Source organism: Xiphophorus maculatus, chromosome 6 (genome assembly GCF_002775205.1).
Source record: "Xiphophorus maculatus strain JP 163 A chromosome 6, X_maculatus-5.0-male, whole genome shotgun sequence".
NCBI classification, from domain to species: Eukaryota; Metazoa; Chordata; class Actinopteri; order Cyprinodontiformes; family Poeciliidae; genus Xiphophorus; species Xiphophorus maculatus.
In genome coordinates this window covers 16,439,102-16,491,653 of record NC_036448.1, presented here as the reverse complement: position 1 = coordinate 16,491,653, position 52,552 = coordinate 16,439,102, and the positions used below count along the sequence as shown (strand labels likewise).

Below are 52,552 nucleotides of genomic sequence, written 5' to 3'. Positions count from 1 at the left end.
AAACAATGCGTTTGTAATCTGACCTCCATTCAGCATCAAACAGTCAGCACCAGCAGGACACAAAACAGTAAAAGAACATTCATAGTTTCGCGAAGGGCAAGAACATAATGCCTTAGTGAGTGAAACCAATACCAGATTTTTTATTATTATTATTTTCAAATTGGAGCAAGTGTTTTATATTTGGTATAAGTTGGTTTAGTTAAGTTTAATCACTTTGTAAAATTTGTAGTAAGTACAGAAAAACAGGTGTTTGTTACTGAAGAATTTTAAGAATCAAAGGTCTTCTGAGGCACTAAAATGTTGATCTCTCTCTCTCACACCCCCCACCCCCCAACACACACACAAAAACAATTAATCTCATCAAGTGACAGAGAAAGCAAAAAAAGAACAACTGAAATTCCTCACAACTCAGATCTAAGTTAGAGTGTCTTCACCTCATCTAAAATGAATTAGATGAGGTGAAATTTCCCAGGCTAAAGGAATGTGTCCGTTTTACCACCCTTCAAAAATAGACCGGAGAAAGAAATATTCATGTATCTTGTTAAGTTATAACTTATTTGGCTCAGTTCATCTAAACATATTCCATAACTATACATTCAGTGCAGAAAAGGTGAGTCCAGAACAACAACAATCGACTAATGAATGCTTACAGTTGAAAAACCAGCAAACACTCCCTGATTGTAGGAGGTGATGAGCTCCTTTTAGAAAAGCATAAACACTGTGTGACTCATGATGACACATAGACTCAACTTTACAAAAACAGTTTTCTGTGGCTTCCTTTGGTAAACACAGCATTCAAATATCATATAGAAGGGTGTTGTTTGAAGTCATATAAAAAGAACCAAACAATAAGCATTGAAAAGAATGAAAGTTGTTTTTAGCAGCTTTCACATGACAAAAAGTAGTGTTACGTCTAGTTTAACATTTTTACTGTTGATGGCAATGCTTAGAACACGTGTATAAACTATTTTTAAACTATCATTTTATACCCAAATGGGATAGAATAAAATGGTTATACAATGGTAAATTTAATACATTTTTGCTCTTTGTTTTGGTATATTTTGACATATTTCAAAAAGGGCTCATGTCAGAGTTAATTCTCACGTAATCTTGAACAAAATAAAATAAAAATTAAATTGTGCTTCTGTTGTGCAGGAAAAATGAAGTCGTATCTTCAGACACTGCTTTACTAACATGTGCTCATGCAGCACATGTTAGTAAAGCAGCACACATCACATCTCTTGATAACAAAACTGAAGAAGTTCTTGTCAAAAGAAAAAAAAGTGACACTCCCTGATTAACAATGTCTGCCCAGCTGGTTGTGTAACCACACATTGTACTGGGCAATAGCTGGTAATCCCCATAATTTTTCAATATAGTTTTGGGCTTTATAACTCAGATATGCACCTAAGCATCTGGAAAGGATGTTGTTAGCTGTCAGCCTGTTGGTATGTCTGGCTGGATGTTCCAACATCAAGTTAGATACAGCAGGGCGGTAAGAGGCAGTCAAAAGTAAAAATCCAGCAGTCCCTTTCTAGTAGGTGTACATGCTTGGTGGCTGTTAATTAAACATCATAACATTCAAGCAAACCACATAGAACTCTTAACATTAACATATCCACACAGCATTTAACTACTCAAACATGCACCCAGGATGTGATCTAAATGTTTCAGATACTCACTCAGAAGAAAATGTTTCAAAGGAATGTTTAAATCATAGAACACATTGAGCCTCTTTAAAAAAAAATGTAATGATTTTCCACTATGTCAGCTCATCATTAGCATCTTATACTCATGCATCACTATGTCTCTGTGCAAAATATATTGACCTGCCAAGCATCCAAGCACTGATTTGGATGCTTCCCAAAAGTCCCAAACTTTTGAATCCTTAAGTCTTGGAAAACCTTGAGGTCTTTGCTAATTTCTCAGTGAAGAAGGAAATTTGTCCAACTTGATTATATTGATGGTTTAGTTTGAACAAAGTTGAGTGTCATGAAAAGGGAAGGTGACGGAACACAGTGGTAAGCATGCCAAATGAGTAAATAATGGCAAAAACAGAACAACAACAAAAAACTAAGTTTATCCATTTGAAAATTACACATCTTGTGTTTGTAGTGAATTCAATTGAAGATAGGTTGAAAAGGTTTTGCAAATCATTGATTTCTGTTTTTATTTGTTTTACGTAACATCCCAACTTCATTGGAACTGAGGTTGTAGGTACAGCATGTACAGTATACAGCATACAAATATTTTCAAGACACTGCGAGTCAAAATAATTTTTTCTGCCCTACACAGGCGTCATATAATGACACATCATAAGACTAAGTTTCATATTAAACCTTGCATAAATCTTTAATAGTTCCTATAAATTGTTCCTAATTTATGGGAATAAATGATGTTATATAACTAGTTTTACGACAGCAAAACACTATTTCAGGCAAACACTCTTTGTTGAACTGAAAACAATAAAATCAACAGTAGCAGCAAATATAGTTTCATTGAAGATTGTTGCTTCCAAACGCTGAGTGTACTTATTGCACCTTTATGAAGTGATATATTTGGTGAGTCATCGCAATTTGTTTTATGTTTAAGAACAAACTGTAATAAAATAGAATAGTTATATAACCATATCTTATGCATGTACAATAAGGCACAGAAAAACTGCCTGCCCGTTAGGAAAATTAAAGTTGTTCAACCCCTGAATATAAACATGCTTTCTGTTGTACCAAAGAAACAGTTCCAAAACAAAAGCAGAGTTTCTCCTGCGGGGGCTGTCAGTTAGGGTGAGGCCCGGATCCAAACAACCCGAAGAGAAGCACTGAGATACACATTCATACCAGCAACCTTGAAATTCCTCAGTATAATCCTCCAGGAAATTTCACAGCATATCTAATAAGGGGACTCATGACCAAGACATAAAGTAACGACACAAACATTGGAAATAGTAAACAGTAATGACTAATGTCTCCATGCAAGGGAATTCTATGATTTGAGATTGGTGTTGACATGGGTGACTGCTGTCTGGCACGCGATGTGGGATTAAGGACATAAACAAACCTGCGTCTGGCTCCGCCCAAGACTCACATGCCCAAACTCCCTCAGTCAGGAATGTTTCCCCAGGTCCACAAAGAAGCAGGTTTACAGGTATACTATCTCAGATCTTGTCAATCAAAGTACAACTCAAAGAAATATGTGCATTCCACATCAAATAAATAACATTATGCATTTTATTTTGCATTTTGCAATAAAGCATTGGATCAAAAAGGCAGGAAAAAGATGGAGGGAGAAACTAATAGTGATTTGTTTCGGAAAAATCTTATTGCTAGTACTAAATGACAACCATATTTAAGGAACCTGTTTGGCCCTCTGATCCCCAGTTGTATGTAAAAGTTTATGGAGAACGTGTCCATCCAACCATTATATCTGAACCTGCTTGTCCTTGCAGGGCTTTGGGGGCTGGTCCAGAAGATATCATATTTGCCGATTTGCCATATATATATATATATATACAATTTTAAACAGTTATAAATCATATTATAATTATATTCTATAAACATCAATGATGCTTGCTTCAGATAGTTCTCAAAAGCTTCACATAGGATAGTAAATTTAATGACCTGCAACTTTTATCTTGCTTTCTGATGTTACATCTGCTTCTGTCTTTGTCACCATTTACAGTAAGTAAACAAGTGGTTTCAAGAACCTGATGTACAATCAAACCATTAACTTGTTTAACTTTACCAGCAGTAATATCAGTAGGGAAAAGGATTCGGGAACGCTGATAAGGTTTTACTGCTCGGTAAGAAGTTATTCATAAATCCATAAAAATCACCGGATAAAACATTGCAATTGTGTCTATTGTCTGTGTATGTCAGGAGGGAGAGCCATAGAGAGAGAGAGAGAGATAGGAAGATAGAGAGAGTGAGAGGGACTGCCATTTCCAGCAAACCTCTTTAGAGCAAGCAGGGTGGGATTTAAAGGAAGAAACCTGAGATGAACAATTGTGTTGGGAGATCTAATGGGAAACAGTTACAATGAGCTTGTGTGAGGGTTTATCTGAAAGTTAAAAACTACAAACAGCAAGGTATGCTTTCTTTGTACCAGAACAGGCCAGGCTGGCACACGATGAATGAGATCAAAGGTTACTGTGAATCCAGTCTGACATAACTCGTCGCTCTTTCTCTTCCTCTCTCTCTAGTTCTTTTTTGCAGACACACACACACACACACACACACACACACACACACACACACACACACACACACACACACACACACACACACACACACACACACACACACACACACACGCACACAAGCAAACACTTATGCTATATAAACATACCATCATTATTGTCACTGCTTTATGTCTATTATTATATTCACTTATTTCAATTTTCAGGATTTTCATTACACAGCTGAAGATAGGCACCACCACCCTCCCAACCCCAATGGGATAATGGTGCAAGAAAATGGATGGATGGATGGATGGATGGATGGGTGGTTTTCATTACCTTTATTGAGGACTATAAATTAGACAATCTCAGACCTGAGACCTTATAATTTCCTCATTTCATAATTTCTCTTTTATTGGAACAATTTGTTTGTTACTGCTTATAAAATCACAGTGACATTCTAGAGTGAAACAATAAAACACACCCCCTACTGGATGAAAGAGAAAACGTGTTTGTAAGTTTACCTTTTATATTAGAGTCTGTACAATGAACGTGTTATAATTACTTTTACATGACATCTTTAACTATATACTTCCAACAGAAAGTCAGTTATAAAAATTATATATTGTGTTTGGACTATTCTTACTCTTCGGGACAAATGTGAAATTAATGCAAAAGTAATCAAGAGGATTACTTTGCATGCTTTTAGCAATCCTTTTCTTTTAGTTATTTAGACAATATGAAAGTAAACATATCTGTGACAGAATCAAACATTGATTGCTTTAGAGCTTTTAGTGACCTTGCTCAAAATTTGGACAAGACTGTCCAAACAACATTAAAAAAAGACAATCTTACCACAAAAAGGCTACATTCACAGTGTACTGACAGATCGGATCATCACTAAACAGTGTTATTATACAACACAAAGATATTCTCTAGCTAAGTACACCTTTGTGATTTTATTATTGATGTTCATAACATTGTCTTATCTAACATGTACAGGTCTGCAGCACGTTGTTCTAACCTGAGTTGTTAAAACAACCTCACTGCTGTAAAAGTACAACCCCTGGTGGGTCTTCATAGGTCTTAATGTTAAAGAAGGAGAGAAAGCTTTTGTCAGGATCTGTGTTTTTCTGTGTTTATTTAGAGTTTCCTGTGTCTTTGAGTCTCCGTGTTGTCCTGTCTCCCCCTTGATTGTTCCCAGGTGTGTCTCGTTTCTGTGATTACCCTCCCATGTATTTAATGCCACTTGTGTGTCTGCGTCTCTGTCGGGTTCTTGTCTACCAACAGTCAGTCATTTGTTTTTTCATTCATGTCCATTCGTGTACCTATGCTACCAGTGCTGAGCTTTGTTTTTCCGCTCTGCTGTGCTGACAGGGTTTTGGACTGTTTGGAACATTCAGACATTATCATCATTAAACTCCACTTTTTTTCACTTAAACCTGGATCCTCAGCGTCTGCCTCTCCACCTCACCCCGCACCTCATGTCAGCTTTGAGTCTCATTTTAATAGAAGATCAATATTAGTTTGAGGATTACAGTCTTTCTCATTTCTGCACATTGAGAAATTCAACTCCTGTCAGGTAGTTTATAATGATTTTGCATGAATTTGTCTGTTTTCTTCATCCAGATTAGCAGGTTTGAATTTACAGGGATCCATGATTAGTTGAACATGTTGGCCTAAATATGTTATAATTTTCCTATTTACTTAAAAATATGTAATTACTTAAAAAAATGTTATATCTTTCAGCCATAGAGGTCGCCATATTTTTTTTTCTTTTTTTCTTTTTTTTGATGACATGGTCAGGTCTGTTTTGAACTGGAATACAGAGTAAGCACAGTAAGGTTAATATTATCCAAGTTGTTTTTTAAAATTATTATTATATTGTGTTTGACTGGTGTAAGCTGTTGGTTGTATAAGAAAAAAACCTGAAATAGTCAGGTAAGGCTTCTTCGCTTCAGACTTTGCACGTTATTTTTGTTGATCTAAGAAATCAATAGCTTTCATCATGTTTGTCACTATTTGTAATTCTGTTGATAATAAACAGGCACCAGCTCCCTGTGAAATGCTCTGCACTCTCCTTGTTTAAAATAAGACAAGTAAGTTTGTTTTTTTTGTGCCTGAAACATTAGGCAGGTGCACAATAATGTGACAAGGATATGATGCTGACTTCAGAATACTGATTGAACATTATTTTTCTGCATGCACAGGATATTAATTCTACTGAACTATGAAACCCTTTATGCGTATTAAGCAAATGCTTTAAAAAATAATACTTTTTATTTTAATAGGAAATAGAATCTTGAACAGGACAGTCTTTGATAGTGCTTATCATCAAGCAGTCAATGTTGTGAGACCACTTTCCTATAAATTGCTTTAAAGGTCAATATGCAAATAAACAACAAAGTGTTAGTTCGTGTGTCTGTTTCTCACCTTACAAAAAAAATGAAAATCACGTTTTCACATGTGAAAACGCGATTTTCATGGGATTTTTATCTTGATACTTTGACCACTATCTTTTTGAGCAATTGCTTAAGTTTTACATGGAAATTTCAAAATGATTATCTAGTGTTTAGGCAAAGCGTCTGCAGCTCGTGAGTCAAATCAAGAGAGGATCTGCTTATCCCTCTGCTTATGCTCCCTGTTTCCTGTGCTGCTGTTTGGTAGCCGGTGTGGGAAGAAACACTGCATCAGGAGACCAATTAAACTTCAACAATGAATAAATAACAGAAGAAATGACATTTATTCCAAGACTAAGTGCTTTCTGGTGGGTTAATCAATCTCACTGTTGACATCCGAGGATAGCTTAATATGGTGGCAAAAATGTTAACTGCTCTGCATATATAGACATGTAGGGTAAATCATTACCCTACCTTGCTTCTTTAAGTGTTATCTAAATGAGCTCAGCCCTTTCCGGATGAATTATAGTCATTAAGAAACACTGTGGTCTCCCCTTAAGCGTATCTTGGAGTGAAAGTGACTTTCATGACACAGCTCTTTGACTATAGGGTGATTACACTACGCTGTGTTTATGTCAACTAATAGGCCCCATGATGTTTATTGATTGACCTCAACCAAAGCAGCGACCGTAAGGGATGTTAGCCTGATTTAGGTAGCTCAATAATAGACATTGATATGCAGTATCATGCCTCTTGCTTCACTGTCAAAGCACTTTCTCAGCTTGGTCTCCTTATAGTTGCAAGAACTTAGCCTGCCCTCTGTAAGTGCATTGAATCTCCTGGGTGGTCTCAGGGCTTCAGCTGTGTAATACGGGTGTCTTGCTGTTCCAAGGACGATGTGAAATACAGTGGGATTGCCTTATTTTAGTCAGATAGGAATAGCACATGAGCTTGAATGGACTGATCAGAGGTGATGCCCGTATTTGTGGTTTGGGAAAAGGCTTTTGAGTTCAGCTCGACAGGTAGATTACAAAAGAGAACCAGAGTGGAGTGGGACGTTGTGCAAGAAACAGTTATAATCAGAGTGCGGAGGTCTGTCTTGTCTCTGACCTGGACCTGGACTCCTTTTGGGAGGATTGAGAAGAAGGTGTGGTCTCCTCTCGTCTACCCCATTTCCTGCCTACAACACAAGCTCTAATTGAAAATTTGGGTGGGCTTGTTTATTTACATGGTTGAAATGTGGCGAGGTTGTATTTATATTTTCATGGCGTGTTCTCAGCAGTACTGCATTACAAAGCCTTCCCATGAGAATGTCATGGGAGTGGAAGAGGAGCATAGAGCTGTGGAGCACTACCAGGGCTTAATACTGTATATCTGTGCATCTGGTATGCATGCTTTAGAAAAATTATGGATATTGAGACTGAATTTAATTTGTAGCCAGCAATGCAGGGATTATGAAGTCAAGCATGTCATGTCTCCATTGCTTTTAATATTTAACTAGCTCCATCTGAAGATTACAGTGCCTAGAAAAGTGTTACCCCATGAACTTTTCCCCTTAGCTGAATTTTTAACCAGAAACCAGAAATTTTATTTGGATTTTTTGTTACAGACCAACAGAAGATAGGGCATAATTCTCAAGTGGAAGAAAATTTATTCATGGTTTTTAAAATAACATAACATTTTAAAAGTGCTGTATTAATTTATATCCACCTCCCATTACAGTTATGACCTTAACTTATTTATTGTAACCAATCTTTCAACAATTTTGTTGGGTTCAACATTTTGTAATTTATTGTAATATGACTCCAGCTGTTCTGCAAAAGTCACAAAGCACTGCTTAATCCATAATCTGAAAAAAATACAGGTCATAATCCCTGTTAATATTTAGTTACCATTACAGATTAAAAATTTATTTAACAGTAAAACCGTACTTATTGTTGGTGAGAGGGCCCATTTAAACTTTTGGTAAAATTTAGTATAGGATGTGGACTAAACACCACAAACATGTTCAAGAAGGGAGTCTAGTCAGATGAGATTAAGGCCTACATTTTCAAACACTGTGCAAAACTGACACCTGCACATCACCCTGAATATATCATCCAATTCAAAAAACATGGTGGTGGCTGCATAACTTTGTAAGGATGTTTTTCTTCAATGTGACAAAATATGAAAAGGTTAAATCACTACTATTGTACCTACTGTTACTGCGGTCCTCTAGCTGACAAATCTCTCAAGTGCTGTAAAGATGAGTAGTCAAAACTTTCTTTGAGTTGTGTCAGACTGGTTGAATTGTATGTTTGTGTATGATTAGCTAAGTACATCTTTTTAGAAGAGACATGGTCACAGAGTGACTGGACCTATTCGAATAAATACATGAAAAGACATAGACATATGCACACACACATGCAAATATGCACTCCAGGTCTCTACCGTCCTCCCTACCCGTCTGCTGCAGACCACACACACAGACCACACAGAGTCTGAAAACAGCCCAAGAGCCACTCACTTACGAATAACCCTCAGAGCTACCACTCTGACCACTTCTGTTTCTCTGAATCTGTTACTTGATTCATAAAACAAGAACGAGGGACCGTATGTTAATGGAAGACTTTCAATTTAGGAAGATGTTAAATGTATTGATGTGGATCGTCACATTGTCATTTAGCTTCACTTTAGTGGCACTTATGTGTTCTCTTTTCATTCACAATAACAACAACGTCCAAAGGGTAAGCAGTGACGAAATGCAAGAATTATGGTTATTAATTTAACTTTTTCCGATAGCTGGCAATATATCGCTCTCTGCTGGCCATTTTCCTCACTCCACTTTGGTCCATACATACAACTTTGTTGAATCTTTAAAAAAAATGTACACTTGCTGTTTGTTTCTTTAAATAAAAGGAAAATGTGGATTGTTAAATAAATTTGAATTTCCTACTCTGTCAATTAATGTTTCTGTCTAATATCCCTTATGTTCAAAGGTCATGCACATTCCCAGCCAAATTAAGCACACAATGTAGCCCCATGTATCAGTGCCACGTAATGTACCATATTGTTCTGCTTATCAAGTTTTATCTGTTTATAGTCATGTGTTTTCCATTACACTGACTCTCCTTATCCGATAACTGTTGGTGCTTTCCTGTCATCATAATGTATTGAGCCAGGAGCATTGTTGTCTGAAGACACTTGTATAAACAAAGACATCTCAAACAATTCACTTGAATTACTTGTGCTAATAAAAACGTAATAGATTTTTTGGAAAGAGAACAATTCTCATGATTTTGGTAGGTCACATACAGATAATCATTCATGCTACAACAGGAGGCTATAATCATTTTAATCGCACAATAAAACATAAAGTACATGGGAAGCGATGAGGAAATTATAGGAACTCAGCTTCGAGGTCGGCTTACAGGCAGTTGCCCATTTTGTTATGACGAATGTTTATTTTATTTGCTGTCTCTCAAACTTTTACGACTGCCTTGCAAAGATATGCAATTGGTTTATGAGGATATGTATTTTCAGGAACTGGTGGAGGAGAAATGACTCGTGAGTTTTCATGGCCTAAGTCAAAAATTAACTTACTAACCTAATTTTAGCTATCTGCAAACTTTTAGTGATATTGTTTTGTTTCCTTCCATAGATAAAAATTCAACACAGGCTCCTATTCCAAAAGAGTGTGTATTTACGGGCAGACAGACAGAAAGACTGACAGATAAATAGATAAATAGAAAAAGAAAAACCTCCAAAATGAAAATTTCTCAGTTGAGATTTCAATCAGTTTTCCCCCAATAGTCTGTGTTTCCTTGCCCATATGACATAATAACTGTTCTCTGAGATATAACTTTGATTTTCAGAATTTAACGTTGTACAATGTGATGACATCAACAGGAACTAGATTGTTGTGACAGGAGTTTACTGATGCTTGTGTGGATTCATTATATTTTTACTGGTGCATTTGCCACTTTAGTCAAAGCCAGTAAAGTTTTCCTGGTCAAGAATATTAACAATTAAAACAACATTTTCTTAATCAATAACTACTGGCTCTTAGCTTAGCTTAGTGATTACTGACTTTGAGATCTTCTTGAGTTTTCCTAGTTTTATTCTAAATGGATATCTAAATCCATGAATTTTTTCACTATTATATTTTGCTACTTTCCATTCACGTTTTTCTTTATTACGGGCTGTGATGACATTTACCAACCTGACAAAACAGTAAGGATGAAATCCTGAAGAAAACCCCTAAAGTGACAAAAAACATCTATTCAATGAAAAGCAATTGATGGACTAATTCATCACAAATTAACTTTATTTGCTGGTCTGCAACAACAACTACCAAAAAACAGACAGTTATTTATTAAGTTAGATAGTATATGTCAGTAGCTAAAAATGAAGCTTCATTATCTGCAAGGCTGGAGTTTGATGAGTTGTATGTTTTTTTTAATTACATGCCAGGACCATGACAACAAGTGGTCATGAAAGATTCAACCAAAATCATTATGAATTCATAAATCCTCCTCCTTCCACACAAATAACACTGTCCTTCTTGCTGTATAAGAATGACACAGAACAGAGGCCGGTTTTGTTTTAGCCAATGGGCACAGTGGAAGATAAGAAGGGAGGTAAAGATCTTCAAAGCTTACACTTGGAGGAGTGCCAGAAAGAGTAACAACTTGACAAGCCTACACAACATTAGATGTTATCTACACCTCAACATGTTGCTAGAAAGTGATGGCATGAAAACACATTTTTTGATATCTATCTATCTATCTATCTATCTATCTATCTATCTATCTATCTATCTATCTATCTATCTATCTATCTATCTATCTATCTATCTATCTATCTATCTATCTATCTATCTATCTATCTATCTATCTATCTATCTATCTATCTATCTATCTATCTATCTATCTATCTATCTATCTAAATAATAATCATTTCATTCAACTGCATATATAAAATGTATATGTCAAGTGGAATTTCACTGCAAGGCTCCAGCAATAATAAATAAATAAAATAAGGATTAAAAACATAAAAACTAGTTCAAATAAATACGTAAACAGGTAAATACGTAACTGCAAAACAGATGAGAGTTTGCTGAATTTTAGCAGAACATGAAATGATATTTGATTAGATAAGACAGTCAGTAACAAATTCTCCAAGATATCTTGATGTAAAAAGGGACAATATGTGGAAAAAGCACCTAGTCACTGTCGCATAGTGCGTGGCTTACTTTACACTACGGGTTCTTTGTGGGTGAAACTTTATTTGTCTGCTTGCAAGCATCAGCTATGTTCCTCAATTGGGGTATAAACTCAACATTAACCAGCAGATGTCAGCAAAGCACAACAGAGTGTTTTCTGTGACAGAATCTCATTATTTTCTTGCATGAAAACCTTGCTGTGTTTTCACAGATCAAATTCTCTTTAAAAATGTTTTTTTTATTGTTTGTTTTGTTCTTTGCATATGAGCAATTAAGCTCATAAGTGAAATAAGTGAAAATAATACTGGAATGGAGAAATTAAAAAATGTAATTACTGCAGTGGTCTAATATAATGTTTCTGGTTTTTAATTATTTAGCATTAAATCTTTAGTGGGATTTACTTGTATTCTGTATGTTTGTAGAAAAAAAGAGCTCTGAGAGAAGGGAACTGGGGTGAACCCATTCATAGACCAAATATAATATAAAGAATGCTGACAGGCTGATGATTGATTCAGTTGAATATGTGTCTCCAACGTGACTGCAAATGAAACATGATTTAGAGTTCTTGACTGTGAAACAAAGATATGGTTTTAATTACAACATGAAGAGCAGGGTTTGCTCTAACAAGTCAGGATTAAGTTCTCTGCACTATGTATACACTTTGTAAAGTGTTTAATTCATACAACAAATGACTTGTATGTTGAATTTGCGATTGCTGTGCTGGCATGAATGGGATACGCTCTTTATTTGGTGGAGAAATCACACAGAAATTAGAGAGTTTTATTTGATTTGGAGGTAGATTGTTTTGGTGCTCGGACCATGAATGAACTGATCAGGATGAGGATTAGTTTTTCTTGGAGTGGAGACTGGAAAGGAGAGAAGCTTTAAGGAGCCTGGGAGGACGAAGTTGGAGGATGGGGAGGAGGCGGATTGAAGCTTGGCTGGAAAGGTAAATCCATGCAAGAGGAGTCTTATAAAGAGATTCCTGAATGATGATTGGCTGAGGTGGAGAGAGCACTAGATGCTGGCTAGCTGTAGCGAAGACATAGGCATTGGATGAAGGCAAAGTTGGTCTAATTATCAGCAAATCAAGTGTCGCTCCTATTTAAGTAATTTTACCTTTATACGATAGATTATGATTATACCATTTCTTTGTTATAAGCCCTTCATTACAGCTTATAACACCAAAATTATATCTGAAACTGCTTACCTCTCATATGTCTTGGGGCAGCCACTGTAGTATTTACACTTACTATGTTATAACTTCTTGCATTTCCACATCCAAGTTCTGACTTTAGGGCGTCACAGAAGGTTTCTCAATTTTCTTTGGAATATACTTTTCCTTTTAAAACATTTTTGACTGAGGCATAATATGTTTGAACTACTCATCTCTTTGGCTGTTTACTAGCTTTAAATTACACTTCAACTTTCAATGGCCAAACTGCCTTAGATATAGTTTGTAAGTAGTTGAAACTAAAACGTGTCGGGCTTTCAGACGAGTACCACAGAATGCAGCTAAGTACCGTTAGTTGTACTTATACCACAGTTTGACCACAATGGCTGTAGTGTGAAATGCAGTAGAACAATTGAGATGCTTGATAAAATTGTGTTAGACTCATAGCAAATTTATTTTGACGTTTAATTTATCGCTACACAACATTGTTTCATCAAAGATAAAAAAAAAAGAAGCAAGTACAATCAATCTCACTACTTTTATGAAAGAAATCATAATGCAAATTGTCTCAACATGAAAATAGCTAAAGTTCATCCTGGTGATTCTGTAGAAACCAGTCCAGCATCATAATATGTTTTTCAGAATGCAGATATGATATTTAGGGTTTTATTTTTTTATTAACCCTTTATATAACAATATATATGAGCATCCCTTGACTAGGATTTCAGCTCCAGAGCTTCAAGCAAAGGAGACAAACAATGTCACTACTAGCAACAGCTTCTACAGACGGAAAAACTAAAAGCCTAACTACGAATGATGTGGCTTCCTGCAAAAGGGGAAACACCATGACAAATGCTTGAATGTATGTTTTTTTTTCCTTTTTTTTTATCTTTCTAACCACGTATCACTCTCATTCTTGCTCTCAGTGTCTGCAAATGTTGACAGCACAGAGATAAAATGTTTCGAGTAGAATAAGGACAGCTTTTATTTAAACGCTTGTTTAAATAAAGTGTTTTTTGATTTGGCTTTTTGACTGTCATGATTTTCAGGATTTCCTCTGATTTGCTCTTTACTGTAAGTCATTAAATGTGATGTGAAATAGGTGTCTGTTTTTGAGTCACCGATGCTGTAGGTGGGGGAGTCACATGTTTTATCCTAACTCCATAAATGTCAATTCCTGATAACAGTAATACCACAACTGTGAACCCACCCACACAAAGGCATCTGGTCCTTCACTATGCATACTTGCGCACATGCATATATGCAATGCTGACAGCAAGAATAGGAACTCGTCGGCTGAATCATTTTGAGTTCTTGACTGTGATATAAAGACTGAATTTCACTCATCAGACAGTCTGGGGGCTCACTGGCAAGACATTTGAGGAAAAAGGATTTATGGTTGATGAAAAAAGAAAGCATTCCAGACTGTGATTTTGGTCAAAGTTTGTGAAAGGGATGTGGTTTAAGTGTGAGGGAAGTAAACGCAGAGATCGAAACTCAGGACCACAGAAGAAAACATCACAATGTTTAAATCTCCTCTACCTTGCCTTTTGACATTAACAACATCAGCAGAATGAGGAATTTTGCTAAAACAATCAGTGCATTCCATGTTTGTGTCATAGTTAGGAACCTAGTTTGGCAAGGTTTTTGTGTTATTTTTAAGCTGTGAGCCTCTGCATCAGAGATGCCCAAATTCAGGATCTGCAGGATGGTTTTCCGATCTATTTATTCCAAATGGATCGGAATAAATAATTTTTCCACTGCAATTACAGTAATGAATTTTAATTGGCTTGGCTTTTCTGACTTAACTTTACTTCTGGTAACACTGCATTATTAATGAGCTTCCATTTTCTCCACAAAGAAGCCAGACTGAAAGAAAGATAAACAAGCCATAGAAAAATACTGAAAGTTCTAGAAGAAACTTTCTTTACTTTAAGAAGAAAAGCGCTAAGAGAAAATAGCTTTGCTTTATTTTACCCTAGAGGGACACTGCAGAGACAGCAATTCGAACTTAAGCCTGCAAATCAATTTGCAATACACTAACATACTTAAAGAATGGCATATTAATGTATCTTCCTTGGTAATTAAGTATTTCGAGGAATAACAGAGGTAGATGATTATAAAAATACAAAAAAATTGCAATTGTATATTATACGATAATGATGACTGTGATGATTATTATCCATTCAGTAGACAAATTCAGACCTTTCTCGACATAAGTGTCCCATTACACCTGTTATTATTTACCATAAATTCTGCTCTGATTGTCCGACCATCAGTTCATGACCTTAGCATGCTGGAGTCGTGCAGTGGCACTATGACACAAAGTACACTAGTCAGTCCACCTGCAAAGAGACAATGTGGCTGAATTAAAAAACAAAACAGTAAAGAAATGTGGGTTTAAATTCATCCATGGTAATATAAAACAATCATTAATCATTATAGCAAACACTTTAGATCAGCAACCGCCAAACATGGCACACCCAGGTACTGGAGTTGGACAATAACTTCCTTTTTTAATATATATACTTATGAAGGTCATTAGGTTAGCTTGGGTAGTTGTTTTTTTCTTTCCTTAAATCAGGTTTCATCATTTCAAAACTGTATTTTGTGTTAACTCAGGCACACTTTATCTGATAATAAATTTACTCGGTTTAAACGATCTGAAGTATAATTGTGAACCACTGCTCTAAATGAAGGACCTCATGCATGGGAACCACTGCTCCTTCTGTGCACAATCTGCACTCCGACCATCAAGATAGTTTTCCTTCCCACTTGCGAGGCCACTAGTTTCAGGTCAAGCGCTACAGGTATCATTTCCCTGTAAGTTACGGGATGAGTGCTATTTTCCAGTCAACCGGGCCCACATCCACTGAGACAGAGTTTGAACCACAGATTGTTCTCTGATAATTTACTGTGCACCATTTGTCCACTTCTGTTGTGTGGGTAAATACCACACAGAAAGCTGTAGCTACAACTTCTGACGCGCTGCATGTCTACAGGGTTAGGTAAAAAAAAAAAAAGACCTTCAAATCGAACTGTTTTAAAAACATTTATTACCACCCTTGCAAAAGTTAAACTATACAATATTTCACAAGGAACAGAGCAGCCAAAAGGCCAGAATAAACAAGGGATGTGCCAATGACACATAAAAACAAAACAATCAAACAAAAAAAAAAACTGCCTTAGAACCAATCACTGTTGTAAGTTATCTTTTTCTGTAAGCATATGTCTTTTATTTTCTTTCTTTATCTTGCATGTCAAGTATTGTAGACTATAAAGTAGATGAGCTGCTTTAAGAGCGGATAACCAGAAACTGTCCTCAGTCAAAAAAAGAAGAAACAATTACTGTTGTCTGCAAATAAGTATTCATTCACACTGGCTTATCTCACAGACGTATCAATGTTTGTCTTAGGGGCCATTCTTCCTGTGCACCTGTGCTAGTACTTCCTGTCTCAGTTTGCCCTCCACTCCGCTCATCTCCCCCACCCTCAAACCGCATCCTTCACACTGTCACAATAATATTTGCTGAAGAAGAAGAAAAAAAGAAAACTCTTACTATCCCAGTCCCTGATACAACAAGCATGTAAAAACTTACAGGGTCTTCCCCATCTCAACCCCTCAGTGCCTAAATTAATCATTTACAGTACACATGGCTGCAGCAATATTAAGGCACAATACAAATTCACAGCTTTACATTCACATTAATACTCTTCCTGCTTATGTGATTGTGTGGCGAGTTGGCATTTTTGGCATGCTTTTCACTCCTGAATATGCTGTACGGGTCTCTGGGGAGGATAGTCAATAGCTGGAGCGGTGTTTGGTTCCTGAATGTGATCATAGGCTCGCAGGTAGTGCCCAGTGTTCTGTTGGTAATAATAGACCAGTTTCTTGGCAAACATTGGCTCTATCTGAAATGAAATGAAGCACAAAATAGGAGCGATTAATCTAAAAATGGGAGCTAAAAGTGCATGTTGATTTAAACAGCAATATTTTTTTATTTTTGATTTTTACATTAATTTTATTTTATTTATTTTTTTAAATACAGATGTGAGTTGCTTTAGTAGAGTCTTATTAGAGTATCTTATTAGATGTTGCACTTTCTTTATTCAAATACCTCATTGGTGAGATGTTTAAATTAATTACAACTATTATTTATGAAAATACTGCATGACTAACAAACAGTTCAGATCATAATATAGATGCATGTTTCAAGAATGGGTGAAATTTATGTGAAGATTTTAACAACTCTCACTTTCCACAGAGCATAATAAAGCAGTCTCACTTCAGCATTTTGTAAGGACAGTACTATAAGCTCAAAAAAATATCAATACCTGATAGAAAAGTAAATGCATCTGTTTTTATGTTTTGCTTGCAATCCATTTACTTTCTTGTTTTCTCAAGTTATCTGAAGATTGAGATGCAATACACTATCTCGAAACTCTCATTTGTAATTTTTGACTGATATTTTTTGGATCTGCTTTAAAATAATGAAATAAGATCACATCATGGCACAGAAATTAATTCCTTATAAGTATGACTACTGCTAGCTAGGGATCAAATAAGTAGTTGCCAATTGCCAAATAAATATTCATTAGAATGTTAAAAGTTGGCTTGAAAAAATTTTCTATCCACACATCACTTTATTTAAAAAGATACTATTGATTCTGCTTTGTTCATCATATAATGTTTTAGCATCTTCTCTGCTTTTAAAAACTGCTTTGTTTACAAGGTAAAGTTTTTTTTTGTTTTACACTTACCTGCGCTGTGATGAGCTTCCTGGGGCGCTGCGGGTCTGGATATTCGTCTCCAAAGCAAAGGACCACCTGGTGTCGTGGTATGTGACGACCATTATGGACAAAGTCTTGTAGATCTGAAAGCGGATCAAGAGAAGATTAGTGCTAACTTGACATTTGACCCCACAAAGACACTGATGTGTCACACTGGACATTTAAAAAACATTCAAAAATCCAATTTTAACTGTATGTCATATCCTCAGTCACAAAGACATTTCTGGTAACTACTAGTAAGTTTGATGGAAATTCAGAGCGAAATGGCATAAAAAAAAAAAACGGTCTCTTGTGTGGTGTGGACCACATGTGGGTGGGGACTCCACACACTTTGGCCCCCTGATGCGACGTCTTTGTGATACTTCAACACTAAGAGAGGGAATTACCCAAATCAAGCACCTGCAGCATCTCTTTCATCATTGTCATCTCATTCCCAATGACCTCAACTATTGTTTTTGAATGGCTAGTGGAGCATTATTGCTTCAAAACTGTTTGCTACAAGGCAAACATATTATATCTATTTAAAGGGGAAATAATCTGTATTTAAAAGGTGGGAGAACTCCTACAACATTTTTCCCAATGCTGTAGGAGTAGTTCTCCAATGCTTTTTCTGACGAACTTGAACTACTAACAGTACAAATGAATGCTATACAAAAGCAGTCCAAGATCTATGACATAAATAAATGTTAAAATCTTCTGACCAATTTTAAAATGTACAGAACACCTGGAGTAACCACACATACTGTGCACTTGAGTGGTCTTGAACAATAGTTGAGGAAGATTTTCTATCATTTCTTTTACAATAAATTGTATTATCAGTACAGATCCAATATTTGATCATTAAAAAAAGTATATTTTGTTTTATTCAAATTTCTATTAAGTCATTAACACTGATTTATGAATTGCTTAAGAACAAAAACAACGCAACATAGGTAAAGTATGAGCTAGTATCATGTCTATAAAGAAACTACTTTCAGGAAGTTTGATGTTTCCACAAACATTGCCTAATTCAAGTGTCAATTCTTGAGCTGCATCATGAGAAAAACGTCAAACACAGCACAACTAGACAAGCATGAAATAATATGTTTTCAGCGAGATTGCACCCAAAGAGTTTTCAGACAAGAAATTGTCATATCTTAGCAGTGCTACATGTACTGAAATAATTTGAGGAAACTGAGCGTCCAGAGAAGAAAAGAAGAAGTGGCAGGCCTAAAATACTAGCAGATTAGCAGCATCTGAAAAGGCCGAGAATCTGTAAAAAGAATTGCAATGATCCGACGCAGGACCTCAGAGATGTGTCATCTACGAGTTGATGCAAAGCTGCAAACAGCTGCATGTTTCTGCTTACCAACAAGAAACTGATGGGTGTCAAACAGTTTGCACGGTTGCTCCTTCTCCAGCTTGTTGGGCTTGTCCACATACGGAGCCAGCGGTCCTTCCCAGTACACCCGTCCCTGACACAAGCGCTTGGCATACAGCCCATCAGCTGTCATCCACAGGAGCACCCCTTTCTCCAGGATGTTGGGAAGCAGCTCGGCTCCTTGCCTCTGAGACTCGGGGTAGGGGGCCGGAAAAAGAACGATTTCTGCGCCGCTGTGGAACCTGTCCTCTGAGCATGGAGAAGAAGAGGAGGAAGAGGAGGGAGAGGATGGGGAGGTGGAGGTAATCCGACAACCTTCTGGAGTGGTGACAGTGACTTCCTTCACCAGTGTTTCTCTGTAGTAAAGGGACACATGGAGGCTGAAATCTGTGAGAAGGAGGGAGACGTGTTTAATAAATGCACCAAAAGGAAAATGACAGAAGCTTGATCAAAACTCAACCCATAGCAACAACACTGAAATATAGAGCATTACTCTATTCACTCAGATCTTTTTAGATTGAAAATTGTGCACAGACACATTAAAACAGTCAGTCTTTCTGTAATGTATACTTGTATTTGTAGATGTTGTTTCACCTGATATGGCATTGTTGTGGTCCATTGTATACATTGGTGGCTGAGACTCTGAAAAGTATGTGTGGAATGAGAGCTGGAAACCTGGAATTGATAAATAAAGAGGGTAAATACACAGATTAACGGACCAAATGAAAATCCACAAAAATGTGAAAGGTTGTCAAACGTCAATTGTACAACTAATATTTATAGATTTATTTTAAACACCCCATCCCCAATAGATATCTAAAGAATGTCTGATTTTATCAAAATCTGACTCATTTATGTCAAATAATGCTTAATCAATAATTTTGTCAAAAATAATAATAATAATAATAATAATAATAATAATAATAATAATAATAATACAAGGTCAAGCTAACACACAGGAATTCATCAAAAACTTAATAATTACTGAATTTGCTTTTTATTTCATATTACTTTATATCAACAGCCCTATACATTTATAGATAAATCATCTTATATATTAGACATGTAACATTTTAAATTACTTGAACACAAATATCAATTTGTCTTTACATAACAACATAAACAAGAACATTTTCAACATTTCTTTCTCCTTTGACTCGACAACATCATGCATCTCAATATCTTTAGCTGTATGATGTTAAGTTCACGATAAAAGTGGATAAAATGCAAGAATAAAAGGCAAACATCCACAGGATGCAGTCCTGGTTTGTCAACTCCTTCCTTAAACCAATTGAAATCCTGCTACATGCAATGCAGTTCATTTCAATTGTATGCTTGCTTACCATTTTCTGTGTGCGAACTGGGCCAAACTCGACTGATTGGCGACTGATAGTGGCACTGACCATACTGCAGGTCTGTGTGTTGTCCATGGTGGTTTGCATTAGGAAGAGAATGTTGTTCTGATGGTGCGTGGAAATCTCTCCAGTCCCTTCTTTCTGGAGAAACAACAAAGCTGGGTACCTAAGGTGGAGGAGGACAGGGGCTGTCACTCAGAAAAACAACCGTTACTTTCTCTTTAAAACTGATCGCTTGTGGGGTTTTAGTTTTAGAATCGCAGTCAAGTCTACTGACCTGGTTGTGAAGTGACGTATATGGTGGAACATATCCAAGCGGGTGAGATGGCGTCTCCTCCACACGGTTCATCTTCATACCTATTTACGGTCAAAAACAGACACGACAAATATTTTGCCTTCAAATCTAAAAACATTGCATTAAGATTGTGTCATTTAACACAACTCACTGATTAACAGCACTCAGTGAGTTGATATGGATTTTGCAATAATATTTTGCAATCTTTTTTTTTGTGTGATCCACAGAATAAAGATGTTTCATGCACATGTACAGTGTGCTCTTTTTATTTAGGGGATATCTTGCAAAGAGTGCAACAGACCACAGAGTGAGAGAGTGCATCAAATTAGTCAATTAACATAAAGTCCAGGCAGCCAAAGCTGCTCATGTGTGACAATGGCTGTTGTATGATGGTAGAAACTTAGTTATGCAAGGCTGAGGTTGTCTTGTTGTGTTCTGTGCACTCTGCGCTTAGTAACCGTAGCCCTCTAAAAAAAGCACTACGGCCTTTTTGGTTCATGCGTTTGCTTCCTGTGCTTCCTGCCTCACCAGAATCAGCAGTGGTGCAAAAATGTATGTGAAAATTAACCAGTAGAGTATAAACAGTGTTAGTTGCTGTGTAAAATGCGGGCATACTTTGAGTGTTTTTGCAACTGCACAGGCTTGTAGCAGGCTTTATGATTTGCTTTCAAAACCTAACCACAAATCATCTTACACTTACCACGTTTTCTCATCTTCGATGCACATGTAATTGATCTACATGTTGACTGCTAGGTTGCATGAACAGCTTTTAACACTCACCCTTTTTGGTTCCCTCTGGGATGATTCTGTAAACTTTGTACGGCTCTGAGATGTCCAGTTGGCTTCTTTCCACTATTTCATCAAAGTCGTTGCTCTTATTAAGGGCACAGCGTAGTCTGGTTTTCCATGTGGGGGGATCAGGTTTGTCAACTCCTTCCTTAAACTTTCCCTTGAACATCGCCCAAGCCTGTTAACAGCAGAATCACAAAATTCAAGAACTGATTAGATTTATTTCTAACTTCCTCTTTCTCCGGGACAAACTAAGTTGAGACTATGTTAATCAAGCAAAAATTAGCTTTTGCTAAGGAAAATCTTAAAAGTTACTAAGCTTTTTTGATGTTTTATTTTTTTTTTACTTGTGAATTTTGTGCATTATAGTTGCTTTTGCAGCATGAGACAGCAGGTAAAGACAAAACTGCCTAACCTTAAAGAGTGCAGCATCCTCCTCTCTGTTGTAGTCCTGTTTTCCTGCATGTTTCCATGGAATCCTAAAGATGGTTTTTTCCTCATTTTCCCAAACCAGGCCAGGATATCTCCTGCTGTCAATCTGCTCTATGAGCCACTGCCTCAGTTTGCCGTTGCCGCAACTGCCTGACAGACCACCATCTTCATCCAGGTTCATATCTGCAAACGAATTAAAATGAGATACAAAGCAGAAATGTGGCAACATGAAGATATTTACAATTACACCTAATGCTTCCAGAAAGGTTTTGAAGAACTAATAGGATACAAGATATTGAGATGCCAGATTTAGTTTAGATGAGTTATAATTGAACTTTCCAGTTAATCGTATGCAGTATTTTACTGTAAGATGTTCGTTTAGTAGTAAATATAAACTGGTTTTTAGGCCACCTAATTTCTCTTTAGGCGTACATCACATCACTTTTGGTTACATGCCATCTATACATTCACTTCTGTGCATGCACATTTAGAGTTTAAAGGATTAAGACATGGATGCTCTAATGACTGATTTTCCTCATCACGATTGGTGGTTTTGTCAAAAAAAATAAATAAATCTGACTCATTTATGTCAAATGCGTGAATGACGTAATTCAAACTTCTGTAATACCTAAACACAATAAATGAAAGGAGCTTAGAAAATATTTTAAGTGGTGATCAGGCATTATACTATCGTCTAACAAGAATGCTTGATGAAAATGTAGCGTTTTCGTCCCTGAGTGTATTAATGTTCTGACAAACTTTTTTTTTTTTTTTTTTTTTGACCTGATGCAGTAAAAGTTTGCATTCTGGTTGTAATTTTTAATCATTTGAAATCGGTCTGCTGCAGCTTACCTTTAGAGATGTAGAGTCCACCGCGGAAATCTCTAATGCGGCTCTCGGGGTCCTATAAACGTTATCGCGTCTTTTTTTTTTTTTTTTTTTTTTTTTTGCTCACAGGGAGGAGTCTGTCGGAGGTTCAAGAGGAGATGAGGAGCAAACACAACTTCTTTTCTGTAAAACTCTCAGCTCAACCCACGCAGCTCTCAGGTGGGGAATCCCTTTAGAGACACCCTGAGCGCAGATCAGGACGAAATGGAACAATCGTACCTGTACAGTCACATACATACCCCCCGTGTTTATTTTTTTATAAAAGTTCAAACTATTTTCAACTGCAAACTATCCTTACAAAACATTTAACGTTAACATAATGTGTGTTCATGGATGACACCCGCAAAATACGTTAATAATAAAAAATACACACATTTCAAAATTAAAAAAAGAAACGCGCACACACACCACAGACTTTGTCCGTTAGTAATACTGCCACCCAGTGGTCACACCATGTCATTATACCAAATATATAAGACTTATGGTAAATTTTAAAAGTAAAACGGAACTTTTATTGCTGTTCTGCAGCTTATGAAAATAACTAAGACCAGGCTGATAAAAGGGTGTGATCTTGATGTTTGTAATGCCACCATGCATGACTTCTCTTGCACATGAGACAAACAGGAAGAGAACCAGGAAACCAAGTAGCAAAAGGCGTAGAGTGTCTTATCACCTCCAACCTTACAGACCATCGACCGACAACCTCTACCCAAGCAGTTGGCTTTACTTCTTTTATTTATCAATTTCAGGTCACATAGACACATTGAAAAAAATAAAACATTTACAAGCAAAAAAAAAAAACAACCAAATCTTAGAAACAGTTCAATGTTAGAAACATATGCAATGCATGTAAGAAGTCCATGACAGTCATTGAATGTGTAAGAAAGAGTCAGAGAACAGTGCATTTCAGATTTCCACCCAGGTGCAAACCTCTTCAGGATGTCACAGTCAGTTTGGTTGAGCTGCAAAAGATCTTAGCTCACTTCAAATACCTTCAAGCGGAGTAGACACGTGGTTTTCCATCCCCTCCTGGTTGACATCAGGCACCCTGCCCAGTAGCTTAAGTATGTCTGCAGTATCATTGAAGGGGTTGTCCTTGTATGTCATTTGAAACCATTCCCTGAACTTATGGGGGAGAGAAAGAAAGATTGGTAAACAAAAACTTCAAAAGATGCACAGAAATGCACAGATCACCTTCCATTAGAATCTCACTCTTTTCCCTAAATCAGATCAGTTGTGTGATCTGCAGGTCTGAAAAATCAGATTTTTCCCCCCTCTATCTTTATTACTTGTATGAAAACAAATAACTCCCATTCTTTCAATCTATAAACCCATCAACTAACAGTATGCAATTACATGCACTTTTTGAGTCAAAAGTGAGTGAGGTTAAAGATGTACTTTGACACATGAATGGCATTGATCACCCATTTCCATCACTTTCTTTTGAATCTGAAGCCACAATCTCAAAGTCTAAAAGGATCCAGATAATTTTTCTCTTTTATGTGTTACAAAAGAAAAACAAAAAACAGCAATTACTTTCTCATACAACCTACCTTTCCAGCTTGAGTATCTTCAAACTCCTGCAGCTGCTTCTGGAAACCCAAATTGGGGTTGGCGCAGGGCCGGACCACTCTCACCGCATTGAGCACGTCCTGCCAGCCCAGGCCTGTCATTGTCATGATGTAGGCTATGACCAGGGTGACGCTGCGAGACACTCCTGCCAAACTGAGGGAAAACCAAACTACATGACTTTCACTTTTCACAAATATTCCATATACCAACATTTTGTTAATTATTTTTTGAAGTTGGTATTACAGAAGATATCTTTTTTTAAATTATACACACTGAGTTCATTATGTATTATTATATCACAAAATTCTTCTAAACGACTACATGTTTTAAATTCACTCTGTTCTGTTGCTGTTCCACCACCAACCTACAGAAAACTGTTCAAATGCTAACAGTACAAATGTGCGTATTTAAGTTTCATTTAAATTGACATATTTTTTTACACATGTATTTCTGAATATTATAACAGCAAACAGGACAATAATTCTGCAAAGAAAGAGCTGCATATAATTTCATCAGTCTTAGCTAACAAAATGAAAATGTTGCCCGTTTATTATTGTGAGCAAATGCATTATAATCATCCATATCAAGGTTTTGCTAAAATGTATTGAATATGAAAAATCAAGAGTATGTTCACTTATTTGCAACAAAGTCTTTATATGAAATGGTATATTATTTTATATTATATTCTTTAAACAAAGTCATTTAATAAATAACAGACATGATGTACCTACCATCTAAACTCTTGTGTTTTTATAAGTAAAAAAAATAAAGTTACTGTAAGCAGTTTTGGACTTTTAAAGGCACATATTTTTGATTACGACTCTTATTATGAAAGTCTACAGGAAGTTATGTCTCACTCCATTTAATGTACTGGTTGACCTATTTCATGGAGTATGCCAGGTTTGTTTTGGTAGTCCTCCTGAGTATTATCTACAACACTAGAAGCCCAATAAACCTGACAAGTTATAAACAAGTTAAAAGAGATAAACTCTTTTCAAGATCACAAAAATCCAGCTTAAATTTATCTAGCTAATATGCAGCCTGTGGTGTCGACTTTCTTTTTCCCATCTTTGAAAACCTTCCTTGTGCAGTTATTACTTTCAAAATACAGTTCTATTTATCACCGTACTCTTCGGTGTTTGAATTCAATCTTATTGAGCATCTGCAAAATGCTCAGGGCATTCAAATCCTTTTAACAGTAATTTAATCTTTCACCAGTATATTTACATGTAGGGGCTAAATACAAATGTAAATGGCGCTTCAGATTTCTTTGGGTGAAAATGTTTGAAAACCATGCATTTTCTTTCATTTCATTTCATACACTACTTGTTGGTCTGTCACAATAAACCCAGATAACTGAGATTTGTGGCTGTAAAGTAGTAAAATGTGACGTATACAAAGCAGGCACAGTAAGAATGCAGCAAAATTACCACAAGGTGTATTATTGTGGTAATACACCTTTAATGTAAACAAATTTTGAATATAAAACAAAAATGAAACTAATAGTTTGTCATGTGTGCTTTCTGAGTAACAGCGTTTCTCTGTGAGTCAGAACAGTTGTTGTGATGAAACATGCGTATTTTTGGAACATGAATGAAAAGTGAATTTTTAGAAGAGGCTTAATTAAGATGCACCCAACTAAAGAGAGGAGTTTTAAAGGTTGGACTCAGCAGCGCTGTTCAATGCTCGTTTGTAACTGATGAACACCTATAAACCGACATAGATATGGCCTTCTCAGTTAGCAGCAGTTATTTTCTGCATATGTCGACACTCTCCTAGATTACACTGTGAAATACAGATGCCACACTCACTGGACCAGCATAATCATGAAGTGCAGTAACCTCAGACCAGAAAACACAAAAAATGCTTCACTTTCTGCCAACTTTCATTTGAAAGGCAACTGAAACAAGGTGAATTTTGCAGAGTTGAAGATATTCAAAGTTTTTTGTTTGAAACACAACTGAAGAAGACGTTGAAGACATTTTGTGACTTGATATAAAAAATGGATATTCATTAAATGTGATACCATATAGTATATACATATACATAGTGAAAGACATAGAAAATGAAACTCAGGAACTACTGGGTAATAAAGTGGAAGTAAGATCTAAGTACTGACTAAATAAACACATTGAAAGTTTGCTATAAATTAATAGTTTTTAGAAAGGTTTCTTTGAAGTCAAATTTTTGTGTCAAGAAACTTTTGACTCAAGACGTCTTTATAAATAGCCAAATGGATTTCTGAGAAGACCCTCTGTAAAACCAAATATAGTTGTACTCTTTTAACACATAAGTGAGCTATCACACCACACAAATACAATGTGGTAAGCCTTGTTACTGTACTCTGTTTTGGGAAGTTCAAGAATAGGCCTTCCTTTTTTTTTTTTTAATCTTGCCAGTGCAGAAGTTACACATGGCTTCACTTGTGAGCAGTTACCATATATATAAAAGACCTGAGCACACACTTAAGTTTGTGACTTCATGGAAAATAACATAGCTGCACAAAATGTAGATGGAATCCAAGCAATGATGAAAGGCGTGATGAAAAAGGGATTTTGAACTCACCAGTGAACGAGGCAGCCTTCTCCTTTCAGCCGGCACTCGTGCATGAACATTATACTCTCTTTAAAGTGTTGAGTTCTAAAGGGTGATAAAATATGTAAATAGTACTTGTTATTATAGGTCATGACGACAATAAATATTATGGGAACATCACAAGTTGTACAATGAAAACTATACACACACGCTACCATTACAACTAATTATTCATTTACACATTTGATCACATTTGCAGATTTTACACATTTTTGTTTTAAAAATCTTGCAAAAGGAAAGGGACAACAACAAGCTTCCTTTGTCGCTCAGCGAGAAGCTCCACAGATTTTCATGTTCAAAAGCCAATTCAAATTACTACATGCAGTGTGTATAATTTACATAAATATCAGGTTTGATAAATTATCCAATTTTGCATGTAAGCAAGGACATGCTTAATAATCTTTTAGAAGCCTTGTACATCAACCTAGCCTAGCAAAAAATAATCCTTTCATTGCCATCATGTTTTGCTCGTTAAAATTGGCATTTCACAACAAAACACTAAACAGCCGCTAGGTTCTAAAGGTTAGTGTTGCCTACAAAATATGGCAACATTAACTAAAGAAACTTTCATTCACTGTGTACTTTTGTTAATAATTACAAAATAATCTAAATATATCCAGTTGGCCGTGGGTGGACAGTTGGATTTTAGATTGATTGTGCTTACAAATCCTACTGACATATTTTTATGGTGTCCCAATGAGCTTCTTTGCATCATCTTGGCACCATTATCCTCAAAAGTGTAATCTTCTTCGTGTGACTTCTGTTCTTGAAGTTAGTCAATTTCCAAGTGGTTCTTTGGATACTTCCAACACCAGCATTAGCAATTGCATTGGAAAAACGTTCTTAAAAAAGGAAAACCCCTTACATGTAACCTTTATTTATGTCAAAGGAACAGTTGCTCATCAGCAACTGAATGTGGTTGTGTTACTCTGGGTCATGTGAGAGATTGAGTTCACAGTCAAATATTAAACTTGTGAAATCATATCATTTACACGTTAACTTATGGAAAATGAACCTTAGACACCCACAGAGCACAGCCCTATGTGAACGCCCTCTTTCTGGTTGGCTCGCCTTTCCATTGTTGCATGCTGAGCTCCGTGAATAGTACTTACAGATCCTGTGAGGGCATGTCTGTTGCTGTAAGGCAGAGATAGGTCATCTCCTGGTGGACAAAACACACTGGTTACCTGCTAGCCCTTAAGAATTTGGAATAACCTAACATCCAAATTGTCACAATTGTGGTTTCACAATTGTACCATCATTCTTGCAACTGGATTTATTCAAAACATAGGCAAAATGTGGGTGACATTGAATTTTTTCTTTAATAACTTCATTCTTCTTTTTTTTTTCCAATTTGTAAACGAAACAAACTAAAACTAACACAAAATCAAGAAAAAATAAATAAACAAATAAATTGCTGGTATCAATAACAATCAACAGTAAATGAGGCTTTTTTTTTTTTTTTTACTAATATTATTTATACTAATCTGTGTTTCTGGTTTTACACAACAAAAAACTAATTTATTTCAGAGCTATTCTTATGTGTGCAAGAATAAATGTAACTGCATTTCAGAATGGAAAAGTGTAACGCAGCTTAGGGTTCATTTTGATGTTCCATGAAAGAACAGCCAGTGGATACTGGTTACAACAAGAATAACTGCCTACTCTGACGCCTACACAAGCTGACAGCGAAGCACAACACCATGACTACATCGGCTGCTGACTATTGGCACAGAGCAGGATACTCTGAAAAGCACCAGAGAGAACTACAGTGGCTGGTGGAGCACTTCTGCACAGCCTGGTCAGTTGGAGTCAACTTCTCTTTAGCTACATTTATCTCCCTACTCTGCAAGAAGAACCGTGATTTCAGGAGAACCAGCTGAGGGCTGCGCGTTATCACAGGAAAACAGGGGAGCATCTCACCGGTAGCATGGGAGCTGCACACTCATGAACAGACAGGATGTGTGTGATGTTGTTTCTGGCTAACTGTTCTCTATCTCTTGCATCTGAGGAAAACAGACAGGAGCACAGTAAACAACATCGAAAAGTGGGCAAATAAAGGGACCAAGGAGAAAAAGCTACAACACACCTTTAAAGTTTCCCAAGTACAAATTTGGCAGAACCTTAAGGATGGAGGGGGGAAAAAACAGCTAAGAATTTTCCAACACCAAAGAGAACGTGATGAATAAATACATCATATCTGGTTAGATAACTTTATTCTCATACACATAACTTTTGACAAATGAAAGCAAATACTGATATTAACGCCACCAAATACGAAAAACTTATTTGCGTAGTGTACCAGCTAAATTAGTACCTTATTGATGCCGTTCCCCATGCCGTAACTCCGAGTCGGAACTCCAACGCTACAAATAGGCACGGTGTAGCCTGCCCTTGTTTGCTAAGGATCTGTATCCCGCCTTTAATCGCGTCCAAATTCTCACTTTCAGTGAGAGTAAAGGCGGCAGCCTAAACACGAGTGAGGCTGAGGCGATTAAGCAAACCGCCAGAGCTTCTTCACGCAAGGAATCCTGGGAATTGTAGTATCACAGGTGAAACAGTTTTGCAAATATGCCTTCATAAAAACAGTAATGTCCACCAACAAGAGAAAAGTGATAGCAATGCCTTTGGGACAATCTTGTAGGAACTCGTGACTGGCTTCTTAATAAATACACATTTTTGACGTGAAACTGAGAAATGTTTGAATACAAACCTCCATGATTTTTATTTTGATTAGATCATGAAGATCATCATAGAGCATATTCTGCATAGAGGGGTTTTTGGGAATTTCACATTTACTGAGTGCCACACCAAGATCTATGCAAATTTACTGCTGTAACTTATCCCCATTACTGTTACAAAATATTTACAATTTAGCTACAGTAGTATTTTATGAATACCTATATTCACATGTCGCATAACCCTAAAAATTAGGTTCAGAAATAAATCAGTTAAACGTGGTATTGGTGAGATGGTCTGGAGTCAGATTGCTTCATCAGTGTCTAGTCAACATGTTGTTAATGGAAAAGAATAGCCCAAAGGCGAATGTCCGGCCATCTATCAAGATGCTGCTGCCAGGGTTCACACAACCAGCTTACTGGTTTAAGAGCCAATTACTTTTCAGATAGATAGAAGTTGGTTTTGATAGATTTTTTAAAATAAAGATAATTTGAAAACAACTTCTTGTATTTAGTCAGGTTATCTATGTCTTATGTTTAAATGTATTTGTTGATTTGTGACATTTAGCTGCAACCAGAACAAAAAGTTTAAATAAATAAAACTGCAAATAAGCAAAAGCTTTTTCACCAAATGTGTCAGTTTTACCAGAAAGTTTTACCTGCTTTTGCTTTTTGATCACAACCATTAACTCACAAGAGCAACCCAATTCCCCCTCAGCAAAACAGACACAGATCAAAAACTAGTCACAATAGGAAACAACTGTGTGACTTTTACAGAGTGATGGCACATGACTATGCTGCTCTGATTATTATCATCATTTGTAAAAACATCAACAGGAAGTTCTGCTACCCACTGCCCCACATTAGTCTCACAGATTAGTTCTACTTCCTGGTGATCGGATGCAGTGAGTTGGCTAGGTTAATGTTTGAATGGCAGTAGGTGCATGTAGTAGACAAGAAGTGATGGATATCTTCTGTGAACTGCTTATTAAATGTTTTTATTGCATGGTCAACAAAAAATAAAATGAACTTCTAAAGAACTGCAAAACGTTTGCAAAAATCTAATACAAGCTTATAGGAAAAAAACAAACATCTGACCTTATGATCTCACTGATCTCAAATATTCTACAAACATTTAGAAGCATGGATTCTATTCCGTTATTGCAATCAGCTAACCATTTTGCTGATGTAATTGTCAGTAACAAAGCTCAGCTACTTGTTACGTATAAGAGACGGGTGGAGAAGTTTCTGAATAGCCTACAGATTACCAGCAATGTATGTGAGTAACAACGTCACAAAAAAAGAAACAGAAAAACACATAAGCCACTAAACTGACACAACAAAAGACAGGTAAATATGATACTGCTTTGTTGTGGCTTTAGTGTGCAAAAAGGAGGAATTTATAGTGTGGGTGTTTGAAGATAGGCAGCCCAAAATGTAGGCCTGCATGTCAGTCTTCGCCCACACTCCCAGAGGTTACAACACAGGTGGTTTCCCGCTCTAGTTTCACACAAATGCTTGTTTTATCAATGAACTTGATTTTTTAATTTTTATTTATTTATTTTTTTTTCATTTGAACAATGGTAAAATTCCATTTATGCTGTGATAACTATATCGAATAGGCCTGTTGTTGCATTATATACAAGTCTGAAGTCAGCTTTTCAACATGGTTTAGCAACGCATCTGCCTGCTAATATATCTGGATTATTGTCGAATCTTAATAAAATAATTGAATATTGTCTTGTAAAATTCTAGTTTTAAAATGTTAAAATAATTAATTTCACCACTAGGTGGCGACAAAGTCACACACATACACCATTTATTCCTCAGAAATGAAATGAGACCGAACTTCATCTAGTTTGAGGTTGGTTAGAATTGATTTTTTTTTTTTTTCTAAATTCCTCAATATTATGAGAAAGAATACGTCAGAGATGCATTTATTTATTTATTAAATCAAAAGTTTACATGCAGACTAATTATTGTCTATTTGAAGGAAACAATGAAGGAAAGCTTAGAAGATTACATCATGGCTTTGAAAACTTCTGATAAATTAACTGACTCATCTAAGTTAATTGGAGGCACACCCGTGGATGTATTTTAAAGACATACCTCCAATACACTTCTTTCTCTTTTGACACAATAAAGTAAAAAAAAATTTTTTAAAAATCTGCCAAAATATCATGAAGAGATATATCATGAAGAGAACATGTCTGGGTTATCTTTGGAAATAATTTCCCAGAGTGTTAAGTTGCTGTGCTCATCTGTTCAAACAATTATGCAAGCTTAAACATGATAAGATATCCAACCATCCTACAGTACACTCAGGAAGGCGACAGGAGAACCCAACTGTGAATTGTGGAAGTGGCAGCATTATGTTGTGGGGCTGTTTAGCTGCAGAAGAAACTGGTGTTCTTCATAAAATATACACATTATGAGGAAATAACATTATGTGGAGATATTGAAACAACACCAAAAGACACCAGCTAGGAAGTTAAAGCTGGGTGGAAAATGGCTCTTCCAAATGAATAATTTGACCTTGATTTTGGCACGGCCATCATAAAAGCCTAATCTCAATCCTGTGGAGAATTTGGCAGACCTGAATCAACATGAGTTAGTGAGGTGGCATACAATCCTGATCCATTTACATCTGTTCTGTAATGAGGAATTGGCCACAATTCCTCCAAAGTATTGTGACAAGCTTGTGGATAAAAACCCAAAACATTTGAACCAAGACATACAGTTCAAAGACAACTAAATACTAAGGGGATGCATATAAATGTTTGAATTTGAAGACATTAATAAGTAGATCTGACATATTATTTCTCGTTATTGTGGTATTAGCAAACAGAATGCTTTTTGGTAACTATAACTGACAAGAGAAGTTTGGTTTGATTTAACCTCAGACATAAGAGAAATAGTTTGTTAGTTTTGTTGTTGTTTTTTAATCCGGTGTATCCAAAATTCTGGTTTCTGCTATCTTCAGCGGTTATTGGATGAGAGCTGGAGTGCATCATGTACCCAGCCATCAAAGGAGTCATTGTTCAGTCCAAAATTAAATATAAATTAAAGAAAATTGTTATGTTTAAGTGTAGTGAGTGTGTCATTGGTGTTCCTTGCAATGTAAACTAAAATTGGATTAACTTGTTTGCTATGTCTTCATAAATATTCACAGATATAGTAAGATTAATTTTAGTAATCTTACTTTCTAAAAGTAAGATTACTAAATTATATTAGTATATTTCATGGGATGAAAAGCTCAGTTTCTATTTATTTATTTGGTTGTTTTTACTTAGTTTGTTTGTAAAAATCCCAGTTTAAAAAAAAAATGTGGTTGTCAAGGCGAACTTGCCACTTACAATATGGCGGACTAATTGACGTATGGCTTCGACTGGGGAGTGAATCCAACTCCAATGTGAAACCACTTCTCAGAAGAATTCAGCATTAATCTTTTTTTTACTAAAAGATGACAGAAAGGTGGAGTCGGTAGTATGATTGCGTATACTGTAAATGCACTTTTGAGTCGTTTGAAAGCATCGCATATTAAAATCTACTAGTCATCCTCGGTGTATTTTTCTGACCTCAATCTGTAAAGCCTGGTTGTAGTCTGATACATGTTTCGCTTCTAAAAAAAAACTTCGATGTTTGACGACACTTTACCGGAAATACAAAGATTGTGCGACTTTACTTGGATTTTAAGGCAGTTTTTAATATTTGTTTTACGTCTTTGTTTCAGTATTAATGCTATAAGACACTTTAATCAATTACGCGTTTCGGTAAAAAGTAAAGTAAAGAAAGCCAAAGTTTGTTTAGTCATAAAACTTAGCTTCTAGCTTTCCTCTTGAGGCTGTCGCAGTGTTTTGGGTGTTACGGGTGAGTAATTCACCGGGCCATTCATGTAGTTTATAACATTTGCTTATTCTTATGCATGATCAACTGTCAGTTAAGTTTTTAACCACTATGTTTTACCCTTTTGAGCTGTAGTTTTTGTAACTCCGACAGTGTCTTGTTATTGGCAGCGGTGATGGCTACCGCGCCTGAGCTATCGCTTCATATGAGATCAACAGACCTCATCAAAAGGGAACCTCTGGATTATGGAGGATTTGGAGAGGTCTATTTGTGTTACCATGCTACCCTGGGCCAAGTGGTGTTGAAGACCGTGTATACAGGTCCACTTCGCAACGAGTAAGTGTTCAATGTGCCCACCGCCAGACTGGGTATTCCCCTTCCTCTAACGCGTATCACGAGTACAGTCTGTTTAAAGAAAGTATTTCTAATATGGAAGTGCAGAAGAAAAAAGAAGAAAATAGGAAATTGCTTCTCAGATGTGCAAAGAGGCGTGTTAAGCATCACAAATGATGATTCTTCTGTGAAAAAGCATGCACAGATTTCTTTTTTGATCACTTCCTTTTCATTCAGAATGAGACGTAGGTCCATCTGAAATGCGGATGTCAGACATCCGTTTTCTCAGACCAGAAGCAACACCTACATTTAAAGCTCTTCTAAGAATTTCTATAGCAATATGGCTTTGCATGCATGCATTGCCCTTTACAGTTATTAGGCTGGCATTGGCAGCTTAAATTTTATTTTAGTTTAGATGCTGTCAGTTATATACAGTTTTCTTTGCATTATTTCATGTGCAGCTTTGTCCACAAATGCATTCAGGAAGTGTAGGTGAGAAAGGGAAATGATGTATTTTCATGCGTTAGGAGTTACAGTAATCAAATCGGTGTTTTTATCAACATGTTCCATCTAAAATATTTCTGCAGCATTAAAGACCTCAGATAAATAGCTTGTGTGTAAATAGTTTGTTTATAAAAGCTATTTATCTGCAGTGTCTTGCAGCAGTATAGCGTTGGACCTTTTATATTTTGTTTCACTTAAATGTTATTGTACATTCATGTAATTTGTATTTTTTTTGTGTGTGTCAGTGAGAGTCAAATCAGCACAGAGATTTATATTTACCGCCCATGAGTCAGTGGTCTGTAGAACCAATTATTTCTGCAATTATTTTTACTATTTTTAGCAACTCTGCACACCTCAAAACTGAAAAGTCAATTAATTTTTTCCTGTAAAATAGCTAAAGACCAGTCAGGTTAGAGGGAGACTAGCATCAGTAGTTAACAAGTATTGCTGCAGATTCTGAATTAAGTTGAGGTCTAATGCATCCATAAATATGATTTGATTTAAACCATTCTGCTGTAGTCTGGCTGTTTATGATTGTTGTCCTGCTGGAAGATGAACATCTACCCCAATCTCTTTCAGTTATTAGCAGGTCTTCATTGATTTCGCAAGTATTCAGCTCAATCAGTCCTTTCCATCAGCTCAGTGCAGCTTCCCTGATACTGCTGAAGAAAGGCTTCCTCACAGCATGATGTGGCCTCCACCATGTTTAACAGCGTGGCTGGTACATTTATGGTGATGTGCAATGTTAATTTTCTACCACATAGAGTTTTGCATTTAGACAGAAATGATTAATCTCAGGAGAGCATCTTTCTTCATGAAACTTCCATAAAGGGCAGATTTTTTGCACAAATGATTGTTTTTACAGATTATTCCGTCCTGCACTGTTGATTTATGCATGTCCTTCAGAACTACAATATATCTCTTGTCTGCTTCTCTGATTGATACTGTCTTTGCCTGGCATGACATTTTAAGAGAGAAATCATGTCTTGTTAGGTTTTTGCAGTTGCAGTTGTGCCATGCTTTTCCCTGTAAGACAAAGAAATATAGTGTTTTTCCATACAATGATTTTTATCCAATGTCCCTGTGTGATAGACACCATGCATGTTTCTAGAGTGCCTTTATTTACAATCTGGCCTTCTGTTTTCACTTTACCTCCCAGAGAAAACAAAAAGTCGCTGCTGGAGGAGGGAAGCATCATGGCAAGCCTCAACCACAACCGTGTGGTCAAGTTGCTTGGTGTGATCATGGAGGACAGAGATTGCTCTCTTATTATAGAGCTGCTACCCAGAGGCAACCTGCTGGTCATGCTGGAGAAGGTCAGTCTAAGACCAGTTTAGGGAAATGTTACATGTCTCGAAATGATGGTCAATTTTAATCTGTAGGATTGCTATGCTGTTGTGTTGTTCTTAGGTCACTGTGCCAATCTCCATTAAGGGAAGAATCATCTTAGAGATCCTGGAGGGGATGGTGTATCTGACAGAGCAGGATGTCATTCACAAGGACATAAAGCCAGAAAATATTCTGGTGGATAAGGATTTTCACATCAAAGTATGCGATACACAAAGCATTTATTATGCATTAATTACTTTGTCAGTTCATGTAAAAAATAAAACATAAATAAAAAACAACCCCTTCTGCTGTGCTTAGATTGCTGACCTTGGCCTGGCCACCTGCCAGGCATGGAACAAGCTCACAAGAAAGGAGTCTCGCAGGAAAAGCCTCAGGGGGGTGACAGCTGGGGAGAGAGGTGCTGGCACATTAAGCTACATGGCCCCAGAGCACCTGGAAAGCATTAATACACCTTCTTCTGTGAAGTCTGATGTGTACAGCTTCGCCATTGTGGTTTGGGTCATTCTGACCGGGAAAGAACCATATGAAAGTGAGCTGTGATGATTACTCTAAGTCTAACAAAACGTCTTGGTCAGGTTATACACCATTCTTTTATCAAGCTGTGACCAAAGATCTCTCTTTCTGCAGATGCAAGGAGTGACGACCATATTAGCCAGTGTGTTCGCCATGGTAACCGACCTGCAATGGAGCCCATCCCAGAAGACACGCCTGCAGAGATAATTGATCTTATGAAGAGATGCTGGGCTCAGTATCCCATAGAAAGACCAACATTTAAAGGTATGCTTTTTTTTTGTGGACACCCTAGTACTCTGCATCAGAAAGACTTGGGTTGCAGAGTGCAAATATTACAAATAAAGAAACTGCTGATGAGTGAAGAAGTGGAAGAAATAAAAATTTTTGTGCTCTGCTTGTTTGATTTAAAGCAGTTTTAAATCACACTGTTGCCATCTGTCGAGTGAGACGGCAACAAGATGGAGATGGGGAGCTGGTATTATTAAAGATGAACTGGTATATTTTTGATTTAAAGATGGACTCAAAATCAACTCTCAAACCTGCTTCCCAGTTTTTAAGCAGTGATGAAATCTGAATCTTTCAAAAAGACAACGATTTTTATGAATAACAATTCTCTGTCACATGAGTCCAAGTACACCTCTGTTTTGACCAGCCATTAAAAGCGTTAAACTTGGAAAAACCTACGGCATGGCCCCCTTCCTCACCTGACCTGAACCGAAGTGAGAACACCTCTCTTAATACAGTGGGATACATTATGTCAACCAAAGCATCCCAACATGTAGATCTGTTGACTGACAACAGATCTAGAAACTAACAGACTTCATGAATGGAAGACCCATAACTGTCATTGAAAAGAAACAAGGATATACTGGTCACTGAAATATATATTTTTAAATGTCACAAATGTTTATTGGAAAATTTTCGACATATTTATAATTCTCAGTTAAACAGATGGAAATAAAAATTAGATGAAAAAAAATAATTCCATTTAGTTGCATAGCAATTTTGTACAATAATAGTTGCCCAATAATCGTGAACATATTGATAATTTCTAAGAAAGCCAAAATCTTACTTTTGCTTGAAGTCTATTAACATTTTGGATTAATATAGAGTTGGTGATTAATAAAAATAATCACCAACTTTTAGGATTAATAAAAATAATCCTAAAAAAACAAGACTCTCCTAATAATTGTTCACATCATGTTCTTGGACTGAGAGGAAGCTGCAGTACCCACACATGCACAGGCAGAATATACAAGCACCGGAAGTCTTTTGTCTAACAAGTGCACAGATGTCTAGCTCTTTAAACAGATAATAAAAAAATACAAATACGCTCAAATATAAAGAACTCACCTTTTTTCTTCTATGATCTCTCTCTGGCAGAGGCCTATGACAGCTTCCTTCCTTTCTACAAGGAAAAGCTTGAACCACTTGTAGAGAAAGATGTATGCCTTTTGCAGGTGAGTATGAACTTAATAACAGATCTTAAGTCGCTGGAATGGAAAACCTGAACCAGTTTTGACAGTTTTATGATTCGACATATGTAGAAAATACCTATTGAACATGTTAACGTTCTTTAGTTAACATTTGTAACCATGCCAAAGAAATTAATCAACACCACATGTTGGTAACAGTCCAAGTAGTTTTCACTTACAAAGACATCAAAGCAAATTAGTTCATACATTAAGTTATGTATAAATACAGAGGAATGATACAAGGAATAATTACATATTTAGCATAATTTCCTGTCTATCTACTCCTGGCACATTTGAATGTAAGCTGTACCTACTAACTTTGAAAAGAAAAAATGAGTACATGAATAGGATGGACTTGTCTATAAGCCACAAATGTCTGTGTTTTCAACATGAGATATTTACACAAAAAGTTGTTTTTTTTACATTTAATGAAATATTTCAATGTCACCTGTGTAGAAAAACTTTCATTGCTGATGTGTAAATTTGTCCTGCTCTTCAAAATAAACTGTCACCAAATCCCAAAGGTTCTGTGGAACTCCTCTATGTGCTCTGATCTTCAGCTCTTGCCATGAAAGCTTTTGAATGGACACAAGTCAAATGATTGACTGGACTATGTTAGCCACTCTTTTGGGTTCCTTTGCTGTAAGATGTCTTTTCTGAAAAAGCCATCTTTTTTTGTCTTCAGATTCTTATTCAGAATGTCACAAAACATTTCTCCAGTCACTTACTCAATAAGATTTGCAACTATGTGTTCAAAAACTGCCCCCCACCATAATGCTCCCACCTCCAGACTTCAGACTTTGTGTCGTGCCATTTCTTCCCCAGACATAGTTATTATAACAACATCCAAATAGGTCAATCTCAGTTTTATCTGGTCTTACTGTATTCTTTACTCATTTAGTCAGCCTGTCCAAACAAACTTCAACAAGATGTTTTTATTCCTCAGTGGCATGCCAAGAGGACATTGTGTTCATTACTTACTGTTTTCACAGAAAAATTGTATCTGCTAATTCCAGGTATTTCTGAAGCAGTGTGCATGCGCTCCTTGAGTCTTTAGGGTTATTTTTGAAAGATCACTTTCTAAATACTAAAAGAGTACAGTGTTTATCTTTCTGTGCCTGTTTGCAGCTTCCTTCCTTCATATGTACATTGCATTGTACCTCTGTCATTCCTTTTTTAATGCTTAACTTGATATGTAGATTTATTTGTTTTGTTTACTTTGTACCGACAAGTATTGTATTTGCCAAGAAAAATGTTGATGTATTTAATAATCATTCTACCTCCTGGATTTATATTTTTACAGGAACAATATGAAGGTCCAGATGAGCTTGTTGAGAAGATGAAATCATTATCAATGACACATGACAGTTTTTCAGCTACAGATCAAGGTGGGTAAAGTTGAAAGTTTACTTTTTATGCTGTTCTTTGAAATTTTGAGCAGCTTTATTGATGTAACCTCCCTGTTTTTTTGTTTTGTTGGGTTTTTTTTTTTTAGATGGTCCAGCTCCTTTGAGTTCACACAGAGATTTATCAATGCCAGTTGAAGCCAGCATTGAGGACCTACGTAACATCAGTGATCAACCATCTGGAGATCCTCTTGAGACAGATGCAAGGATACTGAGGATGCCCTCAGAGCTGGAGGAGAAACTAGACCAGGAGTTTAACTACCACAAGCATGGCAGTTACGCTTGTAATAACCAACCCGAATCTGCCCAGGGCCTTCAGAAAAATCCCTCAAATCCTTTCCTTCAAAACCCTTTCAACTTTTCTGACATTGGCTTTAGGCTTCCAGCTCAAGAAAATTCCTCTGTCCATTCTTGGACAAAACCAGAACAGGAACAGCCCACCAGCCAGACAGAGGCTTATGGTCGGCCCACATCCGATCTCTATGAGTCCATAAACTCCTGCTCGTCTAATCAGTTGCATTTGCACCCGTCTTTCAGCACTCCTTCTCTGTCGCAGTTTAACCAGCAACAACCACATTTCCTGGACCGCCAGCAGTCCTGGCCAATCTACCCAGTGTCCGAAACCCTCGACCCCAACCGAAATGCTGGCCATCATTTGACCTCTTCAAAGAGCGGATCTCTACAGGACACAGGTACATATAAACCCAAGTCTCCTATGAGCAGGTTCCTCACTGACACCTAATTTATGCTTTTGATCGCCTTTTCTATGATGTGTTTATCTTGTGTGTTCCAGGACCTCTCTACATTCAGAATGCCAGTGGGATCCAGATAGGAAATAACAACACAATGAGCATTAGAGGTAGTGAGTTACTTCAGGGTTTGTTTGATGGCAACACTGCCTCGCCAATCCACGAAGGCATCTCTAAATATGGTAAATCATCACGTTTACATAAAAGACATTTATTAGCAGGTCTCTCCCTAAGGTTTGAAGTTGATTATTCTGTTTCCCAGAGCTACCTAGTTTTGTTTTGCAAGAACAAATAAAACAGAAACACCAACATGTACATAGTGGAGTCAATAAATTAAGTTTTCAAGATCATAAAAGCTTTATGAAGAAGCTTTAAACGTCATGGGGAAGTGTAAAAAAACAGTGCTACCTTTTCAAGCAAGCCATTTTCCACTTTTTAATTCAGAGAACAATGTTACCACCGTACTAATAACTGTAGAAGCAAGCAAAGAGCTCTGTAATATTTTTTTTTAATATAGATTGAACAGTTTTCAAAGACACACATGAAGGTTAACTTCACAACAACTTTAAAGATGGAAGATTGGAGAACTTATTTTACTTAATTAAACAAAAAGACATGTTTGACTCAAAAATGTTGCCATCAAGCATACAATTTTTTTTCCCTTTGTACACTTAGCAAAACTAATCTGGGGCATATAAGGAAAAGATCAAATTCAGAATTTAAAGACGGGAATGTTTGATGACTAATCTGCATTTAGTGTTACTCTGTGAGTAGGAGAGATAAGTAAAAATCATTTGAAGCAGTCTGATAAAGTCTCAAGGCTGAGTGGCTGCATTTCTCCTCTTTGCTACAGCCAAATACAATACAAAGTGGTCGAAAGCGGAGCTTCTTTCAAAATACGGTTTCGTTGAAGTGAACTCTGGCGCGGTTTGAAAGCTTATATGGAAACTGTCTTTTACCACAGACAATAACAGAATACAGATAGTGGAGGTGTGGTGTCGTTTGCCATGGCAACGGGTCTGCGTATAGACGTTGTAAAGTCATTATTTACAATGCATTTCATGGTATGCAGTAAATATGAATGTTTACTGTAAAAAATAACTTCGTCAGGATATAATAAACCATGTGAATTAAAAGACTGATCAAAACATTGATTAACAAGAGGTTGTTGATCCAGGATGTGTTGGTCCAGGAATTTACTACAGCTCAACTGTTACAACAGATTGTACTTAAAGCATTTTCTCTCTATTTGAGGACTTGTCATTTATTGTCATTTACTGCCTTATCTTTCATTTAGCGGACCATGTGGTAAAAGAGTCACAGCTGGACATGCTGAGGGAGAACATGGGGAAGAAATGGAAACGCTGTGCGCGACGCCTGGGCCTGACAGAGGTGGAAATAGAAACCATAGAACACGACTACTACCGCGACGGCTTACCAGAGATGGTGCACCAGATGTTGGAATACTGGAAAAGAAAGCAGGGATCTTTGAACTGTACAATTGGGAGGCTTTGCCAAGCTCTTCAAGGAAATATAAAAGTAGATGTCATTCAGAAAATACTGGACTTGTGCGATTCTTCTGAGTAGTTTTCGCTCTTTTCGTTTAACAGTGGTCATATTTTCTGAACTATTTTTAAGCCGCTGAGGCCAACTTACTTTGGGTTTCATGGGAAACGGTTTAACAATATTGTACCAGTAAGTGTTTTGGTGTGGCTTTAAAGTCTGAATTATTACCTACTTTTTAGTAGTTATTATGATGAGCAATTTTGGGAAGTATGGACCTTTTTGGAGGATGCTCTTTAGTAATAAAAAGTTCACATTGACTGATTATGAATGTAACTAGTTTAAAAAGACATGTTAAATTTCTGCTGGACCAGTTTTGATAAAGCAAAGACAATATGCAAACGTTTTTTATATTACTTCAATATTATCTTTGTAGCTCGTTTTACATATGTGTGGTCTGAGCCAAACTGACGTTCTTAATAGGGGTTTTCTGATGTTTTTGTTTTGTTACATGGTGGAATAATGATAAAAAGCCATCATGTTTGAGCAACATGTTTAAATTGAACCTTCAAGATAGGTTGAGTCAAAAATACCACGTATAGTAGAAAATGGTATGTTGAACATACAAAAGCATAAAAATTTTGTGGTGCAATATTTCTACAATAATATTTAGTAAATTTAAGGCTTGTTGCACATTTTGAGCTTCAAGAATGTAAACCCAGTGACAGTGAAAAGTAAGCATAAATTACTTCTGACCTTTCTGTTTGATGACTCATTGCACAAATTACTGTAATTTTCACAATATTTTCATTCTGATGAGCTGTTTCTTGGAAGTATTGTAGATGATGGTCTTTTCCTCATGTTTTGCTATGTGTTCAGGTCTTTGTTGAACTGGCTTTCTGGACTTCTGCTTGATTAAGATTAAGGTTGCATATATTTGCACAATCAGTGGTACATTTCTACAAATTCAAGGCTCTTGTCGGTAGTGTTCTGCTGAAAGGATATTACAATAAACATTGTCCATATGTGTCTGTATATCTGTTTGTGTTCCCAGTTTTCTATTTATTGATTTTAAAACCCACTCCAAAGGCTTTGGAGACTTTAACAAACCACAGTGAGAGTCATTATTTACAGTTGGAGACAACATGAAGCTGTAGGGAAACCTTCCCAGGAGGGTCCAGACCACCAAAATTATTTTAACAGCACTAATTCAGGAAGTTACAAAAAATAAATAATTCAGAACTGCAGGCATCACTGGCCTTAGATAAGGTCAGAGTAAATTTTTCAACAATGAGCTCTGTTTATATATATATATATATATATATATATATACACATATATGAAAGAGCAAATGTTTAAATCTTCAAACCTATTTTTACTGTATCACATCAATACCCTCTTTTAGTTAGTGGAAGACTTGACCAAACTTTTTCTTATTCTGTCCATAGCAAAATAAAATAAAAAGATGACAAACATGTTATAGGACATAGCTGTTGCCAAAAAAGACATAACGGTATAGTATAAATTTCTGAATCTTAAAAAAATTGTTGCAGGCTGTAAGGAAGGGCAGTTATTAGCTTCTTGTTGTTAGCACTGGTGCAGGATGATTCCAGGTTCAAATTGCACATGTAGCCTCTCACTTTGACTGGTTGAATGGAATGGATATTTCCACATTTTCTAAACATGTCAGACACATTCTAAATATTATCAGGGCCAAGCCTCCTTTGTGTACCTGGGAACCATCTCCAAACTGATATTGAAATAGTTTGTATCTGATGTCCTTACGGTGGCCATCAGGGACTTCTTTGGATGCTCACTCTCACACATCTGGCTAAATGTTTGCAAAACCGGAGTTTCTTGATCTCTTGATGAGTCCGTGTTGGCGGCTGGATTAGCAATCCCACACATTTGAGGGTAGTGTCTGAAGCATTCAAAATTGTCCATGCACCTCTGACACCTGAGATCCCTCATAGTCACTGTAGGCAGTTTAGTAGAGGAGATGGATAAGGGAGGCTGGTTGGTCTGTCTGTGAGCTGTGCGACGTCTGAGCATGACGTTTGGTTTCGAGCAGCACTTTGCTTGGCCCTTAAACACGAGACATCCCTTCAGACATGTTTGGAATAGCGTTCCCAGGTCCCTGCACATGATTTGTCGAAAATTAGGCCTCAGCATTAGGTAGATCATCGGGTTGTAGATAGTCGACGACTTTGCAAACATAGCAGGCATTGCAAATGCAAGAGGGGGAATGCTTTCGATTTCTCCAAAGGCGGCCCACATTGAAACTATGGCGTATGGACTCCATGCTGTAAAGAATCCAATGCAGACAGCAACGCTTAGCTTGAAAAAGAAAAAAAACAAGCACAGTAGAAAGTGAATACATAACTACAACTCTATGAAAAAGTGACATCTCTACATAGTCGAATTAAAGGAGGTTATTCTGCATTACTTCTCCAGAGTTGAAGGTGAAGTGGGTTTGTATTGTCCATTAAAAAATGTGCAGTATGGGGCAGCACAGGGCACCCCAAATATAGTGGACATTAGTTCACTGAGTAGCTATCTTCAGCTGGCAAATTACTATTGTTAAAGGAGAAGACTAGGTGATTTTCTATCAACAAAAGAATCTTGTTTAAATTTTAAATACAGAGCTATTGAGATTTTGTTGAATTGAAGAAATATAGTTAAAGATTTTTTTTTTTCCTTAAATCTTTCTCTGAGTTTATGAAACTACTACAGCTGCTATGAAATGTGACTTTCAGACTTGCTACACCAATTTACCGGGTGCACCAGTAATTGAAGAGGGGACTGTAATTTTGGATAATTTTTAATGATACATTTTATTTGTTATCAATAGCCCCAAGAAACGTCATACACTAACATGCATGTTTTTGTCTAAATAAGATGTTAATTGTTTTTCCTTTTGTTTTCTTTTTGAGTCAAATATTATTAGATAGAATGTTGTTTTATTGTTGTTTTAGCATTTATGGAAAATGCAGCATATCAGGGATGAAAGCCAATCAAAAAGTATTAGATCAGTCTTCAGGTAAACTAAGATGTGATTCATAAATAATTTCTGAGCCTCTCACCTCACCTTGATAATAATCGTCTGGATGCTGCTCATGTTCATCTGCCTTGATGCATGCTGCTCCATGGTCTTCCTGGATGCCTGCACAGTCACCAAGATGCTCGTGTAGGACGCAACAATTACGCAGCATGGAAGGATGTAGCAGAAAACAAAGAGCGCCACTGTGTACGAGCGGGCCGTGCCGAGCTTATTGGACAAGCGCCAGTCAATGCAGCAGGCGGTTCCATAAGGCTCTGGTCCGTACTCTCCCCAGTGGACCAGTGGGGAGCAGGCAAACAGCAACGCATAGACCCAAGCACAGGCTATGAGCAGCTGGCCATGAAAAGGCCTGAACCGGTTTCCTGTCAAAACAGACAAGGATTAAAATTTATTGCTAATTATTTAAGACAAGTAATCAACTTTCCACAAACTGCTTATTTTAGGATACATTTAGAGAATTTTACACCACAATCTTGCTCATTTATTCTTAGTTGAAAAATGTTAGTTTCTCACAAGAGATGGTAAACAAATATGAAGAGTTGGCCGCTTACGAAGTAAGTAATAAAAAAGAAGAATTTCTGACTGCCTTGTACTAAGCACAATTGTCAATTATTGAAATAATTGCTGTGAAAGTTAGAACAAAAGAAAATATATTTTAGGGCATACTCATATTGTCCTTACTGTCTTACCCCAGACCAGAAAGGCACTTTTGGTTTTTCACGAGCTCCTTGTGCGTGTTATCTATTTCATTCTGAATATGGTATTCACACCAGAAGTCTGACTCAAACCTGATCAACCAAGATTCACAAAAGAAAAAAGAACACTGAACAGCAGTGGGATGGGTCAAAAATGTTAAATTGCTAAGCAATTTTCTGGATCTAGCAGACTGAGGGGGGATGTTTCCTTCTCAAAGAGAGACGTGCTTCACTGCACATATATGCCGAGGTTGTGAAATTGGTCCAAGTCTTTCAAGTTTGTCATGTGCAGATTCTTACTGGTGACTCAGAGCCAAACTTCACACGGAGCAATTTACTCCTTCAAATACTCAAAAATATTATAAATGAATTTTAGTGGGTTTTGGACTGGCTTACAAAGGTATCCCTAATTTTAAAACTTTCTAATGTTGCCGTTATTCAACCTGGAACTTTATTGTAAACTATTGAGATTTTCTGAGACAGACCACAAATCTGTCTCAGTAATGTGAACTTGTGAAAATAGCAGCAAAACCATGTGCCTCTTCATTTTGCTCTACAAACATATATCTGAGCAATATAGCAATTTGTATTCAGCCCGTGAAATATTAATGTTGTGTGGAAAAAACACAGCATTAATATAGTCATAAAACTTGAAAAGATGTAACAACCTAATAGGCATGCTGTAATGAATGTTCCTTCTGGTGCAACTGTTGCTCTACATTCAGTTGAACACTCTGTTTTTTAAACACAGGCAAATGTGAGCCAGCAAATAAAATGCAAATGACTGCATGTGAATGTAATTGTTTTGAAATTCAATTACAGGAAAAACATTGTGTACTTTTTGCAAGCAGTCTGGACAACTGCTTACATAAATCCAACCAACATGTTGAGATAATGTAATTTAATCCACATATGCTAAATGAAAACCAAAATTCTTGTGCAGGCAAAACTGTTTGCATCTTTAAAGGTTAGTCTCTCTGTGTAATGCTCTCAAACTGTGTTGGACTAATCTGATAACCAACAAAACACCAAATTTGGGTAAAATTTTTACAGAATTTAAAACAAGTGTCATTTTATTTTTAATTTCAGGAAGCAACTTCTTATTTATGAAAAATAATTTTGATGATATGAAACGTTAATGTGAGACAAAAAATAACAATAATAAACAAAAAACAAACGTTAAAGCTTATTCACAAAACTTCAGGTATGTGCAGACCTTTCTATGAGAGTAAATTGAAGACACTTCCTTCAGGCCAGATTAAAGAACCACCACACAACATCACAAATACGTCATATCGACTGCAGCCCCTTCACTTGACAGTCACAAAGGAAGGCTAATGTGTGCTCCACTGAAGGCTCATTCTGCTATTTCCATCAATAAACCAACTACTGGCCTCTTCTTTTATAGGGACCTGATGGTGGTTAATAATATTAGATTGCAAACATAGCTTTCTAGAAAGGCTTACCATAAAGCGGACAGCACACTTTCACAAAGCACACCATGCTTAGCAGGGTTAGAGTGGTCAGACTGCAGAGGCCAAACAGTATGCCACAGAATGCGTATAAGGAGCACAAAGTTTTCCCATACAGCCACCTGCGTGGGAGGGCAGGGGGCGTGAGAAAGCAGAACAGCAGAAATGATCAATGAGGGAGAAGGTGAGAAAAGACAAAGAAAAGAGTAGGTTGAACTATATTTGCAGTGTACTCTCACTGGCAATCACAGGGTTCATCAATCGTCCATTAAACAATCATGAAATGTTAAAGAGTGTCTCTTGAAAAAACTGAAGGTATTTAATTTTGCAGTCATGATGAAAAATATTTTGTCTTTGTTTGTTTTTCTCATTAATTGCAATGCTACAGCACATGCTAAGTTCATTACCTGTGGTAGAAACTTGAGGTTATGGCCATGGGATAAAGGGACAACGTGAGACCCAGGTCGCTAACAGCCAGATTGACGATGAAGTACTCTGCAGGCTTCAGCAGGTGCTTTTTCTTGTAGGAGATATATAGCAGTGTGCTATTTCCAAATAGTGAGCATAGTCCTGCAAAACAACAAAACCACAATTTTATGTTTTCCGGGAAACAGCTAGCCTACCTCAGTAGGAAGACCGAAGAATACATTTTAGGTTTTGAAGCATATTTGGTTTTAATGTCGTCTACTTAAAATCATAAATCACCTAACCACAAGCATCCAAGACATCAGCTATATTATTTCCTGTATTTTTATTTTTTTTTTTTTAAAAAAGATCGGATTCTGACCAGGAGTGTTGAAATAAAAAAACCTTAACATTAGCACCAATTATGTTGAAAAGCTGAAGACCCTGAGCAAGACCAAAGTAACTTCAGACTGCATTGCCTGTGCTCCTGTAGCATTACACCGTTTATAGCTGACTAATTAATTTAGCAATAAATGCATTAACCTTTGAAAAAAATGAAAAGAACATTTAGAAATTGACTGAATTAATTAGTTGGATTTAAAACCTCGAGTAAGACAGGTGCATTAAGTGGAATAGGATTGTTTAAGGATGAAATTGTTACTACATGATGCAACACAACCTTGTACATGTTAGAAGAAGACATTTAACAACATTCCTGTACAAGTGCCATTCAGGTGACAGCTGACACTAAATAGAGTACGGTGCATTCATATGCAAACTCCATCTGCAGCAACATGGAATGTAGGCTCTTCTTGGAAATACAACCAAGATCAAAACCTAGGATGAAAGTCAACTTTGGGAGCAGAGAATTGGTTATCAGGGGCCTTTCATGGTGTTGTGTCAGATAATATTACATGAACACCTGCCTTTTTGAACCCATGGCGAATATAAACTGGAGCAATAATTAAATAAGAAGATAAGTGGCAATGTCATGTAAAACGAGTGGCATCCATAACACCTAACAGTAGAAGTGAGCTGGCATGGCTTCGCGTTGGGCTGTATTTTTCTCATGCTGTGATTCATTCTCGCTTGAGCAGAACTCGCAGAAAGCTCATTTACAACATTATTAACTCAGCTGTTGGTCTGTTCAAGAATAATTTAAAAACAGAGAAAAAAAAAAACATTACCTTTGAAGTTCTGCAGACTTAACTCACCGAAAATTGAGTAGACTACAGCCACAGTTATATCCAGAGGCACAGGAATGCTGGAGTGGAACGCCATGTCTTCAGCCAAGAGTCCCATCTAAAATACATTGTTTTATTTTTGTTAAATCCAGATATTACAGTTCCAGTCTGTTTTAGCTTTTTTTTTTAGAGTCTATGTTAATAAATAATTTCAACTGAACAATTCCTTATTTTGTGAACATGTCAACCACCAAGACACCTTGTCTGATCATGTACAGAAACATTAAAAACATAAACCTGGATACCTGTGCTCAAGAAGTTAACAATGTGCTGCCACTTGACCCCTCCTCTGCCCCGGATGATATAGTAACCACTTTCAATGCCACTCTCCCCTCTACTTTTGACTCCCTTGCCAAATATACATTAGCTGTTAGCACCAAACTGACCATGCCTTAATGCCTTGAAGGATATTTATAATGTTTTTTTTTATTTTTTATTTCACATAATTTCTTTTAAATGCATAAATTATTTTTGTATTTTTTTTAATGTGAATTTTATTTCGCATGCCTGCTATTTTGAACATCATTTTAAAGACGCAGCTCGAAGAAAAATGTCTCATAATTGAATGGAACACAATCTAACAATCATTACAATTGACCAAAAGCTGAATTCACATAGAATAACCTACATGCAGCAGTCAACTTTTGATGTTAGCGTTAATTGGCATCTCATTAAGTTTATTGTTAATTAAATTGTTCAACGAGATAAAAAAAAAAAAAAAAACATACATAACAGGTTGATTTCTACGTTGCCCAAAGAAAAAAATCCCAAGTGGATCCTGGGAACAATTAACACGGTCATATCTGTGAAGCACCGATAAACTGAAATCAGCAGAGAAATGTTCTCTGTGCAAAGAGAACAAAGATGGGCTTATAGTCTACTTCCAATAATGTTTACCCAGATGGAACAATTAAACATATTGAATTACTCAGATGAGAGTACGTCAAAGTAGGCCTAAGCATATTTACTTTCTCAGCTTTCCTCAAAAAAAGCGCTGGAATGCCTCACATTATATATGTATATTTTTCACGTTCAAACTGCCACCTATGGACAAACAAACGGATCTAGGACTAAGTTTCAAACGTTTTCACTCATCCCTTTTTCCTCACCAGTTAAATAATATCAAAGTATAAATAAAACGTACCTTAAATAATTACTTTCCAACAGTCCACTTTGCGCTCATCGAACTTTTTTGTTTCCTCACACCTCCAACACTGCTAACGCCAAATAAAGTGAGTCCACTCCTAACAAAGCGGCGGCGGCAGCAGCAGCAGCAGCAGCAGCAGCGCCTATCAATCTGGATTTTACTACGCGTCTGTGTCGAGAGGCTTCACTACAGAGAGGAAGATCCAGATGTCCCAAAACAGCGACCTGCTCTCAGCAATTAATGACGTCAATAACCGCTGGAGTCCACGTGGGCAGGTTCGTGTCCACGGAGGGGTGCAGGAGCGTATTGTGCCTCGCTCCATTAAGCGTCACAGCACCTCCAGCGAAATTAATTTTGATGAAAAAGTGGCAAGCAAACAGTTGAGCGCATCCACGCGTTGGTAGGATGCGAGTGTGTGAAAAGTCACCGTGATTTAGCCTGGTGTTGATCACTGCAACTATGGCAGCAGGAGATTGAACACTTTTTATTTATTCATTGTAAAATATTAAATTTCATAAGATTCTCTAGTCCAACTTTCACTTCTCACTGATGCAGCGATAGCTTCTAGATTTGACCACCTTAAAAAAAAAAAGAAAAAAAGATATGCAACATATATTTTTTACATTTATGATCGTGGGATTTTGTGATTTAATGATAGTGCAAAGTTACTATCTACTTGAACTTTGAATGAGGTTTTCCAATGACAGTTTGTTCATCAGTGTGTTCATTAATAAAGGTTTACGTGATTTAGACTTCAGTTTAGTATCAGATTTTGCACTGATTTATCAGAGTTTATTAATGGATGGTGTCTTTGAATTAGGAACTTCTAAGTATGCAGATTATATAATATATCTTATTATATAATCTGACAAATAATGACTCTTGTGCCTAAAGTTATATTAAAATGTGGTTGAAATTTAATCATTTTTATTCAATGCTCTTTCAAACTTACCCAAATTCTTGCAAATTGTTACACAAATCTTAGTGGTTAAAGCTGCAATAAGTAACGTTTGTAAAACAAAACAAAACAAAGTACTTACATACTTGTTAAGAATGTCACTATGTCACGACGTGATAAAAATGAGAAAGATAATCTGTGAATCCTATGAAGTACCATGTACCAAGGAAGATTCTTTAGCAGGAAACTTTTCACAAGACTTAAACTAGAGCCTTTACTACCAGTCATTGAATTATTTCATTTGAAGCCCTGGAGGACAAGGATAAATGTACATTATCAATGTGATAATGTGCCTTTTACTCTAGCAATACCATCTTTAGTTACATTAAAATTCTCCAAGCCTTGTGTCCTCTGATTTTTGTAACATAATAAAAATCGTAATAATTAAAAAAAAAAAAAAGTAGCAATCGTGCCTTTCATGTATCTCAGTTACCAAAGACAGTAGCGTTGTGGCTCTTTTAATTAAAAGTCACACAAACATTTCTGGCATCAATCAAACTGGGTCAAAAGGAACATGTGGTGGCAGCTTCAAAATTAATTTTGTGTGTTCCAGAAAGAGCAGAACAAGAAACCATCCACTCTGTCACACTTTGAAAACAGGTAGGAATTATCTTCAAAAGAATATCCCTCTGTGAAAATATTGCCTCTTGTGACCCCCCCCTCCAGCCCCCTGCTTCTCCCCCGACCCCACCCTTCACTTCTTCCCAATATTCATGAAATCCCCCTCATACTCACATTACCAACAGGCAGGTGAGCCTGGAACTGATTGAGGACAAATTTGAGATGAAAGCACTATTCCAGTTGTAATGGTGCTGTCAATGAATTTAATTGTCATGTCCGCAGAAGGAAATGAGAAATGAAGGCACATGATAAGATAAATCACAGCGTGGACATCAAAGTGGTCTGGTGGGATTACAGAATGAGCGCTTAGGAGGATTTCACCTGGTGGGAAAAAAGCCACAGGCACCTTATGTAGTCATGACTACAGATAAGTGGACTAACTTCCAATTCGTCTTGTGAAACAACTTTTATTTTAAACAGAATTCACAATTCATACTGCAATTCATGCTTGAAGTCAGAGAAGAAAGGGATTTTAAATCACAGGTTTTTAAATGAACAGCTCCTGGTGACTAAAGTAAAGCTGCAATAACATGCTTTAGACTCTCATCTTTACTTTAATCAAATCAAATTAATCCCTGTAGCCAATCTTTGTGTTGTAGTATTTCCTTTCTCTGCAGTTGGTTTCCTTATTATAGCTGAACTCTGCCTTTTATTTTATCCAGGTTTTGAACTATGTAATCTGATTTAGACTTTTTTCCCCGAGTGTGTTGTGGGTTTTCACTCCATGTTTGTCATGTTATTTCTCCCCTACCAATTGCTATTTTGTAATTATTGTTGTTTGTTTGGTTGTTTCTTACCCCAAAGACTTTGGACTCTATAATGAATTGGGAGATAAGAAATGTGATAAAGTCCTTCCGGATATTATGAGGCACAAAAATGAAACATAAACTTTCAGATAAAGGCTAAAATAGTTCTAACAAGATTTTTAGAAAGCTTGGACAAAAAAAAAAAAAGCTCTTATAATCTTATTGACCGGAGGAACTTCCATTTGAATTTCAACACTTCCATTTCTGAATAGTAACTATTCCTCATCATTAATTAACAAAGGCTTATACTCCAATCGTTCAGGATGGATATTCAGCTTGGGAATTTGCAGAAGATTAAAAATCTACTACGGTCAATGAGGCAATGCAAGGAAGTTTTATCAGTGGCATTTCCTGCTATGCCCACCTGCTGGTGGGGCGGCTTTGACGGACTGGCCCACTGGACACGGGTAATGAGGGGTGGAAGAGGCAGACAAACCTTGAAAAATGACAGCACAGTTTTACATCCAGAGTTATTAAAAAATAATTTCTCATCACAATTAAATAGAATATTAACTGTATGAATATATGTACTTCTTAATATTAATAATTTCTTGTCCAGCAAAATTCTAAGAGTTTCTCTGCATTTTGGTTCCAACACTTTTTAGGATCTGAGTAAAATGTTTCAAGACCGACAGAGAGGTTCTGATTCAAGAATTGGGAGTTACAGGAGTGTTTTTAGCTCCCTTAGAGATTTCTATAGCCCTTTTTTATTTCAATTTTTATACTTTCCTTTTATGTTTTAGTTTTATGTTACTTTTCA

At 36.7% G+C, this 52,552-nt stretch overlaps 4 protein-coding genes across 5 annotated transcripts; 1 reads left to right on the top strand and 3 right to left on the bottom strand.

Annotated features, from left to right (window-relative positions):
- Window positions 1–15,989: 15,989 nt before the first annotated feature.
- Window positions 15,990–22,898, bottom strand: LOC102228347 (interferon regulatory factor 4-like). Its single transcript, XM_005796039.2, has 9 exons — window positions 22,824–22,898; window positions 21,955–22,154; window positions 21,531–21,717; window positions 20,733–20,812; window positions 20,444–20,621; window positions 19,695–19,775; window positions 19,089–19,487; window positions 17,711–17,823; window positions 15,990–16,861 (listed from the first exon to the last, which is right to left on the bottom strand). The coding sequence occupies exons 2-9, from the start codon at window positions 22,150–22,152 to the stop codon at window positions 16,712–16,714; spliced, it is 1,386 nt and encodes a 461-aa protein (XP_005796096.1). The 5' UTR covers window positions 22,153–22,154; window positions 22,824–22,898; the 3' UTR covers window positions 15,990–16,711.
- A 43-nt stretch (window positions 22,899–22,941) lies between these two features.
- LOC102228096 (dual specificity protein phosphatase 22-B-like) lies at window positions 22,942–29,535 on the bottom strand. The gene is made up of 7 exons (XM_005796038.3): window positions 29,344–29,535; window positions 29,116–29,149; window positions 28,950–29,032; window positions 28,139–28,188; window positions 26,997–27,071; window positions 24,413–24,584; window positions 22,942–23,984 (listed from the first exon to the last, which is right to left on the bottom strand). The coding sequence occupies exons 1-7, from the start codon at window positions 29,362–29,364 to the stop codon at window positions 23,844–23,846; spliced, it is 576 nt and encodes a 191-aa protein (XP_005796095.1). The 5' UTR covers window positions 29,365–29,535; the 3' UTR covers window positions 22,942–23,843.
- Window positions 29,536–33,320: 3,785 nt separating this feature from the next.
- Window positions 33,321–42,418, top strand: ripk1 (receptor interacting serine/threonine kinase 1). 2 transcript variants are annotated; one of them, XM_023335823.1, is made up of 11 exons: window positions 33,321–33,574; window positions 33,721–33,886; window positions 35,547–35,703; window positions 35,798–35,935; window positions 36,035–36,266; window positions 36,365–36,514; window positions 37,634–37,710; window positions 39,029–39,113; window positions 39,221–39,823; window positions 39,925–40,062; window positions 41,178–42,418. In XM_023335823.1, exons 2-11 carry the CDS (start codon window positions 33,726–33,728, stop codon window positions 41,465–41,467), a joined length of 2,031 nt encoding a protein of 676 aa, XP_023191591.1. In that variant the 5' UTR covers window positions 33,321–33,574; window positions 33,721–33,725; the 3' UTR covers window positions 41,468–42,418. The 2 variants fall into 2 exon arrangements, with proteins under 2 accessions (XP_023191591.1, XP_023191592.1); XM_023335824.1 differs by having other exon boundaries at window positions 33,704–33,886.
- A 612-nt stretch (window positions 42,419–43,030) lies between these two features.
- LOC102226208 (opsin-5-like) lies at window positions 43,031–49,462 on the bottom strand. The gene is made up of 6 exons (XM_005796108.2): window positions 49,405–49,462; window positions 48,231–48,318; window positions 47,019–47,181; window positions 46,606–46,733; window positions 44,472–44,806; window positions 43,031–43,720 (listed from the first exon to the last, which is right to left on the bottom strand). The coding sequence occupies exons 2-6, from the start codon at window positions 48,316–48,318 to the stop codon at window positions 43,091–43,093; spliced, it is 1,344 nt and encodes a 447-aa protein (XP_005796165.2). The 5' UTR covers window positions 49,405–49,462; the 3' UTR covers window positions 43,031–43,090.
- Window positions 49,463–52,552: the final 3,090 nt, after the last annotated feature.

Bases quoted from the DNA above. Each gene is read 5' to 3' on its own strand.
- LOC102228347 (XM_005796039.2), bottom strand. From the start codon at position 22,152: ATGAACCTGGATGAAGATGGTGGTCTGTCAGGCAGTTGCGGCAACGGC. The intron at 20,813-21,530 runs GTGAGTGTTAAA...GACCGTAAATAG, and splicing joins CCCAGAGGGAACCAAAAAGG to GTATGAAGATGAACCGTGTG. The intron at 17,824-19,088 runs GTAAGCAGAAAC...ATCCGCTTTCAG, and splicing joins CACCCATCAGTTTCTTGTTG to ATCTACAAGACTTTGTCCAT.
- LOC102228096 (XM_005796038.3), bottom strand. From the start codon at position 29,364: ATGGGGAACGGCATCAATAAG. The intron at 29,150-29,343 runs GTACTAATTTAG...TCCATCCTTAAG, and splicing joins TGGGGAACGGCATCAATAAG to GTTCTGCCAAATTTGTACTT. The intron at 24,585-26,996 runs GTGAGTTCAAAA...GTTTTCCCTCAG, and splicing joins GAAGGCTGCCTCGTTCACTG to TTTGGCAGGAGTGTCTCGCA.
- LOC102226208 (XM_005796108.2), bottom strand. From the start codon at position 48,318: ATGGGACTCTTGGCTGAAGACATGGCGTTCCACTCCAGCATTCCTGTG. The intron at 47,182-48,230 runs GTGAGTTAAGTC...GTTGTTTTGCAG, and splicing joins TGTAGTCTACTCAATTTTCG to GACTATGCTCACTATTTGGA. The intron at 43,721-44,471 runs GTGAGGTGAGAG...TTCTTTTTCAAG, and splicing joins TCCAGACGATTATTATCAAG to CTAAGCGTTGCTGTCTGCAT.
- ripk1 (XM_023335823.1), top strand. From the start codon at position 33,726: ATGGCTACCGCGCCTGAGCTATCGCTTCATATGAGATCAACAGACCTC. The intron at 39,114-39,220 runs GTGGGTAAAGTT...TTTTTTTTTTAG, and splicing joins TTTTTCAGCTACAGATCAAG to ATGGTCCAGCTCCTTTGAGT. The intron at 40,063-41,177 runs GTAAATCATCAC...TCTTTCATTTAG, and splicing joins CGAAGGCATCTCTAAATATG to CGGACCATGTGGTAAAAGAG.